Genomic DNA, 65,778 nt, shown 5'->3' with positions numbered 1-65,778 from the left:
TGTACGAACGTGATAATTATATTGTTTGAACAAAAAAGTTTTCACGTTATAACATATCTTTTATTGTTCGAGCATGATATATTGCCGTAAAACATCGTGAAGTGGGTGACAGTGCAGATCAGAGTGTGAGAAAATGGCTCGTTTATTGGAATTAATTAAGTTCTATTTTATGCTTGGATTGAGGCATGGGGAGATTTGGCTGTTATTGGGCAGTTTGGACAGTATTGTGATAAGCATGCGGACACTTAGAAGAAACCTAAAACGCATGGGACTGTACAGGAGAAAGAATGAGTCCGATTGAGGTGGCAGGATTTCTTATTGATCAACTGGAGGAACACGGGAGGCTCCATGGATACAAACTACACCACATTCAGGCAGGTTATGTTGTCACGCAGAGTACTGTGAGACATTTACGAGCAACGACGCAGAAATCGCCTAATGCGATGTATGTAACACGTATGTAAATCCTGGACCAAATTTTATGTGGCATATTGACTCCTATGACAAACTGAAGCCTTTTGGAATCTGTATAAATGGAGCTATTGATGGCCTAATCAAGAGTTATGATTTGGCTTCATGCCTATTCAACAAACAATGATCCCAAGGTCATTGCTGGCTATTTCATAGCAGAAGTTGAAAAGAGGATGGGAACACCTGCTAGGATTCGCTCTGATTTGGGAACAGAAAATGTCATAATGGCGGAGATGCAACGATTCTTGCGATGGACTATGGATCAGAACGTCAGAAACTGTTTTATTACTGGGTCCAGCCAGGGCCCCGGCCCGTGCCATAGGCCGTATAGGCAAATGCTATGGGCGCCGTCCATCAGGGGGCGCCACGCCAGTGCCACAAATGTTGGAAAAAAAAAAATTGGTACTATTATTTCTAAATACAAAAAATAATCCCACGTTAATTAAAATGCAAAGTAAAGCTTATTTAATAGAAATATTATTTGTTACAACATTACATTTTTTTTCTCCATACAGGTGACCCAGGTGTTTTTTTTTTTTTTGTTTGTTTGTTTGTTTTTCTCTCTTCCCCCCCTTCTCACCGTCTCTTCTCCCCTTTGGTTTTCTTTCTTTCTCTCCCTCTCTTTCTTTCATTCTTTCTCCCTGTCCTATCCCACAGTCATGTCTGTCCCGTTTGTAGCAACTGAAAATAAAATAAATTCATAATTATAATAAAGGTCAATCAAATGGACCAATATGGCAAGGCCATGATGATCCACTTGGTAAAATAAATCCGCTTGGCATCTTTCTTGGCCTTAAGACAACAATTCTGATGGCTATAGATCCAAACGGGACAAAAACAAACAAACAAACAAACAAACAAAAAACAATAACGAGCGACTGTAAAATGATACCCACTGCAACAGCATAGTAACTTTTTGTATGTGTGTGTGGTTCTGGCTTTGCTGAGGATAGTTACAAGCACAACAGCACTGGATGCTCAGAAATGGCTGTGCACTTCATCCTCTTCTCTCCGACAGAATCGTCTGTTGTATTATTAGGATTTATTCACGTCTTGTTGCTATGCATTGTGTGTTTTTTGTACTGATGTTCACGCTGTGCTTATCTCCTCCTGGTGATAAATACCGGGGTGATGGAGAAATGAGAACACAATGTACCTATCCTTCTCTATTGCCTGTGGTGCTGGAAAAATACAGCTTGGTTAAGTGACCCTTTAATCCAGAAGGGGGCAGCACTACATCGTGTCAAACTGGTTTAATATGAACTTTAGCCAGCCTAAATCCTGTTTGTCTGTGTGAGCATGTGGAAATAACTGGTGTTAAGTTTAAAAGGAGAGAAGTGAAAATAAGATTTAATAATCAATGAAAAAGTGGACTTACATGGTAATGTTAATGAAGTTGTCAGCCCACTGATATGGATGGAAATATTTTGCTTTTAATATAAGGTTTTAAAAGAGAAAGAAAGAAAGAAAGTGGATTCATTTTGTTGTTTTATTGTGTATCAGTATAAGCGTGTGCCAGAAACACACCACAGAATTTATAGTCTTAGCTTATTTGCAAAGGCCCGTGGCCTTTAAAATACATGAAACTCAACCACAAACACAGAGGTAGTACAACACACAGTCTGCACAATACAGCTCACAACTGAACAACAGCAAAGTTGGCAAGTCACAAGAAAACCATTGAATAGAGAGCAGCAGATCATCCATAATTGCATTGCTCAGAGTTTCAGGTGTAAATGATCTCAGTCAAAATCCAGACAAACAGCGGTTTGCCGAAATGGGGATTTACATAGAGCCCTTTATACTCCTCACTGGTTGCTCATCATGTTTCTGAGTACAGTCATCTTAAGGGTAACTAAGCACCTGAGGAGCCTGATCATGTGATAATTTGCATACCCTGCATCCTATTTAAAGCATTAAATTTTGGCTCCTGAGCTTAGCTGTGCAGTATGATTCTCAATGGCATAGATGAAGTTGCTTGAAACATTCCTTAGAGATTTTGCTCCATATTAACATCATAGCAACCACTAATGCAAATCTCCCATTTCACACCATCCCGAGGGTGCTCAGTGGACTGCGATGGTTACTGTGGAGACCACTTGAGTACAATGAGTAAATGGTCTGGTTCTTATATAGTGCTTTTCTACTCTTCTGAGCACTCAAAGCACTTTACACAACTTGTGCATTCACCCAAGCACATTTTTCCTAGGTGCTTTCTAACTGACATTCACACACATTCATACTCCGATGAATGCATCGGAGAGCAATGTCAGGTTAGTATCTTGCCCAAGGATATTTGGCATGCAGACTAGGGGAAGCCAGGAATCGAACCACCAACCTTCCAATCAGTAGATGACCTGCTCTACCACCTGAGCTACAGCCACCCTGTCAGTTTGCTGTCATGTTCAAAAAAAATAGTTACAAATGATCTGACCTTTATGACATAGTGTAATCCTGGTTGAAGCAGCCATCAGACAGTACACAGTACTTTATGACCACAGTGCACTGTGGTCTGTAACAATACTCAGGCGGGCTGTGGTGCTTAAATGATGCTCAGTTGGTATGAAGAGGCCCAAAGTGTTCCCCACCACCATTACAGGGTGACCGTGGCTCAGGGGGTTGGGAATCGCATCTGTAACTGGAAGGTCGCCGGTTCGATCCCTGGGCTCTCTGTCCTGGTCATTGTGTCCTTGGGCAAGACACTTTACCCTACTTGCCTACTGGTGTTGGCCAGAGGGGCCGATGGCGCGATATGGCAGCCTCGCTTCTGTCAGTCTGCCCCAGGGCAGCTGTGGCTACAACTGTAGCTTGCCTCCACCAGTGTGTGAATGTGAGAGTGAATGAATAGTGGCATTGTAAAGCGCTTTGGGTGCCTAGAAAAGCGCTATATAAATCCACTCCATTATTATTATTATTATCAACAAGCTGAACTGTTGATACAAGTTGTTTACACCAAATTGTGACTCTCTTCTGCTGCTGTAGCCACCTGCTTCAAGGTTCAGTGTGATGTGCATTTAGAGATGCTCTTCTGCATACCTTGGTTATAACAAGTGGTTATTTGAGCTACTGTTGTATTCCTATGAGGTCAAAGCCGTCCGTAAAACCTATTCTGAGATTGATATGTGAGGAAAATCCCAGTAGATCAGCAGTTTCTGTAATATTCAGACCAGCTGGTCTGGCAGCAACAACTATTCCATGTTCAGAGTCACTTAAATCACCTTTTTTGCCTATTCTGATGCTCAATTTGAACTGCAACATGCCTAAATGCAGCTCTGTGGCTGATGTTAGAGTCCTAATCTATGCTTTTTTTACACATGACCTTTGAATTTCTTTATTTCCAGATAAAGAGTGGGGTAATGACAGATTAAAAATCAAGATAAAGGCTAATCGATCAGGAAATAAGTGACTAATCATCCAAGATTTAATTTGAAGAAGTTTAACATAAGTTTTAATATAAGAATGAGCGTTATCAAAAAATAAACGAAAAAGAGGCTATGGTTAGAACTGGAGGATCAATTGCTGGAGTAAAATAAAAAGTATATGTAAAAGGACATGGGTACAGTGTCCATTTATCCAACATCAAATGCAATAAATCACAATAAGAAGGCACACCGCGTTGTAAGCACGTGGATGATTTTATTTACAATATTTTCTTGTGCAGCTGCCTTGTCCCATTACAGCACACTGCTCTCCTGTTAGACCCCAGCATCCTACTGAAGCAGGGAAGGCGTGACCAGGTAATGGAGAACAGCTGTGTGGGTCAGCCTGCTCTAACACCACACCCTGAACTAGCTGCTCCACCCCTTCCCCTAGAGCTGAGCTACAAACCACACCCCACCACAGTGGGTCCATATAGTAGAATAAACAACCATGACAAATATACCAGTTAAGGTTAATTTACCCATAAGTTCCATTCCAAACAGTTCAACAGGCTCAGTTGCCTATCTGGGGGAAGAGGACAGTGTTGCATTACTATTAATGTATTTGAAAACTGTTCCAAGTGTTTGATTTCCTTCTATTGGAATAGATCTTTTCTCCTCAATTCACCTCAATCCACTAATGTTGACACTGAGCTCTCAGCTTATCTCTTGATTGCAAACCTTTCCCTGCTGACTGTCTGGTCAGAATAGCAGATTTGTTTAAACTCAAGAAGATCCCACAAAGTTTCTGGAGAACCCCTAGCCACTTATCTAAGAGTTAGTGCAACGTGACTGTATCACCAAATGTCTGGAAATCTAATTGTACTTTACAAAGCTTCACTTGTCCTCACTTTTACATTTTAGAGATGCCTTTTTGAATGAGAGTGGTTGCTGATCAATGGGCATGAGAATTTGCATAATTATGATGAATAAACTGACTTCTCAGCCCATTGTTCCTTCAGTGGGCTGGTTTCAGTCATTATGCAAATCTCCAAAAGTTGATTCTGTTCATCTGGACGTAGCGTTTTGTGGGAGAAACGTTTCGTCACTCATCCAAGTGACTTCTTCGGTCTCAGCTGACTGCAGGTTTCCCCAATCTTATAAACAGTACATTTGCATAATGACTGAAACCAGCCCACTGAAGGAACAAAGGGCTGGGAGGTCGACCGTTTAAATATTTTGTTACTCTGAAAATATGGCAGTATGAAGCTAAACCTTTAGCTTGACGGCTAAAGCAATGCTAAGATTTCCACGGAAACGATCAGCGGACATCGTTAAAGTACTATTGGTCTACATTCTTCTTCTATGGTAGCAGCCTGGGCAGAGTAACAGCCAACTTTAAACTGCGCCATCTGTTGGCACAAATTACAATACAAAACATTATTGCGACAACACGTTTTTTGGGGAAAATAACAGAGATTGAAACTTTATTGATAATTTGTCCAAGTTGAAAAATGCCCTCCTCCAAAAATATCGTGTGACAACCTCATTGCCTTACAGAATTATGACGTCACACACATGTAGAATCTTACCACCATTCTGATCCTTTGATCCTTTGATCCAAAAATCTATAAATAGCGGTGAAGAGCAACGACTTTTAGTCCGTTTCTCGCAGCATTGATGTGTGCAGCATTGAACCGTTCGCCAAAAAAGCCTTTTGAAATATTTGGATCCTTTGCAATTCTAACTGTATCCAGACCCAAGATGTCTCAAACAAATCCAAAGGGACAAGAAGTTGACCCCTACACTCTTCCCTGGGATGAGCCACTAGACTCTTCCCTTTCCTCTCTTCCTTGGTGTGACCAAGTGGAACTAGAGGAAAAGCGTTTGGAAGAAATGGAGGATGAAGCGCTCAGAAACACAGAGAAGATGAAGTTCTTGATGGAGGAAAATGAGCAAAAGAGCGCTCAACTAAAAAAGTTGTCATGCCAGCTTCAAGAAAAGGAAGCTATTATTGAGGAGAAACAACAAGATCTCCATGACATGGACAAAAAGAACCAGGAGCTCCAAGGAAAGCTTGATGAAGCCCTGCAACAAAATAAAAAACTTGTCCAAGAGAAGAAACAAGACGCCACGAAGAAGAGAGGGCTGCACAGCAATCTCCAAGAAATGGAGCTAATGTACAGTGTATACAAAAAAAAGCTTGATCACACACTGCAAGAAAATGAAAAGCTTCTGCAAGAGAAAAGGCAACAGGAGTTAAAAGAGAGAGAAATGCATTCCAAGCTTCAGAGTATCAAGCAACACAATGAAAGCTTGCAAGGAAAGCTTCATGAAGCTCTGCAACAAAATAGAAAACTCCTCCAAGAGAAGAAAGAAGATGGCATGAAGAAGAGAGGGCTGCACTCCAATCTCCGAGACATGGAGCTAATGTACAGTGTTGACAAAAAAAGGCTTGATCGCACAGAGCAAGCAAATGAGAAGCTCCTCGAAGAGAAAAGGGAACAAGAAATCAAACAAAAAGAAATGGATTCCAATCTGCAGAGCATCAAGCAACAAAATGAAAGCTTGCAAGGAAAGCTTGATGAAGCTCTGCTACAAAATAAAGAAATCCTGCAAGAGAAAGAGCAGCTGGACAGAAAGCAGGGAGACATGGAGTGCCAACTCCAGCTCATGGAGGGAAACGACAGGATGCTGCAGGTAAAGTTGGATGAGACACTGCACAAATATCAAGACCTGCTTCAAGAGAGAGAACAGCTGGTCAGTAAGCAGCGAGAAGAAAAACTTCTTCTCCAGGAGTTTGAGAAGAAAAACCTAAACCTGCAAGAACTTTACAACAAAATGAAGTTCAAAGCATCTGAGCTGGAAGGAGAAAATGAAAAACTACAAAAACAGGAGGCAACATCTAAAGTGCTGAAAGAAAGGTTGGAAGAAAAACAAGCCGAAAAAGAAGAAGTGGTGAAAAAATGCAACAAGCTGCAGAAGCAAAACACTGAAAAAATCGAGGAGCTGATCCTCATCCTCGAGAAAAAGCAGAAAAAGAAAAAACGCTTCTTCTGGAGGAAGAACACTCCTTCTTTCACTACTGCCAATGTCACCTCTTCTTCCCCCACCTCTATTCCAGCTTAATTCCCCCCCCCCCCCCCCTAACTACTAACACCTCTCCCATCTCCCCCATCTCCCTCCCCTCTCTTCACAGTCACCCCCCAACCAGTCCCGACAGTTGACTGCCCCCTCTAGAGCCTGGTTCTGTCATAGGTTTCTTCCTTTAAAGGGAGTTTTTCCTATCCACTGTCGCCTCGTGCTTGCTCAGAGGGGATTGTTGGGGTTTTCTCTCCTCTCTCCCTTTACATCCCACCCACCCCCACCTTTTCTTTTTTCTTAATAATTGAACAATAAAAACAATTGGCCGCTAATTAAATGTGTCAAATCAATGTCTTTATTCAAGAATACAAGAAATGGGTAATAGCTGCATGTGTGTTTGTGTGTGTGCATAATATGCATACTTTACGTGTTGGATCCAAATCCCACAAGGAATTAAATAAAACAAGAAGACAAACAAAAACAAATATTTCTCTCCCTTCCCAGGTCAGGAATCAGGATGAGGAAGAAATGAGGTCAGATCAGTGCAGGTTTTTGCACTACTGACATAAAGTTTCTGCTGATTAAAAAAAAGTATGTCGATATTTCTGAAATACATTTGCAAACAAATAACTTTGACAACTTGTGTTTTTTCATAAAAGAAAAATCAGAGAGCAGAGCTGGTAAAACAGCTTAGCTCCGCAGGTTACAGGAGATCAGATGCCAAATACTTTTCATGACAGTCTTCGTTATTGCATAAATCTCCCCTTTTATCATTGATCAGTAAATCACTGCATATACATTCATCTAACCGTTATAATTTCATGAGGAAAGATTCTCAGATGACTGAATGGCGGTTTTAGTAAATGTTGAACTTTATTGTGATTTCTATTTTTAGAATCAATAGCACACATTTTGATTTCGTTTTGCAAGCTGCTGATTTCACACAGATCCACTGCCCAAACGTGCCTTTGAGTTTTTCATCATTTAACAAGAATAGGCTCAGGCAATCATTGTGTAATTAGGCTTTGGGAAGGTCTGGGGACAGGTATGATGGTGGTGGTTTTAAAGCACTGTGGCACAACCGCTTGACTCAGGGAGATGTTAAAGATGCCTGCTAGGACATCAGTCAGCTGGTCAGCACGGGCTCTGAGCACGCGTCCAGGTATATTGTCTGGTCCAGCAGCTTTGTGTGGGTTGACTTTAGTGAGAGTCCTTCTCACACTGGCCGTGGACAGGGACAGCACTTGGTTGTCTGGCAAGGGGGTGGCCCTCTATAGTCCGTCTTGCGTCCCATTTAAACAAGTGCGTGTTCACACTGCCCCTGGATGTCCTGGCCTCTGAGGTTAAGGTGTACGGCTCCTGGTTGTCAACTGACCAATTTATCATGGCAAAGCCTGTGGTGGACAAAAGATAAGAGGCTGATGATAAAAATGATCCATGCACGCCTTATGACCTACAGCATGTGCAGTTAACACAGCTAAATGGCTGTGAAATTGTAAAATTACTTTTGAAATAAAGCTATTCAAAGTCAATTAACTGTGACTATAATAATAGCAATGTTAGCCAGCAAACACAACGTTAGCACTAATTAAAATAAGCTGCTAGGTGATGTTACTGTTTCAAGTTCTCTCATTGTTTGACATGTAGGGCAGATATTTTGGTGACACTGAGATTAGCCAGACACTAAACAGCAGTGTAATATCAACGCTAGATTAGATGTTTTCTAATCCGATAAAATGACATTATTCCTGTTTATAGAAGATGTTTGTCGTCTGTTTGTTTGACTGACAGGAACAGGAAATAGTGGTTGGAAATTACTGTTGGTGTTACATGAGGGTAAAGAAGGGCTTTAAGCACCTGGGTAAAAACTGGACCCATGATGAAACACTACAACAAGTACAACATATTCTCCAGTTTTAATATGTGACCATACTGTGCAGACTGCTGATGAGTTACACGGTTACATTTCATTAATCATTGTTAAACTAAAGTGGTAAGCAGTTACTTTATCCTTTCACTTAAAACTTCCAGGAAAAACACTACCTTGGCTACTTTTGTGCTTACATTTGATCTATGCTGGGTCACTACTTTTGCACTATAATGCTGCTGCTGACACCTTGGTTCACACTGACAATTAGAAAAAAGCTGATAGGAAAAGAAGGATGGAAAATGCCTGGAATTTAGTTACACTTGCAAATACTGCTTCCTCCAAACTGCAAGCATCAATAAAATGTTACAGTATTGTTTTCTATATCTGTGCATATATCCTTATTGGTAGTTTTCTTGAAATAGAAGATCTTCATTTAAAAAAAAAAAAAAATCTCTGATAACATTGCTGAAGCTAGCGCCCACCCCTACTGCACGTACTGCAAATATAAAACTGATATATACTTACATCATGAAGCAGTTGATGTCTTGTTTCTGACAAATACAGTAAAGAGGTGCGTTCTCCCCCTCCATACCAGTGTTCTCAGGCACTGGTACATGGTCAGTGTCAGACACTTCACTGTCCTACAACATACCACATAGGACCACATTAGAAATGACATGTATGTAGACATGCTAATTATACCTGGCTAAATGGATGCAGTAACAAAATGTTACTTAACTACTCTAGTTATTAGTTTCCAGATGTGTGCAGTTGCTCCAGTCTTACTGACAGTATACTGTTTCAAACACCAGTGCCAACATTTTATTTTTTAAATCTTAGTATGATTCTGCACCAAGACTTGTGGCCTGTTGCTCGGTAACTTATTGTCTGACTACATTAACTACAGTTCATAAACATCATTCATTTTCTCCTACTTATTTTATTCAGGTTGTATTCCAGCTGTCATAGGGCAAAAGTACACCCTGGACAGGTCGCCAGTCTGTTGGAGGGTTATTAGAGAGACTCAGACAACCACTCACACCAACAGCCAACTAACCTAACCCCGCGCATGTCTTTGGAGTTCAACACCAGACTGGCCGAATCACAGATAAGCAGGGTGTCTGTGCTGCAGAGCACAGCTGTGTCAGAGACTCTCGACATCAATGTAGCGTTAAGGATGCGGAGCGATGGGTGCACTAACGTAATGAAATTATGAGAGTGATCGTCATTGTCTCTATGCTGTTGCGCTCTTATTCGTATTACTGAAACCATATATCTATTCTAGCTCACCCTAAAACTGTGGAGAAAATTGATCTGTTAATAAACGTGGTCAATTATTTGGGAATGTTCTGGCAAGAACGTCGCATTCTTCCGGTGGGGAAACTAATCATAATACATAATAATTATAATAATAATAATAATAATAATAATAATAATAATAATGACAACAATAATAAATATAATCACCGGTAAAGTCAGTTAGCGAACACTACTGGCATGTAATGCCAATGACGACCATTTCACAAACTGTCGAAAATGCTCAAAATGTTGTCGGCACCAAAAGTGAAGGGCTGACAGTTGTGTTTATATACGAACCGTAAGCGCTAATGTTGGTTAGCATCAGCTAAAGCGAGGAAGTTTGACACTTGCAGAGGCAGTGAACACAGAGAGAGCTTAAAAACGCATTGTGGGGTTTTTTAGTCTTTGCTTCGTTGCTTTGGGATTTTTTTATTTTTTTTTTTTTTGCATTAAGACGTTGCCCACAAAATTACAGATATAACGGTGATTTAGCTGCTCGTTGGATAAACCCATGGACCTTAGAAAAGATCAACACTACTCGGATGTAAGCACCCGTGTATAACACAATAGGCAAAATTACGCTTGCTAACCTTTCCACATCACAGGCTTCACATTAAATAAACATTTTTCAAATACTCACCATGATCTGAGACCGTTTAAATATTTTGTTACTCTGAAAATATGGCAGTATGAAGCTAAACCTTTAGCTTGACGGCTAAAGCAATGCTAAGATTTCCACGGAAACGATCAGCGGACATCGTTAAAGTACTATTGGTCTACATTCTTCTTCTATGGTAGCAGCCTGGGCAGAGTAACAGCCAACTTTAAACTGCGCCATCTGTTGGCACAAATTACAATAGAAAACATTATTGCGACAACACGTTTTTGGGGAAAATAACAGAGATTGAAACTTTATTGATAATTTGTCCAAGTTGAAAAATGCCCTCCTCCAAAAATATCGTGTGACAACCTCATTGCCTTACAGAATTATGACGTCACACACATGTAGAATCTTACCACCATTCTGATCCTTTGATCCTTTGATCCAAAAATCTATAAATAGCGGTGAAGAGCAACGACTTTTAGTCCGTTTCTCGCAGCATTGATGTGTGCAGCATTGAACCGTTCGCCAAAAAAGCCTTTTGAAATATTTGGATCCTTTGCAATTCTAACTGTATCCAGACCCAAGATGTCTCAAACAAATCCAAAGGGACAAGAAGTTGACCCCTACACTCTTCCCTGGGATGAGCCACTAGACTCTTCCCTTTCCTCTCTTCCTTGGTGTGACCAAGTGGAACTAGAGGAAAAGCGTTTGGAAGAAATGGAGGATGAAGCGCTCAGAAACACAGAGAAGATGAAGTTCTTGATGGAGGAAAATGAGCAAAAGAGCGCTCAACTAAAAAAGTTGTCATGCCAGCTTCAAGAAAAGGAAGCTATTATTGAGGAGAAACAACAAGATCTCCATGACATGGACAAAAAGAACCAGGAGCTCCAAGGAAAGCTTGATGAAGCCCTGCAACAAAATAAAAAACTTGTCCAAGAGAAGAAACAAGACGCCACGAAGAAGAGAGGGCTGCACAGCAATCTCCAAGAAATGGAGCTAATGTACAGTGTATACAAAAAAAAGCTTGATCACACACTGCAAGAAAATGAAAAGCTTCTGCAAGAGAAAAGGCAACAGGAGTTAAAAGAGAGAGAAATGCATTCCAAGCTTCAGAGTATCAAGCAACACAATGAAAGCTTGCAAGGAAAGCTTCATGAAGCTCTGCAACAAAATAGAAAACTCCTCCAAGAGAAGAAAGAAGATGGCATGAAGAAGAGAGGGCTGCACTCCAATCTCCGAGACATGGAGCTAATGTACAGTGTTGACAAAAAAAGGCTTGATCGCACAGAGCAAGCAAATGAGAAGCTCCTCGAAGAGAAAAGGGAACAAGAAATCAAACAAAAAGAAATGGATTCCAATCTGCAGAGCATCAAGCAACAAAATGAAAGCTTGCAAGGAAAGCTTGATGAAGCTCTGCTACAAAATAAAGAAATCCTGCAAGAGAAAGAGCAGCTGGACAGAAAGCAGGGAGACATGGAGTGCCAACTCCAGCTCATGGAGGGAAACGACAGGATGCTGCAGGTAAAGTTGGATGAGACACTGCACAAATATCAAGACCTGCTTCAAGAGAGAGAACAGCTGGTCAGTAAGCAGCGAGAAGAAAAACTTCTTCTCCAGGAGTTTGAGAAGAAAAACCTAAACCTGCAAGAACTTTACAACAAAATGAAGTTCAAAGCATCTGAGCTGGAAGGAGAAAATGAAAAACTACAAAAACAGGAGGCAACATCTAAAGTGCTGAAAGAAAGGTTGGAAGAAAAACAAGCCGAAAAAGAAGAAGTGGTGAAAAAATGCAACAAGCTGCAGAAGCAAAACACTGAAAAAATCGAGGAGCTGATCCTCATCCTCGAGAAAAAGCAGAAAAAGAAAAAACGCTTCTTCTGGAGGAAGAACACTCCTTCTTTCACTACTGCCAATGTCACCTCTTCTTCCCCCACCTCTATTCCAGCTTAATTCCCCCCCCCCCCCCCCCCTAACTACTAACACCTCTCCCATCTCCCCCATCTCCCTCCCCTCTCTTCACAGTCACCCCCCAACCAGTCCCGACAGTTGACTGCCCCCTCTAGAGCCTGGTTCTGTCATAGGTTTCTTCCTTTAAAGGGAGTTTTTCCTATCCACTGTCGCCTCGTGCTTGCTCAGAGGGGATTGTTGGGGTTTTCTCTCCTCTCTCCCTTTACATCCCACCCACCCCCACCTTTTCTTTTTTCTTAATAATTGAACAATAAAAACAATTGGCCGCTAATTAAATGTGTCAAATCAATGTCTTTATTCAAGAATACAAGAAATGGGTAATAGCTGCATGTGTGTTTGTGTGTGTGCATAATATGCATACTTTACGTGTTGGATCCAAATCCCACAAGGAATTAAATAAAACAAGAAGACAAACAAAAACAAATATTTCTCTCCCTTCCCAGGTCAGGAATCAGGATGAGGAAGAAATGAGGTCAGATCAGTGCAGGTTTTTGCACTACTGACATAAAGTTTCTGCTGATTAAAAAAAAGTATGTCGATATTTCTGAAATACATTTGCAAACAAATAACTTTGACAACTTGTGTTTTTTCATAAAAGAAAAATCAGAGAGCAGAGCTGGTAAAACAGCTTAGCTCCGCAGGTTACAGGAGATCAGATGCCAAATACTTTTCATGACAGTCTTCGTTATTGCATAAATCTCCCCTTTTATCATTGATCAGTAAATCACTGCATATACATTCATCTAACCGTTATAATTTCATGAGGAAAGATTCTCAGATGACTGAATGGCGGTTTTAGTAAATGTTGAACTTTATTGTGATTTCTATTTTTAGAATCAATAGCACACATTTTGATTTCGTTTTGCAAGCTGCTGATTTCACACAGATCCACTGCCCAAACGTGCCTTTGAGTTTTTCATCATTTAACAAGAATAGGCTCAGGCAATCATTGTGTAATTAGGCTTTGGGAAGGTCTGGGGACAGGTATGATGGTGGTGGTTTTAAAGCACTGTGGCACAACCGCTTGACTCAGGGAGATGTTAAAGATGCCTGCTAGGACATCAGTCAGCTGGTCAGCACGGGCTCTGAGCACGCGTCCAGGTATATTGTCTGGTCCAGCAGCTTTGTGTGGGTTGACTTTAGTGAGAGTCCTTCTCACACTGGCCGTGGACAGGGACAGCACTTGGTTGTCTGGCAAGGGGGTGGCCCTCTATAGTCCGTCTTGCATCCCATTTAAACAAGTGCGTGTTCACACTGCCCCTGGATGTCCTGGCCTCTGAGGTTAAGGTGTACGGCTCCTGGTTGTCAACTGACCAATTTATCATGGCAAAGCCTGTGGTGGACAAAAGATAAGAGGCTGATGATAAAAATGATCCATGCACGCCTTATGACCTACAGCATGTGCAGTTAACACAGCTAAATGGCTGTGAAATTGTAAAATTACTTTTGAAATAAAGCTATTCAAAGTCAATTAACTGTGACTATAATAATAGCAATGTTAGCCAGCAAACACAACGTTAGCACTAATTAAAATAAGCTGCTAGGTGATGTTACTGTTTCAAGTTCTCTCATTGTTTGACATGTAGGGCAGATATTTTGGTGACACTGAGATTAGCCAGACACTAAACAGCAGTGTAATATCAACGCTAGATTAGATGTTTTCTAATCCGATAAAATGACATTATTCCTGTTTATAGAAGATGTTTGTCGTCTGTTTGTTTGACTGACAGGAACAGGAAATAGTGGTTGGAAATTACTGTTGGTGTTACATGAGGGTAAAGAAGGGCTTTAAGCACCTGGGTAAAAACTGGACCCATGATGAAACACTACAACAAGTACAACATATTCTCCAGTTTTAATATGTGACCATACTGTGCAGACTGCTGATGAGTTACACGGTTACATTTCATTAATCATTGTTAAACTAAAGTGGTAAGCAGTTACTTTATCCTTTCACTTAAAACTTCCAGGAAAAACACTACCTTGGCTACTTTTGTGCTTACATTTGATCTATGCTGGGTCACTACTTTTGCACTATAATGCTGCTGCTGACACCTTGGTTCACACTGACAATTAGAAAAAAGCTGATAGGAAAAGAAGGATGGAAAATGCCTGGAATTTAGTTACACTTGCAAATACTGCTTCCTCCAAACTGCAAGCATCAATAAAATGTTACAGTATTGTTTTCTATATCTGTGCATATATCCTTATTGGTAGTTTTCTTGAAATAGAAGATCTTCATTTAAAAAAAAAAAAAAATCTCTGATAACATTGCTGAAGCTAGCGCCCACCCCTACTGCACGTACTGCAAATATAAAACTGATATATACTTACATCATGAAGCAGTTGATGTCTTGTTTCTGACAAATACAGTAAAGAGGTGCGTTCTCCCCCTCCATACCAGTGTTCTCAGGCACTGGTACATGGTCAGTGTCAGACACTTCACTGTCCTACAACATACCACATAGGACCACATTAGAAATGACATGTATGTAGACATGCTAATTATACCTGGCTAAATGGATGCAGTAACAAAATGTTACTTAACTACTCTAGTTATTAGTTTCCAGATGTGTGCAGTTGCTCCAGTCTTACTGACAGTATACTGTTTCAAACACCAGTGCCAACATTTTATTTTTTAAATCTTAGTATGATTCTGCACCAAGACTTGTGGCCTGTTGCTCGGTAACTTATTGTCTGACTACATTAACTACAGTTCATAAACATCATTCATTTTCTCCTACTTATTTTATTCAGGTTGTATTCCAGCTGTCATAAGGCAAAAGTACACCCTGGACAGGTCGCCAGTCTGTTGGAGGGTTATTAGAGAGACTCAGACAACCACTCACACCAACAGCCAACTAACCTAACCCCGCGCATGTCTTTGGAGTTCAACACCAGACTGGCCGAATCACAGATAAGCAGGGTGTCTGTGCTGCAGAGCACAGCTGTGTCAGAGACTCTCGACATCAATGTAGCGTTAAGGATGCGGAGCGATGGGTGCACTAACGTAATGAAATTATGAGAGTGATCGTCATTGTCTCTATGCTGTTGCGCTCTTATTCGTATTACTGAAACCATATATCTATTCTAGCTCACCCTAAAACTGTGGAGAAAATTGATCTGTTAATAAACGTGGTCAATTATTTGGGAATGTTCTGGCAAGAACGTCGCATTCTTCCGGTGGGGAAACTAATCATAATACATAATAATTATAATAATAATAATAATAATAATAATAATAATGACAACAATAATAAATATAATCACCGGTAAAGTCAGTTAGCGAACACTACTGGCATGTAATGCCAATGACGACCATTTCACAAACTGTCGAAAATGCTCAAAATGTTGTCGGCACCAAAAGTGAAGGGCTGACAGTTGTGTTTATATACGAACCGTAAGCGCTAATGTTGGTTAGCATCAGCTAAAGCGAGGAAGTTTGACACTTGCAGAGGCAGTGAACACAGAGAGAGCTTAAAAACGCATTGTGGGGTTTTTTAGTCTTTGCTTCGTTGCTTTGGGATTTTTTTTTTTTTTTTTTTTTTTTGCATTAAGACGTTGCCCACAAAATTACAGATATAACGGTGATTTAGCTGCTCGTTGGATAAACCCATGGACCTTAGAAAAGATCAACACTACTCGGATGTAAGCACCCGTGTATAACACAATAGGCAAAATTACGCTTGCTAACCTTTCCACATCACAGGCTTCACATTAAATAAACATTTTTCAAATACTCACCATGATCTGAGACCGTTTAAATATTTTGTTACTCTGAAAATATGGCAGTATGAAGCTAAACCTTTAGCTTGACGGCTAAAGCAATGCTAAGATTTCCACGGAAACGATCAGCGGACATCGTTAAAGTACTATTGGTCTACATTCTTCTTCTATGGTAGCAGCCTGGGCAGAGTAACAGCCAACTTTAAACTGCGCCATCTGTTGGCACAAATTACAATAGAAAACATTATTGCGACAACACGTTTTTGGGGAAAATAACAGAGATTGAAACTTTATTGATAATTTGTCCAAGTTGAAAAATGCCCTCCTCCAAAAATATCGTGTGACAACCTCATTGCCTTACAGAATTATGACGTCACACACATGTAGAATCTTACCACCATTCTGATCCTTTGATCCTTTGATCCAAAAATCTATAAATAGCGGTGAAGAGCAACGACTTTTAGTCCGTTTCTCGCAGCATTGATGTGTGCAGCATTGAACCGTTCGCCAAAAAAGCCTTTTGAAATATTTGGATCCTTTGCAATTCTAACTGTATCCAGACCCAAGATGTCTCAAACAAATCCAAAGGGACAAGAAGTTGACCCCTACACTCTTCCCTGGGATGAGCCACTAGACTCTTCCCTTTCCTCTCTTCCTTGGTGTGACCAAGTGGAACTAGAGGAAAAGCGTTTGGAAGAAATGGAGGATGAAGCGCTCAGAAACACAGAGAAGATGAAGTTCTTGATGGAGGAAAATGAGCAAAAGAGCGCTCAACTAAAAAAGTTGTCATGCCAGCTTCAAGAAAAGGAAGCTATTATTGAGGAGAAACAACAAGATCTCCATGACATGGACAAAAAGAACCAGGAGCTCCAAGGAAAGCTTGATGAAGCCCTGCAACAAAATAAAAAACTTGTCCAAGAGAAGAAACAAGACGCCACGAAGAAGAGAGGGCTGCACAGCAATCTCCAAGAAATGGAGCTAATGTACAGTGTATACAAAAAAAAGCTTGATCACACACTGCAAGAAAATGAAAAGCTTCTGCAAGAGAAAAGGCAACAGGAGTTAAAAGAGAGAGAAATGCATTCCAAGCTTCAGAGTATCAAGCAACACAATGAAAGCTTGCAAGGAAAGCTTCATGAAGCTCTGCAACAAAATAGAAAACTCCTCCAAGAGAAGAAAGAAGATGGCATGAAGAAGAGAGGGCTGCACTCCAATCTCCGAGACATGGAGCTAATGTACAGTGTTGACAAAAAAAGGCTTGATCGCACAGAGCAAGCAAATGAGAAGCTCCTCGAAGAGAAAAGGGAACAAGAAATCAAACAAAAAGAAATGGATTCCAATCTGCAGAGCATCAAGCAACAAAATGAAAGCTTGCAAGGAAAGCTTGATGAAGCTCTGCTACAAAATAAAGAAATCCTGCAAGAGAAAGAGCAGCTGGACAGAAAGCAGGGAGACATGGAGTGCCAACTCCAGCTCATGGAGGGAAACGACAGGATGCTGCAGGTAAAGTTGGATGAGACACTGCACAAATATCAAGACCTGCTTCAAGAGAGAGAACAGCTGGTCAGTAAGCAGCGAGAAGAAAAACTTCTTCTCCAGGAGTTTGAGAAGAAAAACCTAAACCTGCAAGAACTTTACAACAAAATGAAGTTCAAAGCATCTGAGCTGGAAGGAGAAAATGAAAAACTACAAAAACAGGAGGCAACATCTAAAGTGCTGAAAGAAAGGTTGGAAGAAAAACAAGCCGAAAAAGAAGAAGTGGTGAAAAAATGCAACAAGCTGCAGAAGCAAAACACTGAAAAAATCGAGGAGCTGATCCTCATCCTCGAGAAAAAGCAGAAAAAGAAAAAACGCTTCTTCTGGAGGAAGAACACTCCTTCTTTCACTACTGCCAATGTCACCTCTTCTTCCCCCACCTCTATTCCAGCTTAATTCCCCCCCCCCCCCCCCCTAACTACTAACACCTCTCCCATCTCCCCCATCTCCCTCCCCTCTCTTCACAGTCACCCCCCAACCAGTCCCGACAGTTGACTGCCCCCTCTAGAGCCTGGTTCTGTCATAGGTTTCTTCCTTTAAAGGGAGTTTTTCCTATCCACTGTCGCCTCGTGCTTGCTCAGAGGGGATTGTTGGGGTTTTCTCTCCTCTCTCCCTTTACATCCCACCCACCCCCACCTTTTCTTTTTTCTTAATAATTGAACAATAAAAACAATTGGCCGCTAATTAAATGTGTCAAATCAATGTCTTTATTCAAGAATACAAGAAATGGGTAATAGCTGCATGTGTGTTTGTGTGTGTGCATAATATGCATACTTTACGTGTTGGATCCAAATCCCACAAGGAATTAAATAAAACAAGAAGACAAACAAAAACAAATATTTCTCTCCCTTCCCAGGTCAGGAATCAGGATGAGGAAGAAATGAGGTCAGATCAGTGCAGGTTTTTGCACTACTGACATAAAGGTTCTGCTGATTAAAAAAAAGTATGTCGATATTTCTGAAATACATTTGCAAACAAATAACTTTGACAACTTGTGTTTTTTCATAAAAGAAAAATCAGAGAGCAGAGCTGGTAAAACAGCTTAGCTCCGCAGGTTACAGGAGATCAGATGCCAAATACTTTTCATGACAGTCTTCGTTATTGCATAAATCTCCCCTTTTATCATTGATCAGTAAATCACTGCATATACATTCATCTAACCGTTATAATTTCATGAGGAAAGATTCTCAGATGACTGAATGGCGGTTTTAGTAAATGTTGAACTTTATTGTGATTTCTATTTTTAGAATCAATAGCACACATTTTGCTTTAGTTTTGCAAGCTGCTGATTTCACACAGATCCACTGCCCAAACGTGCCTTTGAGTTTTTCATCATTTAACAAGAATAGGCTCAGGCAATCATTGTGTAATTAGGCTTTGGGAAGGTCTGGGGACAGGTATGATGGTGGTGGTTTTAAAGCACTGTGGCACAACCGCTTGACTCAGGGAGATGTTAAAGATGCCTGCTAGGACATCAGTCAGCTGGTCAGCACGGGCTCTGAGCACGCGTCCAGGTATATTGTCTGGTCCAGCAGCTTTGTGTGGGTTGACTTTAGTGAGAGTCCTTCTCACACTGGCCGTGGACAGGGACAGCACTTGGTTGTCTGGCAAGGGGGTGGCCCTCTATAGTCCGTCTTGCGTCCCATTTAAACAAGTGCGTGTTCACACTGCCCCTGGATGTCCTGGCCTCTGAGGTTAAGGTGTACGGCTCCTGGTTGTCAACTGACCAATTTATCATGGCAAAGCCTGTGGTGGACAAAAGATAAGAGGCTGATGATAAAAATGATCCATGCACGCCTTATGACCTACAGCATGTGCAGTTAACACAGCTAAATGGCTGTGAAATTGTAAAATTACTTTTGAAATAAAGCTATTCAAAGTCAATTAACTGTGACTATAATAATAGCAATGTTAGCCAGCAAACACAACGTTAGCACTAATTAAAATAAGCTGCTAGGTGATGTTACTGTTTCAAGTTCTCTCATTGTTTGACATGTAGGGCAGATATTTTGGTGACACTGAGATTAGCCAGACACTAAACAGCAGTGTAATATCAACGCTAGATTAGATGTTTTCTAATCCGATAAAATGACATTATTCCTGTTTATAGAAGATGTTTGTCGTCTGTTTGTTTGACTGACAGGAACAGGAAATAGTGGTTGGAAATTACTGTTGGTGTTACATGAGGGTAAAGAAGGGCTTTAAGCACCTGGGTAAAAACTGGACCCATGATGAAACACTACAACAAGTACAACATATTCTCCAGTTTTAATATGTGACTCCTTCTTTCACTACTTCCAATGTCACCTCTTCTTCCCCCACCTCTATTTCAGCTTAATTCCCCCCCCCCCCCCCTTAACTACTAACACCTCTCCCATCTCCCCCATCTCCCTCCCCTCTCTTCACAGTCACCCCCCAACCAGTCCCGACAGTTGACTGCCCCCTCTAGAGCCTGGTTCTGTCATAGGTTTCTTCCTTTAAGGGTAACTTGCATTAGGAAATCTTTGAGCTGAGGAGGAGAAACACTGAGCTGGAGCAGCTCTCTCACACAGAGGACCCCACCCAGTTTCTACACAACTACACCTTGCTGTCAAGTCTCAGTGAAGCTCCCGACTCAGCCAGCATCAATATTCATCCTGAGAGGTACACCAAGGATGTGACGGCAGCTGTGTCAGAGACCAGAGACAAACTACAGGACATCCCCAGTGAGGAATGGACAAAAACCTCTCTGAGAGGAACTGAATGGGATGTCTTACTGTCACAGACAGAGCCCATGACCAGAGATGAATTCTTAAATTATAAATGTCAGAACACATTCAATCTAAACACAACACACCAGCGTATTGAATGTGTCCAGAGCTTAAAAGTAGAAAATAGTTCTACTTAAGGTGAAAGGTATCAAGATCACCCAGACAGATTCACTGACTGAAAATCTGGCTTTCTGTTCATAAAATTACATTTATGAATGTGGAACCATGGGCACATGGTAGCATTAAATAATTTAAAAAAATTATAGCATCAAATGCGGAAGCATCTTTGCCCCCAATGATTATAGCAAACAATTAAAATATTCATAGACTAAGAAGCAAAATAAGAAAAACTATTATCAACCACAAGAGTCTTCTTTGATTTCAGTCCCCGTTGCTGATTGGTCGCATTGTTATGGCACATGAGTTGACTGACGCGGTATTCCACCAATTGGATTTGCTTGACGTCTCCACTCTCGCCAATCAGCGCCTGGGAAATGAAAACACACTTGAGTCTTCTCCCTCTTCCCTTCAGTGTGTGTGAGAGCAGGCTGTAGCAGGGCTGATGCAAAGTTGCATGTAACCGGTTAGCAGTGAATACCGGTCGTCGGCTTTGGAGGTTAAATTCCGTATTCTTTAAATATAAAACTAGCGCGTTTTAGCGGGCTGCTGCTGCAGTAACAGAGCCGAAATGGCGACGGAGATAACGAAAGATGTGGAACAGATCTCAGTAGGTAAGGAAGGAGAGTGAGCTAGCTGGTTAGCTAGCTCCCACAGACATGTGTGGCTTTAATATTGCATCAGTTGCAGAGATGTTAGCAGTTAGCCTGCTGTGTAACGCCGATTTCTGATTCTGTCAGGTCTCTGGAATGATATGAGCTAATATGTGGCATGATCACACATCGATCGGCCCTTCTTACCGCTGCAGAACCAATGAAAGTCATTATACAAACGAAAACATTAGCAAGGATATGCTAACATTTAGCCACGGCAGCTGTCAGTTTGCAGTGGAGAAGCAAAAGGAGGCTGCGGCAGACCTGGATTTGAATATCTCACCGTCTTTTATTTAATTGATCAAACCAACATCTAACCCGTGACTGTATTTCAGTCTGTTTTAATCAAGCAGAAAACTGAAGGTACTTTCGGTTTCATTTTAGGGTGTCACTATGATAGAATTCACACATATGTGGTGTAAATATACAGCAGATTTTTACACATTACATGTAAAGTTCGTGTAACGATAAAAAGCGTGACAGTCTTAGTCTTTACCATTGCCTGTTGTTACCCGGAGGCTGACTATTTTACATGTCAGATATTTGAACACATGATGCAATCTTGCTGATCACATTGCTCAGTGGTATATAGTACGTGTGAAAGGTACTGCATCTCCAAATTCTTCACCAGGACTAAATTGGAATACAGTTTTATTTATATAGCGCCAGTCACCTCATTAGCTTTATATTACAATATTAAAGAGGGAACCCCAAGGGTCACACGGTCACTTATGAGGATGTACTCACTTTTAAAAGGAACCAGAATAAATGAGAGATGGTGCAAGATGACCTGATCCCATAAGCTTGAACAAGTAAAGTTTGAAGCCTGAACTTAAAAGTACAGAGGGTGTCTGCCTCTTTGTCTGACATTCTTTAGCTATCAGGAAGATCTCCTGTGTAGGAGCCGGTTGCTGAAGGCTCTGTCTCTGATTCCTCTTTTGGAAACTCTGAGTCTGAGAACAATGTTCTCTACTAGGATAATTTGGTACTTTGAGGTCTGAGATATGGTGGGGCCTGATTTTGCAAGACTTTATATATGAGGGGCAGAAGTTTAAATTCAATTCTCATATAAGAGGGCGCTAACGTGGGAGAAATGTGACGTCTCCTTCTTGTCCTTGTTAGTACCGATGTGTGGAAGTATTTTAAATGTGTTTTGCTCACAGCATTTTAATTCTCTTGAGTGACGAGTAAGCCCTGCCTTGAACGCAGGTAAAATCTAAGAGATTGCACATATTGAGAAAATACTGAGCCGACTGTGCTGGTGTTTCTCAGGTGAGCTGTATGTGTCAGATAAATGTGGCAGCGACCAAGACGGAGATGGCACGGAGCAGAAACCCTTCAAAACTCCTCTCAAGGTAACTTGTTTGTTTACTTCAGATGTGCACGGGTAAAAATGCTTCAGGCTGCATGGATTGTGGGATGTCTGTCAGCACCTCACTGTGTCTTTGGATCTTCACAGGCTCTGTTGTTTGCTGGAAAGGAGCCGTTCCCCACCATCTTTGTAGAGTCCCAGAAGGAGGGAGAGGTTGGTTATATTTATAGATGATCACTTTAACAAGGATAGAAATCCAATCTTTACCATTTTGAACCCAACTTTGCAAGTTTTATTCCAGTACCAGCTGCAGCACCTGTTTTTACTAACTGTTATTAATGACTGATTCAGTTCATTTTCCTCCTCGTCTCCCTCAGCGCTGGGCGGTGATCTCTAAGACACAGATGAAGAACGCAAAGAAGGCTTTTAACCGCGAGCAGATAAAGAACGATGCCAAAGAAAAGAAGGAGGTTTGTGTCTAACCTCGAGATGTTTCCTACAATCAGTGGGTCACAAAACATTCTACAGATTCATCCGTTTTGTGCTTTTCTCTTCATTATGGCTCCGCTGTGTTTGTCGTAAAGGCCGAGGACAACGAGAGGAGAGAGAAGAACCTGGAGGAAGCCAAGAAGATCGTCATTAAGAACGATCCCAGTCTGCCTGAGGCTGAAGCAGTCAGTCTTTCTTATTTTACCTGTATTTTGGTTCCTGCTCCTGTTAGAAAGTTTGGTTTTAAGTCTGATTGAACTTGAACACAGAAGTTAGCAAAAAACAGTCCAAAGAACAGCAGCTCTGAATGCAGCCTCATTTCCAGCTCCATCTTTTTAGTGTTAGACTCAGAGTAGCTTTGCATGATTCACAGTTCAAAGTAAACAGCTTGTTTCGTTTCTATCTGAAATCACTGAATGACTGCATTATGCTTGATTTATGTTTACATTTAATTTGAAATATAAAGCCTGAGCTTTTGGTTGCTTGCAGATTTATAAACCTCCTTATTGGGAACCGTTTTATGAGAATTAATTGTTGTAAAAGAATATATATGAGAAAAAATAAGAACAGCCCTCTTAACCTGTTCCTTAAAGTTTCACTTTTTGGTTCTTTACATTCATTTTTAATATTTTGCAGCGGATGCAGCGTTTCTGAATAAAAGTCACATACAGTTTAAAAACAAAGAAAGTAGATTAAGCTGAAAGTAACTGGCTTTGTGTAGATAGAAAACAGTTCACAGACGACATTCCTGAACCAGAATGGTTTGTGTGGAGCGATAAGCTTTGGCTGGTTTGCTGCTGTTTGAATTGAGCAGCTGAAACACAGAAGTTTGTTTTAAACCCCAAACTAGCTGAACAATCAATAGAAATATAAATATGACTCCAAAGTCTGAATCATTTCACTGATTCTTCTTCTTCCTGGTGATGATTTAAAGATGATTGTTGTCTTTATTTCAGGTTAAAATCCATCGTCTCCAAGAAAAGAGAGGCCAGAGGGTCAAAGTGTTTGGATGGGTTCACCGCCTCAGGAGGCAGGGTGAGGAAACAGTCGATCCATTCAGTATTTACTCATTCTCATTTCAATTTAAGATTCCAAAGTCAGAGAATTCAAAACTGATTTGTTGCTTGTTATTCATTTATAATACAGACAGCTGCATTAAAGGCTTAAACGAGGATATTTCTGAATTATTTTGCATTTAAGAATAATGTCAAAATGACAAACTTGAAATGAAAAGATTAATTTGTAAGTTTAAGATTCTTTACTGACTGTGAAAAGAGAGAAATGAGTAAGATTCAGTTTTTAAGATTGAGCCAAATTAAGTTTTTTAAGAGGATAGAAATAATTAAAATGTTACTTTGAGTCAACATATGTGTATTATTATGTTTTTTTGCTTTTTATTTTGTCTCCTCCAGGGAAGAACCTGATGTTCCTTGTGCTGAGAGATGGCACCGGTTTCCTCCAGTGTGTCCTCTCCGATCAGCTGGTAAAGCTTCATAAACCCCCATTTTTAACCTTTCTACACTGTGAGCTACATGTTATGGTTAAAAATTAAATGTTCATGTCCTGTCACGGCCAAAAGTTTGGCACCGGTGTGGTTTTTCACAATCTTTGCTGCTTCTGTCTTTATTCACAGTGTTTCTGTGTTGTTGTGCAGAGTGATCAGAAACATATTCACAAGCTGCAAAGAGCTCCCTGGGATTAAAAAGTTGTTTGTTTGTTTTTTTGGGGGGGGATAAACGTTTAACTGCCGCTCCTAAAACATTTGGCCGTGAATGTAGTTCAAGACATTTCTTTTTATCCTCTACCACCAGGCCTAAGCAGAGAATCAAAGATTTAACAAAATCGGTGGGAGTGATTCATTTGAAGTTGGTGCTTTAAAAAGAAGCTGTTTAATTTCTGAAGTTGATTCTGAGTGCGACTCTCTGTTGTTCTTGTCTTTAGTGCCAGTGCTACAACGGCTTGGTTTTGTCCACAGAGAGCACGGTGGCTATTTATGGGACCGTCACTGCAGTTCCTGAAGGAAAGCAGGTAAACTCACCTGCTGCAGAAACCTGCTCTGCCTGTGCATGCTCACAGGAAACTAGGTCACCCAGAGCAACATGTTTACATGCCCCACAGTTCTTCCTGGAATCATCCTAACAAGAAATCACCGCATGACTGAAAGTGTATTTCAGTAATGAGATTTGAGTTTCTGTTATTTTTATCAGTGTACAGTAAATATGTTGTGTTAAACTAATAGTTGAACAGAACAGAAAACTTTGTCTTCTGCTAAAGTCTGAACCATGACTGAGGAACAACCTGAACAATCTAGTAAACCGTCTGTTTCCACTGATGAGCCTCCTCAGCCGTTACAGATGCTCTGCAGATGCAGGACGGAGATGTTCAGTGAGTTCTCCACGTCTTCTTTTCTCAGGCGCCCGGAGGCCACGAGCTGCACGGCGACTACTGGGAGCTGGTTGGCTTAGCTCCGGCGGGCGGGGCCGACAACCTACTGAACGAGGAGTCGGACGTGGACGTCCAGCTGAACAACCGACACATGCTGATCAGAGGAGAGAACGTCTCCAAGATCCTCCGAGTCCGATCCACAGTCACACAGTGCTTCAGGGACCACTTCTTCAGCTGTGGGTACTACGAGGTGAAGCACAGATTTATTGTGGATGCCAAAATGTGGTGGGGTTGGGTTTGTTTTGTTTTTGCTTCTTCACCTCTAACAAGGAAAGAAACCCCCAAACCTGATGACCTCACTTTTAGTCAGTGACACTCTGTGCCTCTGTCACAGGTTGAGAGTAGTTTTGCAGATTAGGAATCAGATCCACCTGAACTGAAAAGCTCCTTAGTCACGTCAAGTCGATGCTGCTGGCCAGATGCAAGCTAAATAGCTTTTTTCCAGTCTTCTTAAAGCAGCTGCTTGAGTGTAGCTGGTCACATATTCCACTGTCTTATCTGGGACCTATTGAAGGATTTAGCCTCTATCAGATAAGAGCCTGGTACTACATCTTCTTATCAAATCCAAATGCATTCAAATCACTTCTTCAGTTTGTTTATTTGATTACAGATATTTTAGTCATAAAAGTGCAGTTTAATAGTACAGAGAAGTCTCACTCGACAGCTGCTCGCTCAGAAATAAAGTCGGTAATAACTACAAACCGTTATGGTTGTTTTATTTTATCCTGCTTTGTGATTGGCCCGTTTCTCCTTTATTCTGAAAAATATGCAGCAGCAGTAAGTTTGAGGGTTGAGTGTGAAAAGGAGCAGACAGCTCGGCATCAGACTGAGGATCGCTTTGCTCTACAATAATCGTTAATTTATTTTTCCGGTGTAGATCACTCCTCCGACTCTGGTGCAGACTCAGGTGGAGGGCGGCTCCACGCTCTTTAACCTCAATTACTTTGGCGAGCAGGCGTACCTGACGCAGTCCTCTCAGCTCTACCTGGAGACCTGCATACCTGCCCTGGGCGACACCTTCTGTATCGCCCAGTCGTATCGGGCCGAGCAGTCTCGCACTCGCAGACATCTTTCTGAGTGAGTCGCCACGTTACAGCTTAAAAGCCTTTCTGCAAAGATCCATCATTTACTTACAGTGTTTTTATTATTGTCCTCCATGGTCAGATACACTCACATCGAGGCGGAGTGTCCCTTCATTACATTTGAGGACCTGCTGAACAGACTTGAGGACCTGGTGTGTGACGTGGTGGACCGAGTGCTCAAATCTCCCGCCGCAGAGCTGCTCTACGACATCAACCCTGTACGTGACGAGCGACAGTTTTGTGCTCCTGCGTCATTTTTCTAACTATTCTGGAGCATTTGACCTCATAACATTCACGTGTGGTAGTAAAGTTGATATTTTGTTTGGTGACTATGGCTTTTCCAGAACTTCAAACCCCCGAAGAGGCCGTTCAAGAGGATGAACTACAGCGAAGCCATCGAGTGGCTCAGAGAGCATGACGTCAAGAAGGACGACGGCACCTACTACGAGTTCGGAGAGGTGACGGTTGAACACAGCACATCATTCAGCTGCTCAGCTCATCTTATAAAGTCCCCAAAACGTCTGATATCAAAAAAAAAATTAATCAAACATATTCCAAACAATTCAAATTCATGAGTGCATACAATCCATTAAACATTCATCAATGTTTTATTAAGTTTTAAAACAGTCCCCTCGATTAAAATGTTAAAAATTTTCCAAAAACACCCACATCTTCATTCCTTAAAGTATTATTCACACCAGCTCCTCTGAACATCTAAGCCGGCCTACACTTGTGACAGACGAACAGGAAAGTGATCTTCAAAGATCCTGTCAGTAGCAGAGAGCTGCGGTTTTCAGAGACGCCTGTAGAGGGCACTATTGTACAACTTGTTAAAAAGCTCAGCTGTCAAACTTTGGTCTTTTCAGATGTTCTGCAATCATTTACAATTTATACTTCAGGTAGGTTTTCTCCTACCTGAAGAGTTTTTTATTTTGAATATTCATGAAGTCTTTCTTTGATTCTCTCTTTCTTTGACTTGCCTGTTGTGTCGATATTTCTCCCTCTGTCAGGACATCCCCGAGGCTCCAGAGAGGCTGATGACCGACACCATCAACGAGACCATCCTGCTCTGTCGTTTCCCGGCCGAGATCAAGTCTTTCTACATGCAGCGCTGCACCGAGGACAAACGCCTCACCGAGTCGGTACGAACCTCACAGATCCAGCTGCGGTGTGGCTGAAGCCTGGTTAGAGAGCGGGGAGGTCATGTCCTTCACTAAAAGTACAGTTTCTGTGTGAAGAGGAGCATGAGCTCTTCACTTCAACCTGAGCATTAAGTAGGTAAAAAGGTAAAGACTTAAAGTATAAGTAAGTTGGTGATGAGTGAGTTAAAGGCTCGGCAGGAGAGTGTGAGTGACCTGTGGTGTGAGAGACGAGGTGTAGAGCTTCACTAAAGCAGGTCATCTGTGACTAAAAACAATGTTTTATCTTAAAAATAAAGGCAGGACAGCAGAACGGCAGTTGTGATACAGCGGCATGTCAGGAAACAACCAGCGGCCTTATTAAGATATGATCTGATATATTCATTAAACACAGTAAAGGTTCAAAGTTCTTTATTTGTCACATGCATAGTTATACAAGTATAACACACAGTGGTCTGTCTCAAAAACAAAAAACGTGAGTTACCTGGATCCCTCGAGTATCGTATGTTTGTCTGTGCTGCAGGTCGACGTGTTGATGCCAAACGTTGGTGAGATCGTGGGAGGGTCGATGCGTATCTGGGACGCTGAAGAGCTGCTGGAGGGATACAAGAGGGAGGGAATCGACCCGACTCCATACTACTGGTACACAGACCAGGTAAATGAACACTGGTTTGACCTCAGATGTTTTGTGCACCTCACTACATCTTTACTTTGTGCAGTTAAACGACTCACGTGGCAGTTAGTTTGTAACGTTAGCTTGAATAAGGTTATCAAACATGTGCTAGTCGACGTTAGCCAGAAGAAAGACAGTTCAGGACTTGGGGACCAAATCCTTGTTCAGCTTTATCATTAGATAACAGTGGTTCTCTTATGGCTGATGCAGTGGCTTCCAAACTTTTTGTCTCCGAGGACCACCAAACAGGAAGTCAAGATTTTAAGGCCCACCTGGAATGAGCCCTAACGTTTGGCTTTATTGCATCACTGCATGTGTGTAGTTGTTGGTAGCTGTGTGTTTCAACAGGCTTCTGTGTGTGTTTCAGAGGAAGTATGGCACGTGTCCTCACGGCGGTTATGGTCTGGGTCTGGAGCGTTTCCTCACCTGGCTGCTGAACAGACACCACATCAGAGACGTCTGCCTGTACCCGCGATTCATCCAGCGCTGCCGACCCTGAGCACTCACACGCCCACACACACACACACACATGCAGTCAGTACACCCGCATGTGGCAGCGCACATTAAATGAAACCGAATCCATAGTTTGCCCGTGTAGCTTTCATTTCTGAAATCTGAAGAGTTTAAAACTTCACCATGCAACTCCTCAGAAACAAAGTCGGACGCCAGCTGTGCTTCGCCTCTAACCTTCACAGCTTCCTCCTGTGACTTCAAAAGTGCATCTGATCATGTTCAGTGTCTGATTATTAAACCAGAAATAAACAGTTGTTTCCTGTAAGTATCTGCTTCTGAATGTTGCAAAATATTAGCTCAGTCCACCTTAAATTCTTTGTTTTTCTTCGGGAAATTTGGCTTTAAACATTGAACCTGCAGCCACAACATTTACTAAAATAAGTCAGCCTTAAGAATATTTCAGGTGCTCCTGAACAGAAAGCTGAAAAATATGAATCGAAGAATAAAACAAATCCACTTTATTCCTGAGACTCATCGGTGCGTCCGTCCTCCTGAAGTCTGGACTCAGGAGAAATTCACAGCCTCAGCATTGCTTCTCCTGCACGTGGTCCTGGGAACATTTTCTCAAAACTGTTCGTCATTGGTGGTTTAGAAGTGTGACATACTGTACGTGTTGGCCTCAGGGGGTCTTATTGTGTTTCTGTTCTGCCTCTTCATCTGAAATAAATAAACTCTCACTCGATCAACTGAAGTTAAATAAAAATGTGATTCAGACGTGGCTGCTTTGGGCTTGTGTCCTTTTTTTTTTTCTCCTTTTAACCGTAACAAAACCTTAATTATTTAACCTAACAAACACTACAGGACATTTTAATGAAAGATATTTTATATTAACTATTTTTACTAAGTTCACACAACGTCTGGCCCCATGTCATGCTCATCATCTTGCGAAAATCTGTGCCTTTTGTTGCTGCTCCACATGCTACAACACCGCCCCTACAAAGTTCCAACAAAGCAACACTTTAAGATGCCGTTTTTGCTCCTTCCAGGCCGGATACTTTGACAAAATCCTCGTAGACATTTCATCAGATCAGCTTGGTTTTTGGTCGGATCAGTCTAAAGATCACAGTGATGCTATATTGCAAAGCGTTTGAGTTCATGTTGGAGGGCATGTCCATGGCCCTATTTATCTTATGTCAACCTTAGGACTGATGTTTTTGCACCAACTTTCTTTTGATTGGCTGCTCCTCACAAAACAGAAGGAAATTGCAGCGCTGCAGTTCCACTTATGACCACTAGAGGCTGAGATAATCCAACACTTGCTTATAAAGACTTTGAAGCGAAAGAACCCAAATGGCGACAGGTTGCGTCTGTGAGAACTTCCCCATCTGGCAGCTTTTGTTTCTTTCTTTGTGTTTCTGCTTAATTTAACTTCCTCTTCTTGTAAAAATGTTTTTAAGGAAGAAGGAAACATTATGCAAACTGGAGAAACTGGTATTATTTAATAGGAATGTGGGCCATTCAAACGAGATTCTGATTCAAGGAAATAGTTTTTTGAGCTCTTTAGTAAGGCCTGATGCTGTTTAAAACACACTTCTATAGCATTTTAATCCCTTATTTAATTAGTTTGATTACCGGGAGGTTGTTAGGCAAATGTTTGTAGACGCTTTAAAAAAAAACCCATCAAAACACATGTTCTGACAGAGCAAAGCAGTCGTAACAGGCTGTTTATGATCAGCATGGTAAGCCTTTGGCCACTTTTGCACCAGAAAGTGCAGCATAAAATACACAGCAGGTCAATGAACATGTGAAATGTTAATTATGAATAACTCATAATTAAATGCAGAGGGGCGTAATAGTGGGGATCAGGTTGGATCAGCTGCAGTGTCAGGTGATCAGGTGTGTCACAATTATAGAGCACATTGTGTGTTTCGCTTTTTCTGTTTAAATTAACGTTTCTCTTCTTGTTTCCAGCTCTGATTAAACTCTGATACTTTATCTCCTAACACATGTCTCTTAACACGCCGCCTGTGGGCGTGACCAGCACGGCCGTGGGCGGGGTCCTTTAACGTTAAGATGACGCCACACTGAGATAACGATTCTACGTTAAGCACGCCACGGTAACAAAGCAACAGACCGGAAATTGACTCAAGCTATTTCTATAATAAAAGCACGTGTTCTTTTTCTTTTCTTTTTCTCAGTTTAAAGCAAAAACAAAATAGATATCGAGCAAAGGGCTTGTACAATGCAGCTTACAATCCGTTTCTATATATAATTTTACTGTCATAAATACAATGAGAAATGTGAAATATATGTTCAGTTTAATTTATTCAATTATTTTTTGTATACTTACCTTCTTAAATCCCAAATAGTTGTAATTAGAGTAAAATAGTTCACTAATCTCTGGAACTGACATGGTTTTCTATAATTTGTGTAATCTTTTGTATGACCTTGTATTTTTCTTTTTTTCTTCCTTTTATAAATTTTGTTGTTATTTATTTATGTATTTACTTACAATAAAAAAAAGCTTCAGTTTTACTGTTTTTGTTGTTTTGTTTTAGTTTTGATTGATTTTATTTTATGTTGTGTTTCATTGTCTTTATTCTAGATTGTCTTTTATTATTTATTTTGGCTTTTTTTTCGTTGAACGTTGAGGGAAAAAATATTGCTGAGAAGATTTAATTACAAATAATAAAATGCATTGACCAAAGACTAATACTACATGCTTGAATAGGAATGTAAAAAATAAAAATCCGACTTTAGGGGACAAAAAAACCTAAATGTCCTATGTTGTAATACCACTTCCAGTTCGGAAGTGCCTGATAAATATCCTTCATAGTGTAATCATTAAAAAATATAATAGTGACATCCTCTTATGAGGAAATTATCCAGGACACATATTTTAGTTTTTAAAGCGTTTAAATATATTTTAAGAAGATATACAAGTGAAATCTAATGAAAAAGATGACATTACATCAATGCAGTTTTTGTAACGTTTAGCTCGTGTTAGATTTTGTTTCGAAACTCTAAACCGGAAGTTGTTTTTCATTAGCTGTTATAACTCTTAACGGAAGTCCTTGCAGGCAGCCGGCGGTAGCTGAAGGAATCTGGCTGTGGTGTCGGATAGTACCGTGAGTTACTGTGGATCCAGCAGCAGAGAGTCTCAGCATCCAGCCTTAATCTTAGCAGGCGCGGAGACGTTTTTTGTGTCAGTGAAAGCGAACATGATGGCAGCCCTGGGCAGCGCCGGTCGTTCGATCCAATGTGAGTGTGATTGCGCCGCCAAGTTAGCCTGAAGAGAAAACTTCCAAGTTTTACTGGTTTTCTGAGGATTTAATGTCAGGGCATAAACAGCATCACAGCGCTTATTTTACACAGTTTACAGTCACTGAATTATTTTATTTTTATTTGCCAGAAACTCAACAGCACGCTTCTGACATTGACATCAATATTTTGTAAATGTAAAGTTAGCTCAGGGGATAGCATAACAACTTCCTGGCCGGATGTGCCCCTCGCTTTTAACAACCTCCTTTATTTTGCCATATTACTGACTTTTTTTTTTTTACCGTCACCGTCGTCTTTTTTGGAATACATCGAACCCAGGTTTTGTGTATAATACCCATGCGGTTAGGCGGAAAGGCTAAAATTATCTGAATGTGTTACCATGATTGCTCTCTTATTTTGTAAACGTTGGTGTTTCTGCGGCTCATTTCCACAAGCTTGACGCGGCAGAGCTGCGTCCCTTTAGGTTGCCGTGCGAACGTGAGCGTTACATAAGGGATTTATCCCATGCCTAGGCTGCATTTGGTGAGCGTCAGGTGGCCTGAAACTATCGCCAGTGTGCACATACACTTCGCGTTTTAGCGCCGGGAGGAAGAAAGAAAGACTCGAAGTTACACAATTGCAGCTCTGTGAACTTGCGTAACCTCAGCGAGCCCCCTGGCGGTGCGGCGCGGTACTGCTGGGAGCGGTTATGAAAGTGAAGCCGGCTGAACGCATCGGTTAGACTGTATAGTTATTATCATTATTATTAGAATAATAAAGTTTATTTCCGCGACAGCTTTCAAGAAGTACTTTCAAAGTGTTTCCCAGGATATTTGAAAAAAAAAAGGGCAACGATCTAAACAAGAGAATGCACGCAGTTAAAACGGCAATAACAGTTTAAAAGCTCATTCATGACTTCAGCTTCATAATCCATAAATAAATCTGTAACAGATCCACTAATCTGAGACCACTTTAGGATTTATGGGTACTTTTAAAAAGTTTAAAGTAAACTCTGTATCTGCCAGGAAGCTGGTGTTAAGTTCACTCTTGCCCAGCAGCTGGGGTTTGAGGCCTGAGTGGGTTAGGAAATTATAACAGTCCAAACATGATGAGATGAAGCAAACAAATCTTTATTTATATAGACTGTTTCATCCCAGGTGGGGGCAAAATTGCCTCATTCATACTCTATGAACAGATTTATAACTGATTCAGACCATGCATGTGCACAGATGATAATGAATGAAGGCCATAACTTAAACGCACACATCTATCATTATTTTTTTTGTGTGTTTAATATTTTGTTTTTCAATAAACCCCCAAAATGCCCAGAATGACAATGAAATTTTAAAAAAGGCAATTAAATTACACGTTAAGACCAGAAAGACCAAAAAATCGTCAGCTTGAATCCAGCTGTGATTTTGTGTGAGCGCTTACATTTTATCTGCATTTCTATGCTCATATCAGTGCCCATTTATCTGCACAAAGCCTGAACCAGTGCAGCCATGACAGATTTAAAAAGGAGCCAAAATGCAACGGTAAAATGTTGTTGTTGTTGTTGTTGTTGTTATTATTATTATTATGTACTATTTTAATCCATAAGCAAAATAGAAATTAAGATTGTTATTACAGCTATAACTGTAGTTTCACAGTACTTCTTTGGAGAGTAGCATTGGCTGTGTTACCTCTGTGATTTTTCTGGAAGAGAGACTTTTGAGTTTAATGTAACAACAGATTTGCCTTCTCTTCACCTTAAAACTGATCCATGGTTGAACTCTACACTCATTACAAACTGATCGTTACGCTCACTCACTGATTCTTGAGCTAATAAAATCATCTAATTGTTGTTCCGATGAATCGCACTGTTTCTTGTTCTTCAGTTGCCAGGAGCAGCTTGAGTCTGAGTTTGAGACGACGCTCCACTGCTGCAGCCGCCGCCTACGCCCAGACTCCAGAGACGCAGGAAAACAGGTCACACACGCCACACTCGATTTCATGTCTTAGCGAGGACATCTAATTGAAATAATGCTTTCCCTAGCTGCTTATCCTTACCCTAAATATCAAAAATGAATACCTACCCTTAAGCCTTTGCCTAAACCTAACCATAACCTAATTGTATCCCTGACACTAAAACCACATTTTGAGTCTCAAAAATGCCTTCAAACTTGTGGGGACCGGGACCACAAGGGCTGTTGGTCCCCACTAGTGATGTGCGATACCACTGATTTCCTTTCTGATCCGATACCAAGTAAAAGTCAGGGTGGTATCGACGATACTGATCCGATACCGATACTCTGTACAAAAACGTAATGTTTCATTGTATTTCATAATACAATATATAATTGTATTATGAAATTGTAATAATATAACTTCATAATTATTGCAGGACATCAGACTACTTTTTTTATTGCTTAATAATGTAGAATTATCATGTAGAAATAAAAAACCTGAAGTTGTGCCCTATTTGAACATGTTGAGAGACAGACGTCTCTCAGGGAGTCCTGAGAGACGTCTGTCTCGCCCTAGCAGCACCTGTCCCTCTCCTCCTCTTCAGTTCGCCTCAACATAAGCTCGTCATATTCTGTGATGTGATTTACTCTCAGGTGTTTGACGAGGTTAGTGGTGTTGCCACAACACGTCACTGTCTTGCCACATGTATCACAAACCGCGCCTCGGCCGTTTGTGGAGGTAAAATACGTGCACACATGACTCCATTTATGCTCAGCCATTGTTGTGAGTGCGCACGCCAGGGGCTGGACACATTTATACAGCTGTGTTTTGCACATGACTATGAAAGGCGTAAGAGGAAATAGTTCCTTCCAATTTAGACAATCCGAATGATATAGTTTCTTTCCACTTTGTTCCTGTTAATGAAAAACTACAAATTTACCCCAAAGTACTAAAATATCGATATTTTAATATGAGAATTGATTCTAGAACATAAATGACTGGTATCAGAAGAATCGATATTTCAATATCGATCCGCACACCACTAGTACCCACAAGTATAGTAAACTTCCAATTTTTGGTCCCCACAAAGATGTTTATACCCGGCGTCCACAAACACACACACACACACACACACACACACACACACACACACACACACACACACACAAAATATGAAATAGGTGTAAATGGCTAAAGGGGTCTCTAAACACAGAGTCAGTGCCAGAGGTGGGTGGATCAATCCAAGTATTGGTATTAGATCGATACTAGCCCGATAGATTCGTACTTTCTATCATCTATGTTAAGTTTGCTTTAGCTGCTGTCCTATTGATTGATTTATTCCTTTTATTTCAGAAGCAAAGTCTAATAAAACCGCTCCACACCAGTGTGCAGGGCTGTATACACAAAGATTCCTGACCTTGTCTAAAAAAACAAAAAACACGTTTCACAAAGCATCTTGAGTCTAAAAGAAGGTGAAAGCCTGTCAGGAGTGAGGAGGGGAGAAGACGTCCTGTAATGATTAAAGAACAAATAATGGTGGATTTCCTTTCATCTTCTGTGAAATCGTTTCTCCTGGTCTGACCTGCTGGGGTTCATTAGAAATGACAGGGACTGTTTTCACCAGTTTGTCGACATCTTCTCACACAGGACCCGCCTCACGCCTCTTTATAAAATTCTGTCCTCCTCGAGCTGACAGTTAAGCTATATTTATGAATGTGACAGCAGATTATTGGAGTTCAAAGCTCACTGAAGGGTTTAAAACCTTAGCAGTGAAACATGTTTCTCGGAGCTGCTACGGCTGTAAGGCCTGCAGTGATGTAGCGTCAGAGGATGGAAAAGCAGCAGGCAGATAATTCCTGCTGAGCTTTGCCCACATTGGTCTACAGCATAAATGCTTTTATGCAGTTTTTTGTGCATAAATACATTGGCGTCTCCTCCAAGCAGGTTTTCTTCTGTTAGGGGAAATGTTTACCCTTCACTACCAATTTTCATAACTGGACTTTCATTTATTAAAGCATAAAATGCATTTTTGTTAATGAGAAGTGGGCATAAACATCAGAACTTGTTGTATGTGAGGAAAGAAAGATAAATGACCTTTATTAACTCTAGTAGAGCAGGGCGATATGACCAAAAACATTTATCATGATATACATTTGAAAATTTGCAATAACGATATAACTGACGACATAATTGACACTAGACAAAATACTTTACAACTCCACAACTTTTATCAGTGCAAAAACCCATCAATGTATTTTCACTTAAACAAGCAGCTGTTTTTTTTGTGCATTAAAGTTATATAAAAATGTAACAGTGCAAAATCCTTGCTGACAGTTTAACCAAAAGACATTTCCAGTGGAAACTGGCCGACAGATCCTCAGCATAACCATGTATAATATCCACAAAACTTGAAGAGGTTATACACACACAATATGGTAATATTATGTTGAAGCACAGTACGTATCCCTCCGCGAGGCTCCTGCCTACGATAGCCGTAATGCTCCAACAATCCATCAAGCGGTGCGGCTTCGTAGCTTAGCAAAGTCGTACTGAAACATTTGACAGATTTTCGAGCGCCGTGTACGACATAAAATCGTTTCAAGGTCAGTAAACACAACCAGAATTCATACATAAGGCACACGGGATTATAAGGGGACCTGTTGATTTTCAGAAAAATCAAAGGATTGATTTTAAGTGTGCCGTATTTTCCAAACAACACGGTAATAACGACGGCCCGCTAGCATGCTCTACCAAAAATAGTGCTTTGTTGTGTATCTGACGGACGAAAGCTAAACCAGTTCCACACCACTGAAGTTGCAGCATTTTTACAAACCAATTCTGATTCATCCGTTTCATTCAACGATCTGTTTTCGCTCTTCTCATTCTGCGTCGCCGCCATGTGCTTATGTAAACATAGGCACTGCTCATGCGCGTTTTACCCATATTCTATCGCGATATTTCATTTTCCTATCGTTGCCCAAAATTACACCGGTATTACCGTGAACGGTATGATATAGTACAGCCCTAAACTCTAGATCAGATTTGTTAATTTGCAATTGATTAACATTAAAATACAGACTGCTGAATGACCTGACTTTGTACTTTGTGGGGTGTAAACGCATTGAAGCACTGAGTCTGGTTTAGATCCTGTTTGGCTCAACTTTTCATTATTTATTCCAATAATTTATGCCTTTTGTTCTTAAACGATTAAATTTACCTAACAGAAGCTCCCCCTTGAAATATCTTCCCAGTCCCCCTGGCTTCCATCCATAATTTTTCTGACCTAGATTTGGCCTAGTGCACAGTTTCTACACAGTGTCACATCTTTTAGGGGTGTTAGATGTGAATTATTGATCGTGACTCTCTCCTGTCTGCAGGAAGCCGAAGACGGGGATCCTGATGCTGAACATGGGAGGACCCGAGAAGCTAGAAGATGTTCACGACTTCTTGTTACGCCTCTTCATGGACACAGACCTGATGAAACTCCCAGTACAGAAGTACGCACACAGAGATCACGCTGCCTTAAATGCAAGGAATTATTTGCAAATGTGAACACAAAATATAGTGACGCAAACAGCTGACCTTAGAGTTGAGGTGGTCGGTGTTTAACAGCTGGGATCTCGGTTTCCCAGCGCTCGCTCCATGCATTTAGCCCGTAATGTGAACTCTCCGGTGGACAGGATGTAAACAGGATATAAAGCTCTGATAAGAGGTCCTTCCTTCAAACAGTCATCTGTCATCATTATTTCAGCAGGGCTTTGTGGGGATCTAGTGGATTATGTTATGCTCTCGTGCTTTTCTGAAACTCCCCAGATGTTTTCTGTTTAGATTATGTGATGAATTAAAAGCAACTGCTTTATTTTTGGGTTTACACATATGTAAGCACACACAGTGGGGGCGGGCGGTTTGAGGAAGTTTGTTGGGTGACGGCTCTGTGCTGTGTCCGTATTTCATAACGTCCCACTGAGAAGAAAAATCTTTGTGGTTTTTAGCAGCACTGATCCTTTTTAAAGCAGGCGTGACTGACCCAAGATCACACACTTTGACTTCAAAGATTGCTCCACCTCAATATGAATGTTTTATGAGCCACTTATTGACTTTATTTAGACCTCGGGCGGTCCCGACCCCGAGGGAATGAAGCGCTATAGCGAAAGTCTGGATATTTGGGTGCAAATGTGTCCTGTGACTTAACCAAGGACGTCATTCCAAACCAGCAGTTTGATCTGAACTGAGTTCACTCTGTGAAGAGCTTTCCAGAAATTAAGACCCGCTTAATGCATCCAGTTCAGGGTCTTGGGGTGGGGCTGTCACAGGATAAGATGCGGGGTACACCCTGGACAGCTCACCAGTCTGCTGAAGGGCCTCGTGCATGGTTTTGGGCTGTGGGAGGAAGCTGGGGTACCCATACAGAAGGACCCATGCTGTGAGGTGATGGGGTTGGCCACTGCACCACCGTGCTGCCCTCCACATAAATGCACATAATGCAACTTTCTGTACAGTTTTGGAACATTTTTAAAACATTGAAGAAATGTCAAAGTCGAACTGTAACTGAAACACAAATGACTAAACGCGTTTGTCTGTCAGTCGGCTGACCTCTGTTGGACCTCGGGGGTTGAGCCTTTCTTACACTTGAAGCTGTTTGACTGTAAAGTAGAGAGATTCCCATCAGCCACTGCTCCTCTTTGTTTGCTGCTAACATGCCGGGTTAGGATGGTGAGCATTTCAGCATGCTAACATTAGCAGGGGGTCAAATGACAGCTGTGTCTAAGTAGAACCTCACAGAGCAGAGCTCCCTCCCTTTAACTTCTATTTCACCCAGAAGTGAAGCTCTTTGTGTGAAGAATCTCCTTTTATTTATTTATTTATTTATTTATTTATTTATTTATTTTTAAGTGTCATGATTGTAATCTCTGCTCTGTGTAAGAAAACAACACGAGTGTCCGTCTCCATGTTGTCCAGCACTGAGACAAACCATCCTCAGAAGCTGGACAGAATAATACTGACCTGCTAGGGGGTCGTGTTGTGCATGTTTTGTATAATTTTAGACCGTTTTGTGTTTCTGTTTTATTGTTTGGCCTTTTAAAATGCTCAAATATGACGGCACAAACTCCTTGTAACCCTGCACCAGTGCTCAGTAAGGTCTGTTTGTTCATCCATGCAGCATCTGCTCGTTGGACTACAACAGCATTTCATGATGTAACAGGATGAATCCAACTAGACCTGACAATAGAAATGTTAAAATAATAAATTCCTGCCATCATTGTGTACTTGGTGGTCACTTTACCTTTCCTGCTTCTGGCCATTTTGAGCAGAGTTGTCTGACAGGTTTCCCTGGGGTGGGAAACACAAAAACGGTGCAAACGTTAGTGCTTCTTGCTTCTCGCTGCAGAAAGTCCATGCTGGAAACTCTAAACTAGATTTATTGTCTGGTGTTTGGTGACGCTTGTGGACATGAATCTCACCTCCGTGTCCATGGAAACTGCACATCTTACTGAAAATGTTAATAATGAACCTTGACCCTTTAAAGCTCCAGAAATCACACGTTATAGTGCTGTTACAGGTCATTTGCTTTTCTTCTTCTTCGTTGCTGCGCAATAATTCACTGTATTAAATCTGTGATGCATTAAGTGTGAGTTGTGTAACTGCAGCTGTGCGATCTGCCTCCCGCTCTGCAGTAAACTCGGCCCATTCATCGCCAAGCGGCGCACACCGAAGATCCAGGAGCAGTACAGCAAGATCGGAGGAGGCTCGCCCATCAAACACTGGACGTCCATGCAGGGGGAGGGCATGGTGAAGCTGCTGGACGAGATGAGCCCTGAGACGGGTGAGGATGCCTCACAGAGGCCTCCGCTCCTCCTCAAATCTGACAGCTTACATGGAGTTAAAGTCATGTTTGGAGGCAGTTTGTGTGCTTTTATTGAGATTATGGTTTGCTTGGCTGTTGTTGGCAAAGTGTGTGTGAAATGGAGATAGTAAGACAGCGAAGGAGTGTCTCCTCACACGCCTGCAGCACACCTCACTGATAACACAGCAGCAATCTGAAAGCTGACCAGATCTGTTAGAATTTGGTCTAAAAGCACGATAATCTTCATAAAAACCTCCCTTTAAGCTCCTGAAATGTTATTTTTATTTGAAGATTTCAATTAAACTGCATATCCTGCATATTCAAACTGTAATGTTGCCAGTGAGTTTCTCCCGTGCTGTCTGGTCATTGGCTGTTTCTTCTCTCTGCGCAGCTCCTCACAAGTTCTACATCGGCTTCCGGTACGTTCACCCGCTGACGGAGGAAGCCATTGAGGAGATGGAGAAAGAGGGAGTGGAGAGAGCTGTGGCCTTCACGCAGTATCCTCAGTACAGCTGCTCCACCACAGGTGACACAGGCAGGAAATGATGTCTGTTAAATGTAGAGAACATGTAAAAGGAACAATCAGAAGATTACTCAGACGTTTGTGTCCGTTAATGCCGCCACACCCAGGGTGCTGTCTGCTCTGCGAGCTCCTGATAAATACACTCTGTTCTCTCCAGACTAAATCACACTCAGCATGTTCTCAGACTGTTCCAAGAAAGCCCAGCTCACACGTGAGGCAGGCACACTCTTCAAACCCACAATCCATCCATGAATCGGTGCCCACAGACTGTTTTTGGGTTACAAAATATGCATCTGAGGAAGAAACTTTGAGGAAATTTATTGATTAGTGATTGGCAGCAGCAGAGAGATTTTATTCCTGTGTAATGAAGTATTTCTCAATGTGTTTTCTTTTGCTCACAGGCAGCAGTCTGAACGCCATCTACCGTTACTACAGCAACAGAGCTGACAGGCCGAAAATGCGCTGGAGTGTCATCGACCGTTGGCCCACACACCCTCTGTTGGTGGAGGTTAGAGACACACGCACTCATTTTCATATCTTAGTGAGGACATCTAATTGGCATAATGCTTTCCTTAGCCGCTTACCCTAACCCTTATGATTAGGCTAATTCTAACCCTGACACTACAACCACATTTTATGTTGCAAAACTGCCTTCAAACTTGTTGGGACGGGCATTTGGTACAGTGGAGGCCAATTTCTGTCCTCACAAAGATGTCTAAACATGTGTGTACACACATGCAAAGTAAAACAAACTAGTACTGATGTACACGATTCTGCCAAAAGTATTCACTCATCTGCCTTCACATCCATATGAACTTGAGTAACATCCCATTCTTAATCCATAGGGCTTAATATGATTTTTGACCCACCGTTTGTAAAGGCTTCAGCTCTCCTGGGAAAGCTTTCCATAAGGTTTGGGAGTGTTCATGAGAGTTTTTGACCAGTCTTCCACATGTGCACATGTGAGGTCAGACACTGATGTTGGGTTGGGCGAGATGGCCGGCTTGGAGTCTTTGCTCTAATTCATCCTAGAGGGTTTGAGGTCAGGACTCTGTGCAGAAAGGAATTCAGTGAGCTCCTGAGAGCGACCCATTCTTTCACAGATGTTTGTAGAAGCAGTCTGCATGCCCAGGGGTGCCTTTTTATTTTTTTATTTTTTTTTATTTATTTATTTTTAAATAAATAAATACACCTGTGGCAGTGGGAGAGATTGGTATATTTGATTGGGTGAGTGAATGCTTTTGGTAATATAGTGTGTAAGAAAACAGAGTCAGTCAGTAAGTCACCACGCAGCTAAATGACCAGAAAGCAGTTGTGGTGGGTGATCATGGCAGCTTTTTGTCCTGACTGTGTTTTATCAGCTGAGGTAAATTTCACTAGCTGTGTTTATAATACACCCTAAGTGTGTGTGTCTGTGTCCAGTGTTTTGCAGAACATATCAGAAATGAACTGCTGAAGTTTCCAGAAGATAAGAGAGATGATGTTGTCATTCTGTTCTCGGCACACTCACTCCCCATGGCTGTAAGTATGAAAAACTACTATCAGTACTGCTCTAGCCTCAAAGTAACATGCTAATAAAATACTCAAGTTTCACTCACCAGAACTGGACCACAGACTTCTCTAAGCTCTGTACTGCATAACACTCATTATATTTCTCAGATAATTCAAGTAAAAGGCTTAAAAGGGTCATAAAATCGAGTGAAGTGACTCCAGCTTGCAGCAGCTGTCGGTATCACACCCATCACCCCAACTTTTAAACTTTAATACATTTGAAGGGGTGGATTATAAAAATGAGAACAGGTTTTTGTCACCAGACTGTAAAGTTTGGCATTTGCTGTCACAGTTTCTGGGGACTGACTCTTGGAAAGGAACGAATGAAGCCAGAGTGGGGTCTGGTCCTTATTACTGATGACACTGATCAGATGGTACTGACACTGACACTCTTATAAAAACTGATGTGCTTTCCACAAATTACTACTAAAATTTACTGATATTTCTCAGTATAGGCATTTCCTTTCACAATGGAGTAGTAGTATTTATCTCTAGAAAACAAAACCCACTTCATCTTCATTTTCTTTTCGTGTAAAGAAGTACACTTTAAAAACTATTCCGATTTGTTACCTGACGGTTCATCAAAACAGATGAAAAACCTGAAATATCTCAACAGAAATCAGTGCAAATTCAGTTTGTCTTTGCTGTTAGGAAGCCTATAAAACTGTTTTCTGCTGCTTAATTGGTTAGTTTGACAGCACATCTTTGGCATCTATATCCAACATGTCACCAGCAGTTCAGTGTAACTACTCACACTTTAAATCCAGGAAAGTCCCAAACTCTGTGATAGGCCAAGCTTCTCAGATGAGAGATCTGATTTCCTCGTGCCTTGTTAGCTTTCTTTGAACCATGCCATTAGGCAACAGAAGGTTTTTGTCCAGCTGAAGTACTTTCTTCCAGCACATTATTCAGGAACTGCTTAATGTGTTAATGTTGCTTAGCGCCGTGCTGTTGTGTGCCCTGTGCTGCAGGTTGTAAACAGAGGTGACCCGTATCCTCAGGAGGTGGGAGCCACAGTTCAGAGGGTCATTGAAAGACTGGGTCACTGTAACCCCTACAGACTGGTGTGGCAGTCCAGGGTGAGTAAACATCACTCGCTACGTAATTGAATAAACCAGCAGCACCACCTAGTGGTGACAGTGTGCTGTAATAATCAGGTAACGCTGCATACTCAACACTGATCACACATCAGTTTGTAATGCTTATCAATATGGTTTAAATTCACTGAGCGTATGCTTTGCTGTTTTTCACACAACTTTCATTGTCAAAATGCTTTTTTTGTTTGTTTGTTTTGTTTATTTATTTACTTTTTGGCATTATTTCACCCTGAGCCTGACTTTAAAAAGACAAAAACGCACATAGCGACATGGTCACCACAGGCCAAAGAAAGTCTGTGACATTCAGCGACTGAGTAATGATGGATTAAGTGACCACTAGTGATGCAGAGTGGGCAGGTTCCAAGTAAGGGGGGCATCAACACAAGAAACAATTTGCTCATCACTTTTAACTTTGCAGCTGCCTGGTTGTTGCTAAGGGACGTTCCAGACTCCAGTTGCCTAGGTAACCCTCTATTTTATTTGCCACACCATCAAAATACAGATAAGAGCATCCTTTGCTCTCATAGGTAGTCGCTCCATTCGCCTAAAAGTTCAGTAAAGTTTAACTTGGGATTTTCTATGGGAAATACTCAATGTCACCTAGGCAACCGGAGCCTAGACTGTCCCCTATGTCACCATCGGTGACAAAATGCTTTACTTCCTACATGAGCAGGAGCCCATCTGGTCACCGTAGGTAAGAATAGATTTGGGCAGTGCTCACATTCCTGGCAAATGTGTTCAGTTTTTCTTTAGTTCTGCAGACAGACTCTTCCAATCCAGCTTTACCTTCTTATTATACTTACATGCAGCTAAACTATTAATATTATTTAGACCTGGCCGGCCTGCTTTTGTGTTTTGTGTTGCCACAAGATGGAGCCACTTGTCTGACTAATATTTTTGCTATTTCAGAGTAGAAGCCCTCAAAGCTCCTCAGTGCTCAGGTCACAGGGCCTGGCAGCTTACATAATTCACAAATGATAAAAATTTCACAGTGGAAGAGGACTCTGAGCTGTCACTGGCTACCTGTAGGGCAGAATGAATAACCCAACAGGGTGAAAATGCACAGTATGTGGTACATACAGTAACACAGGGTACCAGAGATAGCCTTCCTGCAAGAAGATCATGGTATCAGTTTTATTTATTTTATATTTAATGGGATTTCAAGAAAGGTCACAGGGTCGTTTACGTCCTCACTGAACCAGGAACACCTTAAACCACCTTGGACACGTCATCCATCTATAGAACTTAAGTCAGCCATGTCCTGTGTGTGGTCTCTCAGGTGGGGCCCATGCCGTGGCTCGGTCCCCAGACAGACGAGGTGATCAAAGGTCTGTGTGAGCGAGGGAAGAAGAACCTGCTGCTGGTGCCCATTGCCTTCACTTCGGACCACATAGAGACCTTACACGAGCTGGACATCGAGTACAGACAAGTGCTGGGAGAAGAGGTGAGAGGGGGAAAAAGCAGTGTTTATATACATTTCCTCAGTTTTATGTAAAAATTAACCGGTACATAAATACTGATTTAAAAGAACAGAATAAATCTGCAGCAGCCTTTGGAGAAATAAACTGAAGCAGGCAGAAAGTCAATTACCCAGACCTGCTCTTTCTCTAAAGTCCTTAGAAAGATTCATTAAATAGGGGAAACGTATTTATGCATTTGTGATCTACAATTAGGGCTAAGGTCTTTGTACTGGTTGTTTTGGTTAGCTAAAGTGTGTGTATGTGTGTGAGGTTTGTTTCCAGCAGCCCAGTGCCCTCTGTCTGTCTGAAGGCACCAGTAAAATGGCCACCAATCAATGTGACTGGTGCCATAAAGATACACATTCTTATACCCATGAGGAACCATCGAAATCATTTCTAAACTTGAACCTGAAGAAACACATCTGTCTTCCAGTCCCAAGTTTTGAGGTCTGAAATGCTAAAAAAAAAAAACCATACTCCACCAAAAATGTGTAACACCTCTACACACCTGATGTATTAAATTCCTCGTGTTTGGATTAATTTACTCCAAAACAAGACTGTCGCATTAACTGAGCGTTTACTACCTTTTTTCTGTGTGAGTCTAAATTGTTGGTAGATATGTGCAGTTCCAGTTTTTCCCAGTGGGCTGGAGAATATCATGACGATCATTTTAACTGATGTGTTGTGGTCGTGAATCACATATGAGCTGTGGCAGTGACTGCATTTTCTCTTTGGGTCTATTGAGTTTCTAAAGCTCAAAAGCCAAACGAATGACTGCATAAAGCTATAAAATGGAGTAAAGCAGCAAATGCTGACCTTTTAAGTCCACAATCAAGAGACTCTTTGGTGTTCTGACTCCACGTTCAGAACAGAAACTCAGACAGGAGCAAAGGAATGAGGAAAAGGGGGGGGGGTTTGTCCCCTAATTTTGCAGTTTTCTAAGATGTTATGAACATTTGTGATGTGTTGTTATTTTTCTTTCCAGTGTGGGGTGGAGAACATCAGGAGGGCCGAGTCATTGAATGGGAACCCTCTCTTTATGAAGGTACCTGTCACACACTAACCTGACCCATGTTTGCAGAACAAAGATTTTCTTTAAAAGAAATGCAGATGCCTAACATGAAGTGCCACGCTGGTTTTTAAAGTCATGTTTTGATCCCTTGCGTTGAGCATTTTGGCTCTAATGTCATATGCAAGTGTTGCATATATCTCAGAAACGGAGTTGTTAACCACCGACTGCCCTTTATACAGTCCTTTTTACTTCAAATATGACCATAATTGACAAAATGAGCATCATCATCAATCAAATAACAGTTAAAATGAGCAACTTGGACAATAAACCCATCAAGAAACTCTTCACTGAGGTCACAGATCAAGTGAGAAGTAGGGTCGTTTTTCCCATAGACTTCTATGTAGTTGCGGCTCTATTTTATAACCAAAGGAGTTGCCCTCTGCTGGTCATTGGAAAGAATGCAGATCCAGCTTGCATATATATTCGTAAAACAATATGAAGACTGACAACGGGTAATTATTAAAAGGTGCAAATAAATGTGGAAAAATGTTCAACCCCTTAATACAAAAGAATAAGTGTGAGTTTTCAATTGGTAGATAAATTTTCACTCATGTTCCCAGACTGTAAAATATTCAGATTTCTTTTCAAACTTGCAAACTTACAGCTCTGTCATCAAACCTTTTCTCTATTAATGCCAGCAGAAAGGACGAGTAAAGTAAATGACAACAGTATATGTACAGTAGAAGAAGAAACGAGCAAAGATAAAGTTGAGGTATGCTGCAATGTTCCCGTGGGGCATGTTCATGTCATATGACATTTCTTTCCTGTCGTAGGTGAAACCTTTTCGTTGGCACCATAGAGCTTTTTACCACATAACATATATAAGAAGTTAGTTCTCACAGTAAAACTTCTGAATCTGAATGAGGTGGATGTGATTTAACCTTCTAGGCGAACTGCATAAAATGATGAAACCTGTCATTTCCATTCCCACTAGGTGGCGCTCTAAGCAAAGATTATCATGTACATGTGTTCCAAGGCAGGACTTCTATCTATGAACTTTGGGGCAGATTGGGCGATCCAGGTTTTGAGCTGCAGCAACTTTTTGTGTTTTACTGTTTCATGACGAATCATTGAAATTTGCCCTGGCACCATGGAAACGCTCTTTAGCAAAAACGCAAAGAAGAATTCATTAAAGTACACTGCCTGGAAATTGCTAAAACTGGACCAAAGTTGCATTGTAAATTAAAAATGGGGACCTTCCTGTTGTGTTCAGGGTATGGCTCTCATAGGTGTTTTTATACCTTTTGGGATGACACACATGTGAGCCAAATTTCATACATTTACATAAAACAAGCGGCTGTTTCGTTTGACTTTGCAGGCAAGACCCATAAAACCATATTTAAGTATGAAATCTGTAAGGGGGTCAAAAGAAGAGATGGTCCTGTGAAGTAGCTGCAGCCATGAGATGGTGAATGAATGAGTGAATGCCTCCTTGTGTCCTTCGTTCTATCCTTTATCTCTTTCCTTCTCCATTGTCACTATTTTTCCTTCCATCCCTCCTTCCTTTCCTCTCTCACCTCCCTCTCTCCCTTCATCCTCAACCCTGAAACCCTTCTCACAACAGGCAACTCCTCCAGCTGTATCGTGTGTGTTTGTGCGTGCGTGTGCACAGGGTTTATTAAAGGAAAGGGGCAGATCAATGGGAACCTTTAGAGCTGACTACAGTAGAACTGAACCGCCCGGCTGGCTGGCTGGTCAGGCCCGCCGTGCTCAGAGACCCCTTGCCGTGTGTGTGTGTGTGTGTGTGTGTGTGTGTGTGAATCAATATCCAGAGGATGATTAGTTGGTAGTTACTGAAGGATGGTTTCCTTGGTGTGGTTTTTAGTTTCTCAGTGAGCTGCTGCCGTCTGCAAGTAGCAGCAGCTAGAAAATACAGAAAAATGCATTCATCAGGATTTTTACTGCACACTCTGGCTGGTGTTGAAGCTTCATTTAAAAAAAATAAAATAAATAAAAATAAGTTCCCCTCAAAATTACTACACCTAACAACTTTTTAAAGCAATTTCAGAGTTGCAAAAAATGTCACCTGTAAGACTAAAATTACAACAGTTCAGGTAAAGTTTTGGAGCACTCCTGTCATCCTGTATGTTTGGTGTAAGGGGATCTTAAGACAAAATTTGCACTTCAGCAGTTGAATGAACTATCATGTGACTATTGTAACACCCACCAATAGGTGCACTCGCTCCAGTCTAGTGCATTAGCTGAAGTTGTAGTTCATGTTCACTGTGTTTGTAACCTTGTTGAGTAAATGTTCATTTGCTCACAGATGTGGTCAGACACATCCACTCATCGTGGGCATGAATGTCGTGGTAATTCTGTGCTTTTAATGATATCTTTGAGCGGTTCTTTTTCCAGAGTGGAATAATTGTACAGCCTACATCTTTAATGACTATTTATTAAAAAAAACAAAACAAAACACTACAAGTTGGTACACAACTTCATTCATTTATTGTTTTTTCTCAGTTTCAAACACACATTAATTATGTATGCAGGTAGCAGCTCTGCCAGTTGCTTTTGGTCACATATCCTGCCAGAGGCTTGTTGATGGATACCATTTGTCTTGGCAGAATTGGTAGCTTATTTAACTTGGTCTCCTGGTGCAGATCTGGCTTTAAGCATAATCCACAAATTTTTCAATACTGTTGAGGTCGGGGATTCGGAAAGGCTATTCCAAAGGCTTAATGTTTGCCTGCTATTTTAAAACTAGTTTTGATATGCCTTTTTGATCATTGTCTTATTGGACCAACCACTTGTGTCCAAAGTTCTACTGTCTTACTGATTTGACAATTTTGGAGGTAGTCCTCCTCCTTCTTTATTCCAGGCCTATTAACGGGAAGTTAATATGCCTTGACCTTATCAACTTGAAATACTGCAGAACCTATAGCACAACATTAAAAGATTTAAGTGTACATGTATATTTGAGCCTGTGTGGATTAAAGAAAAGGATTAAAAGTTCTTGTTTGTCTATTTATTTTCTATTTAATGTCTTTCTAAGACATTAAAGATGTATGCTGTACAATCCTGTTTAAAACAAACACAGTGAAAAGGATTCTTATTGGCTTTTTACCCACAAAGGTTTCAATTCTGATTATAGTAACCACCACCATTGCTTCAGTGCTGTGTTCTTTATGCCTTTTAAAGCTTAATATATATTTGCTTTGCTGGGTTACAGCATTAGTTACAGCGTAGGGTTTCAGAAAGGTTTGCAGATATGTGCCCAATGTAGAAGTTATACTTAAGATGGCCTACTTTCTTTTAGCCTTTAAAATTAAAATGCTGACTCCAGCCATCTGTTTACTGGTTATATGGAGCCCTAATCTGTGAGGCACAGTTTGAACATACTTGTCTGACTGCTGATATTCATTTATCTCGTTCAGGCCTTGGCAGACCTGGTCCAGTCCCACTTGAAGTCCAACGAGCCATGTTCCCGTCAACTGACCCTGCGCTGTCCGCTGTGCACCAACCCCACCTGCGGAGAGGCGAAATCCTTCTTCGCCAACCAGAAGCTCTCATAGAAACTCAAGACACACATTCTGATGCAGCAGGGCTACCTGTGGAGGAGCTCGAGGCCTTCTTCTAAAAAGCTTCATTCAAACGCACAAGCCCACACCACCTCTCCAACAAGAGTGTCAGTTAACCAGGAAATGCCACCAAGAAAGGACCAAATGGTTTCTGCAAATGTATTCCCACACACACATTTACTTTAGGTTTTGGTCTTTAGAGGGGACTAATATCTGCCTTTCAAAACCTCTTTATGCTACTTAAATTCATCATTTTATTTCACCAGAGAGGTTAAACCGTCAACAGATACCATTTGGTCAAAGCTTGTGTAGATTAGAGAACTGGGACATCACATGACAGGAAAAAATTGCACTAAAAACTGCATTTCCCCTTACTCACATTCCATTTGCTTTGCGCCTGCAAACTTCCATCAGAGACCCCATTTTCTTGCCTCTTCGCTGGTGCTAAATGACTAACAGTCGGCCATGATGACACAACACGCACCCAAAGGGTTCTGGGCTGTCTGGCCATTTCCTTCGCCCTTCATCTCACCTGCTGCTTCACGCCATTGTCTCTCCAGGTGGTAGCCCCGCCCATCCTGCTGTAACTCCTGCAATTTGATTGGAGGAGGTTGGATCCTGTGTGATAGGAGGGTACTGGCGGGCTTAAGAGAGAAAAAGAGGTTCATATTTAAATTAAATAAAACTAAATGAATTCTTGTGATGATCCTTCATCTGCTCTAATTTCATAAATGAACCCCAGTGAAGCTGGGAAACTAGAGTCACACACTGACCCTGTGAGTGTCATAAGCAAGCTAGAAAAATACGTTGCTTCTGTTTTCCTGCTGAGGGAAAAACGGAAACCAAAACAAGTCAAAAAGCGATGAGGGATAATCGAACTGTTCACATCTTGAGCTGTCCGTATCGGTAAAGGTCCAGCCTGTGAGTTAGGGGTTGTGTGCAGCTATTTATTTTGAGAGCGATTGGCCCAGTGACGTGACCAGGAGATGAAACAGTAGCTGCATATTTTTTTTTATTTTTTTCAAATAAAGTAAAATGAATGTAATGAAGAGACCAGTCAGAAATGTGACTTAAAATTGTAGCTTAACAAGGAAGAAGTTACCATAAAATTGTGAAACTATATCAGTGAAGCAGACGTTACTGGTTTTTATAGTAGCAGTACTGTTTTCACAAATTGAATAACAGCCACCAACATCATCAAGCTTAAAAATATCTGGAAAAGGGGGGGGGGAATGACATTGTCTGTATCTGTACACCTGAAACTGAAGCTAAACCTAATCTCTTTAAAGATGAGGAAAGTAAGAAGGAAAAACAAGCAATTAAAAAGAAAAACTAAGTGATCAACACGAGATATCCTCACATCTGTTAAAGGTTTTAAAGGCTCGTACAGTTATAAGCCCGAACCGATTTGGTTTCAATGGGTGTAACAATTCTGAAAAGACTAAAATCATCATATTAATGCTGCTTACTCCCATTTTTCTATTGGGCATCACCAACTTAGAGTTTTTTGTTGCTGTTATGGTTTCTCTTGTGAGCCAGTAGATCAGTACTAGTTGAATACTTTAAATCTTTATCAGTATAGGTGCTGAGTCGGTGTCAATTCCATCACTCTCTAACCAGAGCCAACGTCAGAAAATGTCTTTATTCTTTAAAGTATCCCATCCTTTGGGGCATGATAAGAACTGGCTTCAGTTTGGAAGGACTGAACAAAATGTAGATGAGTGCAGAGAAGTAGCTCGAAAATGACATTTGTCAGGTGTTTAACTGCAGTTAACCTCTGACTGCTGTCTGCATATAGAAACAATTCATCCTGATATTATTGTATCCAATTTAACCAGTGATTAGTCTGAATTAAAGAATTCTATAATTGATTTCAGTGTGGGTTGATAAAACTCCAGATGTCGTCTCAGTGACTGCTGGTTTGATTCCACCTGACTTCCTGTTGTCTTGGAAATGTCCGGGATTTGGGAAGTGATGTTTGATAGTGATGTGTCGGTCGCGAACGAAATGGCTCTTAGAGCCGGATCTTTGACGTGAACGACGCGAGCCGGCTCCTTATCGCGAGCCGTGGAGTTTTTTTTCTTTTCTTTCTTTCTCTCACCCTCTCTCTCGCACATTTTTTCCGCTTCACTCGCACGCGAGCCTTGTGCTTTGTGCTTTGTGCTGGGCAGAGAGGGGAGGGGCGGTAGTTATACTCGCAGTAGCACAGGAACAGAGCGGGAGGGAGAGAGAAAGAGAGCCAGGGACAACAACGTCAACTGTATTCAGTTGTGGATGATAAAGGATTCAGAAAGTTTATTCATGCAGGCCCATAAGATAGAGGATATGCATCTTATTTTTATTTATATTTAATTGTGTTGTGTTGTGCTTTCCAGTGTTTTGTTTTGTTTCACTTTAAATTGGTTTAAAAGGAAAAAGCTGAACATTCATATAGTTAAAAGAAGCACGTACAAAACACAACAGAAGTGCTCCAGGATGCTAGGCACAGTGTTGAGCTTTTGTTACCTGGTGGCTACACAAGCCAGCAAGTACCAACGACTTGATTTGGTGTGTGGTAGTAACAGGTAAATGAACTTTTTTTTTTTTTAATTATTTGAATATATATGAGTGCTTGTGTATAAATACACAAACAATACACACATGCTTTCAATTGTGTAATTTAAGTGATCGAGGTAGCTCTGTTTTGAAGTTCAGTTAACGCTAGGAATGTGTTTTGGAGTTTGTACGTGTTTTGTCTCTTGGGGCCAGCACATATATTTATATATAAACATATATAAATAAAACCACCAAGCAACAAAACAACCTGAAGAGCCGGTTGGGAGCCGAAAGAGCCGGCTCTTTTTAGTGAGCCGAGCTGAAAGAGCCGGTTCTCTAAAAAGAGCTGGAAATCCCATCACTAATGTTTGACCTCTGACCCTGTTCCTCCTTTACTGGTTTTGTTCTGTTATGCAGTGATAATGTGCCTTTTTTACACTGGCTGACTAAAAATACTGGACTTGTGCTGTGTATGTAAATTATACGCGTGCTTAACCAAAATGCTGACAGGAGAACTCCATCCTGAAATCTGAATTTGCGTGTTTCTGCTGTGGTCAGTGCCATTTATTTAAAAATACATTAAAAATAAAATCTAACCATAATATCCAGAAAGTAGTTAAACTGCTGGGGCTTTACTGCACATGTTTCAGTAATGACCAGTCTCTTTAAGGGTCTCCTCTCCCTAAAACTCCACTTTCTTCTGTTTGGCCACTTTCTGGAAGCTTGCTTTTTTGTGTGTGTGCTATTTGGAACTATGACCATGTGTAAATTTTGCAACACTGTATCATTGTGTCAAAAACAGGGAAGAGCTACAGATATGTAACATTTAAAAAGTAGCAAGTACAGGATATTTACATAGTTTAGAAATGATATGAAAAACTGAAGGCTTGAACCTGTTTGTAGAAGCTAATGGAGCTCGAAATCAGCCTTTTCATGGTGCAGGTCATTCTCATATTTTTGCCAATGCTTGCAAAAAGTTTCTAAGATATTTTTGCTCCTACATTTTTCTGCTTCGACTGTACAACACAGACAGAAATGCACTATACAACGTGTACTCATCCGATACCAGACGTGTTAGTGTGCTTCCACATTCTTTTTTGTGTGTGTGAGAGTGAAATGCGTGAAGTATTACTCAGTCTCAGTGACTCCTTTTTAATGTCAGCATCCATAAGCTGTCTAAAGTGGTTTGTCATTATTATTGTGACCCATGATGTGGGCTTTCAAAACTGCTTTGCAAAGGATTAAAGGAGTGTCTCACTGCTTATGTGCAACTAAAAGACAAAGTTGACCTTCATTAAAACCCTGCTAACAATGGGAAAAGGTCACAGCAGAAAGACATTCTCAGGGTGTGTGTATCCTAACTTATTTTCAATGATCCTCAGTGTGTCCGCTTGGACAGCTGGTGTGACTGTGCGTGCGTTCAGCTGAAATTTTGCAGTTTGATTTGTACAAGCAAACGCACTCTAGATTTCTTGCACCTCCTGTGTGCTTGTTGTAGTTTGGATTTTTTTAAATTGATTTATTTTCTTTGTTCCAGAGCACATAAACCACCTGTCTCTACTGTTGTATCATGTTTTTTGGACATGTACATGAGAGGACATGGTATTAACAGTGCAGTTACAGACGACAGCAAGTCTTCCTTCAAAATAAAATACAGTAATGTGAGAAAAAAAAAGTAGTCATTTCTTATTATTTCAAATCTGTTGTCACGATTATCATTTGTCACTAAATAAAGGGTGAGATTTGCATGCACCAACCATTTTATTAGGCACACCTGTTTAGATATTTGTTAATGAGCAGTTAATCATCCAAATGCCAGCAGCTCAGTGCTGTTCATACTATGATCGTAGAGCATGTGTGTGTTCTCTATCACTCTAGACGAGTAAACCAATCATGATAAAACTTTGCATAAACACTGCAAGTCCCAACCTCTATATTCCATATCTATCTATCTATATATACAGGGAGTGCAGAATTATTAGGCAAGTTGTATTTTTGAGGAATAATTTTATTATTGAACAACAACCATGTTCTCAATGAACCCAAAAAAACTCATTAATATCTGTGTGCAGGTGACTATTACTGTGCATAATTATTAGGCAACTTAACAAAAAACAAATATATACCCATTTCAATTATTTATTTTTACCAGTGAAACCAATATAACATCTCCACATTCACAAATATACATTTCTGACATTCAAAAACAAAACAAAAACAAATCAGCGACCAATATAGCCACCTTTCTTTGCAAGGACACTCAAAAGCCTGCCATCCATGGATTCTGTCAGTGTTTTGATCTGTTCACCATCAACATTGCGTGCAGCAGCAACCACAGCCTCCCAGACACTGTTCAGAGAGGTGTACTGTTTTCCCTCCTTGTAAATCTCACATGTGATGATGGACCACAGGTTCTCAATGGGGTTCAGATCAGGTGAACAAGGTGGCCATGTCATTAGTTTTTCTTCTTTCATACCCTTTCTTGCCAGCCACGCTGTGGAGTACTTGGACACGTGTGATGGAGCATTGTCCTGCATGAAAATCAAGACTCACTCTCATTTCATCAGTCCATAAAACCTTAGAAAAACCAGTCTTGAGATATTTCTTGGCCCAGTCTTGACGTTTCAGCTTGTGTGTCTTGTTCAGTGGTGGTCGTCTTTCAGCCTTTCTTACCTTGGCCATGTCTCTGAGTATTGCACACCTTGTGCTTTTGGGCACTCCAGTGATGTTGCAGCTCTGAAATATGGCCAAACTGGTGGCAAGTGGCATCTTGGCAGCTGCACGCTTGACTTTTCTCAGTTCATGGGCAATTATTTTGCGCCTTGGTTTTTCCACACGCTTCTTGCGACCCTGTTGACTATTTTGAATGAAACGCTTGATTGTTCGATGATCACGCTTCAGAAGCTTTTGAGACTTTTGAGACTGCTGCATCCCTCTGCAAGATATCTCACTATTTTTTGACTTTTCTGAGCCTGTCAAGTCCTTCTTTTGACCCATTTTGCCAAAGGAAAGGACGTTGCCTAATAATTATGCACACCTGATATAGGGTGTTGATGTCATTAGGCCACACCCCTTCTCATTACAGAGATGCACATCACCTAATATGCTTAACTGGTAGTAGGCTTTCGATCCTATACAGCTTGGAGTAAGACAACATGCATGAAGAGGATGATGTGGACAAAATACTCATTTGCCTAATAATTCTGCACTCCCTGTGTGTGTGTGTGTGTGTGTGTGTGTGTGTGTGTGTATATTTATTTATTTATTAGGGGTGCAACGATACACAAAACTCACGGTTCGGTACTTTGGTGTCACGGTTCGATATTTTTTCGATACAAAAAAAGTTCATGCCTTTTTAATTTGTCATTTATTAAAATTATAAATATATATTTTAACTCAAAAGTACAGTTTTTAAATTTAATGTTGCTGAAACAACAAAGTCGGAGTAAATGTGCAGTCATATTCGTTGTGTTTCCACTAGTGCTATCAGCGTTAATTCTCGTTGAAATGCCGTTAAAGCCACAACACGACAAATCTCCGTTAACGAGCTACCGCAGATCGCCCTGTGTGTGGGGCTGGACCGCCAACACCTTAACAAGCTAACTGCGCTAACACACTAGTTCCCACCAATGTAATTGAGCATTGCGTGGCACATCCCACATACTGTTTTACTTTAGTCCGTGACGCGCTTACCTTCAGGGTCATACGTCACATGAAGACCAAAATAGTTCTAAACGCCAGATCTGAATGAAGGTGGGAGAGGTTCAATTTGCCATGTTGCAAGGAGAGCTTAACTTCTGTCTGCTAGCTTGCCCTGCGCTCAGTGAATCTGCATTCGACTACTCCGCCTAGGCTGCACTGTCGATCGCAGATCCACTGAGCGCTCAACACAGACAGCATCGTCAGAAGGAAAGTTGATAAAATATATTAAAAACTTTGTATTGTTCATCCATATGTGTATCGAACGGTTCAATATCGATACGAGTATCGTTGCATATGATTATATGATTAATGGTGAATGGACTGGTTCTTGTACAGTGCCTGAACACTCAAAGCACTCGATACAACTTGCCTCATTTACCCTTCACATTGGAGCAGCCAGTTATCTTTACATCTTGAAACATCTCCCTCTGTATAATCTGTGAACCTCTCAGCTTCTACGCTGAGAAAAAACAACTTGATCATACTGTTGTGTCCTCACCTGTGCGCAGACACCAAATCTGAGAGGTGCATGACTGGCTGAAACTCCACCAAAGCAGCAACAGCATTCATGAGAGTGAGAATGCCAAGTATAATGGGCTCCTTGCACAGCTAAGCCAGGTGTAACAGTATCCAAACAGGTGAGATATAAAAAAGACTCCAAAACATGAAGGTCACTGGGGCTTTATGCTGCTTTCCATTTGAAGTTAAAAGTTGAAAATCCTGAGTTTCCAGTCAGGATTTACAGTTCGAATTCCGACTTTAGAAAGTTTCAGAAGGCACACCAACCCAAGGCATCTATGCTGTGGCTGTTGTGTATTTGTATTTGGATAAAGCTCTATCAGGGCACATTAAAAATATAAATCCAATAACCTCAAAAGAAAAAAAAAAAAAAAGGGGGGGGGGGGGGGGGAATAAAAGTAGCGTTAAAATTGGCTTCTTGTTATTTGGTTAGTTTTGGACAAATGTAGGTGATTCGAGACACTTTTGAAGTTTTGTTGCTTGAGGTTTTTTTTGTTGCTGTTTAAGGCTAATATAGCACGGTCTAACACACCACCAGGATTTGATTTCCTTTATTCCTCCTCTGTTTTCCTTTCTTCTTTCACTCATCTCGTCTTTTCTCCTTAATTGTCCTTTTAATCCTCAGCCTATTTCTCTTTATCTTCCCATTATTCTTCTTTCTTTCCTTCCCTCTCTATTTATGTCTTCATAGTCGTCACCTTTTTCATCTGAGTTTCCATTCATTTTGCTTTCTCCTCCACGTTCATCTCTGCCTCGGAAAACATTCCTTTCACATGCCTGCTTTCAGTTCCTCTTTTTCCCCTTTCTCCCACATCTTCCTCACTTCCTCTCTCATCTGTCTTTCTCTTATCTTCCACTTCATTCCTTTCCTCCTCTTTCCCGTCTCGCCCTCTCGCTCATTTCTCTTCATTTGTGCTTCATCTTTTTCTGCTTTTACCCCCTCACCTGTTTTCTCCTCCTGTCATCCCATAATTTTCTCCCCTCTTCCTCTCCTCTGTCCCCCTTACTGCTCTTTACCCCTCCCCCGTTTTCTCTGTCCCATCTTTTCCAATCGTTTGTCCTCCCTCCTTTCCTCTTGCACACCCTCCTCTTCCCCCAGTTTTCCGTGCTTTTCCAATCTTTTCCTCATCTTCACTGTTCCTCCCCCCTTCCTCTCCTGCACCGTTCATTCCTATCTCGTCTCCCTCCGCCTCCTTCCTTCGTTTTTCCCAGCAGTCCCCTGCGGTGTTGCAATCACCTCTGCTGCTGTTGATTAAGCTGAGAGAGATTGGCTGTCCACGACCCAATAACCCCCGAGGACGGCCGGCTGAGCGACCAACCCCCCCCCCCCCCCTCCTCCTCCTCCCTGCATCTGAGCCAGCAACTATCTTTCATTTCATTTTCTTCGCTCTCCCCTTTTTCCTCATCGTACTTCATCCCATGTTTTCTTTTTCTCCTTGTTCTATTTTATCTCCACTTCTTCTTTTAATTTACTCCTCATTTAGCTCCTATTTTTTCTTCCTGTCTTCCTCTCTTGACCACTGTCCAAAAAATCTGTCCTGTCCTGTTCTGTCTCCTTCATTCCTCTTCTTCATTCCTCTCCTTTCCAGCATCTGTTTTTATTTATTTCAGTTACCTTCTCTCCTTGTGCTCCACCCCTCGCTAGCATTTTCTTTGATTTTTCCTTTTCTCTTTTCTTAATTGTCTCAGTTTTGTCAAACTTGTCAGCTAAACAAGTGTCAGGAGGTTTGGTGCAGATGTTTACTGAGACTCTGATCCTGTTTGGATTGTCGTATCCATTCTGAACTTAATTAAATTAAATTGAATCTTTATCCTGACAAAAAAAAGCAGCTACCATAGAATAATATTTTTTTTTTTTAAATCCCTCAAACTAAAACAAGTTCTCAAATCCATCCATCTTTTTCCGCTTTTTCCGGGGCGGGTCGCGGGGGCAGCAGCCTAAGCAGAGAAGCCCAGACCTCCCTCTCCCCAGCCACCTCCTCTAGCTTATCTGGGGGCAGAGCCTGGGGGAACACCAAGGCGTTCCCAGCCAGCCGAGAGATATAATCTCTCCAGCGTGTCCTGGGTCTGTCCCAGGGCCTCCTCCCGGTGGGACATGCCCGGAACACCTCACCCAGGAGGCATCCTTGTCAGATGCCCGAACCACCTCAGCTAGCTCCTTTCGATGTGGAGCAGCAGCGGCTCTATTCTGGGCCCCTCTGGCTGAACTTCTCACCCTATCTCTAAGGGAGAGGCCAGCCACCCTTCGGAGGAAGCTCATTTCCGGCGCTTGTATCCACGATCTTGTTCTTTCGGTCACTACCCACAGCTCGTGGTCATAGGTGAGGGTAGGGACGTAGATCGACCGGTATCGGTCGGTGACAAAGGGCAGCCCTGGCAGACACAGCCCGAAAAGGGGACATGGGCCCACCACCCGCAGGAGGCGGGTGCATTGCGTGCCGGACGGCGGCCAGGAGCGGAGGGCCTGGCGGACTGATCCCCGGCTACCAAGACTGGAAACTGAACCCATTTAATCTATTTCTGTATTTTTCCTCAGATGTGTACTTCTCATTACTTACACTGTAAAAATGTCAAAAACTACTCAGAGCATCGTTAAAATCTCCTCCCACTAAATATGGCCAATAGTTTAGGAAGGCTACTTACTTGAAACACTCGCTGCCTTCATGTCTTTTGAAAACCAGCTCGCATTTCTACAGGTTGGAGATTTGAACATAACGAAACAGAAGTTTTCCGCCCCCTCATCGGCACCCACATTAGAGGGAGCATTTTCAGGATTTGTTTTAAATGAGGCGGTGCAGGCAGGCCACATGAAATCAGAATATTTGATCAGAAGTTTTACAGAAATGTTACAGCTTTGTCTTTTCTCAGGACAGGCTTTTCATACTTTAGGTGGTCGTTAGGTGGAGCCCTGCTCAGTTCTACCTGCATTCATTCCACCAATCACCCCGCTGTATTTGAGCACTAGCTTAAAGCTCAGAGCTCAAATCATTGTTGCCCTTGTGGTGTTAAGCAGGTTTAGGGAGGTTTGATTCTGTCAGTTTTTGATGTTGCTTTTTAAATTTGCCTCCTTGAAAATCTTGAAAACAACCCCCCTCCGCTCACCTGCAAACATCTCCTTCTCTGGACAAAACTGTCTCTCCACCACTCCTCGGCCTGACTCCTCTCAGCAAACTGTAAAAGGAAAACCAAGTAAAGACTCTAAACTGCACACTGAAGCATTAATGGCATTAAACATCCCCACCACTTCACACTAACCTGTCTGCTCCTCTCTGGCATTCATAAATTCCTCGTCCTGCTTCTGAAAACAGACTTACCTGGTTTCACTTACTGGCTCAAAATACTGGCTCCAGCTCCTGAAAATGGTGATCGGTCTCTGAGTGCTGCTTCTGATACTATGAGACAAGTACATTAAAACGGTACTTGAGTAGATGTACTGCTGATTGGTATCACTAGTCCTCTCCTTGCTTTCATCCAATGCTGTTGTCCAGAATAGAATTAACAATAATTCAGTATTTCTGCATCATTCAGCACTGGAAGGTGTTGATTTCATATCACAAGTGACTGACATCCACGAGAGGACACGCAATGCAAACATTCATCATGGATCACTGACACTCCATTCTTCAGATTTTTCTTCTTTATTTCCTTCAACAATCTGACTTTGATTTATTCCATCTCTATCTGTCTCTGATGGTTTCTGTCATTTCAACATCCAAATTGTCCTTTCATCTCAAAATCTTTGCACTTAATTTTGCAACGGTGGGTTGGAGGAGCGGCTCAGTACTAAAGGTGTAGGTGTGTGTATTTTTGTGTGTGCACGCGCTGTGGTGACTGCAGGCTGCTAGTAATTGAAAAGCCAGGATGCCAGCGCCCGGAACCCCGTGACCTCCTATTGAGGAGAACGACCATTGATTTCTGCAGAGCAAGAGAGAGAAGGACGGAGCGAGGTATGAGGTAAAATGAAATTAGAGAAATAAAATTGGGAGAGGATAGAGGTAAAAGAACGAAGGGCGAAAGGAGAGGAGGAGAAAGATGGAAGGTTGAAGAGAAAGCGAGCATAAGAGGAAACCAGAGAGAGAACTGGGGAAGCAGAGAATAAAAAACAAAGAAAATAGAAAGAAAATTTAGTAAATTCTGCACAGTCTCTCAGAGGAATAAAGAGCTCGCCTTGTATAAATTTCTCCACTGAATGACAGAATCAAGTGATAATCAAGGGGCAAACACCTAAAAATTGCAGTTCTTCTTGTGGTCACTTGAGGTTGTTATTAATAATTAAACACTACAGTCTTAATTCCTGCTCTTCTGTGCAGGTCCGACTATTCAGATCAGCTTCTGTATATAAAGATGTGCGTGAGTCTGCTGATGAATTATTTTCTGTGCTCTCATTTTAAAGCAGAACCAAAATGGCAAAGCCAGGTCAGGTGACGTTGTTTGGGAACGGCGTGGTGGTCGATATCAGCCGGGCTGCACCGAGCTCAGCATAGTTTACAGGCTATTTGATTCCCTTTCTCCTGCATGCTGCCTGTTTACACTCATTGTGGAGGTGTATTGGCTCCTGTCCACTGGCATTAGCAATGTCAGCCTAGTCCAGCAAACACCCTTCTACCACGCAGCCTGCAGCACAAAGTCCTCGTACTTCAGCCTGAGTGGAAACCAGCACCACGCAGGAATCTGCTGGACTGTTAATGTGAATTTAGCACAAAGCAGTGACACAAAAATCTTAAAATCAAGCTGTTCATTGTACAGCAGTTTCCAGTGAGTTGCTCTTCGGTTTCCCACGCTTTGTTCTCCTTATCAGGCATCTGACCCACAGGTAATAGAAAGACAATGTCACCAGATTAACAGCTACACAATGGGCCACTGTTTCCCTGGCAACAGAGGTAGGAAGGCGAGCAGGAGGTTTGGGACGGAGTGATTAAGAGAGCGGGAGGAGGGGTTAAAGGGGAGAAGTGACGAGGTGGATTGATGAGAGGAGATGGATGCTGGAATGATTACAGTGAGAGAAAACAGAGCAGAGTGACACTGAGAAGAAAAGAATGAAGAGAGAAGAGATGTAGAATCAGACGGAAGAGGCGGTAGAGTCATTACAGACACAGAAAGAAAGAAATAGATGGGGTCGTGGAGTGGTTAAAAAGAAAAGAGGCAAGGTGAGATGTAGAGGGGACCAATCTAACAAAAGAAAATGCGGGACAAGATGAAACTTTAAACACGTCTGTAAGGAAACTGAGGAAAAAGATCAAATTAAAGATGCTTTGCCAGGACTTTACTGCAGCTACCTTCGGTCTATGCTTGTTTGTGGGTCTTCATGGATTCAGTTTTTATATTTAATAAATGAAAAGCTGTTCCATCAGGTGACTGACCGTTTTGGACATTGAACAACATCCCATTTCTTTGCCTTGAGAACCTCTTGGGTTGCTTTTGAACTGTGACGCTCTGTCCAATCAGTTTTGAAGCTTTCCCTGAATCCTGAGAAAAGACCAATGCCCTGAACTCTTCACAGTTCATGTCCTGCTACTTCCATCAGCAATCACATCATCAGTAAACACTAGATCCGGATCCGCTGGCAGACCTTTATGCCCACGTAATGCTGCCTCCACCATGTCTGACAGATGTTGTACTCTAACCTCTTTTCTGTCTCTTCCCATCAGGATTAACTTTTTGGGAAAAGTTAATCTTGATTTCATCTGTCCAAAGAATTGTTTTCCCAGAACTGTGCAGCTCTCTCTACTTAGGAGGTAGGCTGTGGTTTGCAGTTTTCTGTAAACCTTCTGTATTTACATTTGTAAAGATCTTGAGCCCTTGAGAGTGCTCTTGACTTTGTTAGATGTTGTGATGTTATTTTCCCATGGAAATAATTCAGTCATCGCACACTTAGTTGTCTTTTTTTGGTCTTACAGCTTGTATGGTGTCGCTGAGCTGGTCAGTGCGTTCCTTCTTCATAGGAAATAACTAGATTGTTGGTTTGGCCACTCCAAAAGCTTTTTTTCTTTGAACCAAAGTAAAGCTAATGATGGCCTTCTTCACTTTCACAAGCAGCTCTTTGGACCTCATTTTGAGAGTTTCAGTGAGCAGTTACCAAATAAAGTTCGACACTTAAACTCCAGATTATTTATTTGCTTAATCTGTCAGGGAACAGGACTCACCTGACCACTGGTCACTTTCAAACCTCTAAAAAGGACTCCAATTACTACTTTGTTGAAACCCATTAATCAAAGCTGAAAGCCTACACTTCAGTCACATTTTGATTTTTGATTTTAATTTTGATTGAGAAACTAAAGTCACTGCACACTTGTTTGGTTTTGACTTGACAATCCCATGGTAGCTGCACCCTCAAACAAACCCCACTTTATCTTCTAGTTAAAGCATTCCCAAATTCAAGTTTCTTTCAGCACACTTTGGTATCTGAAAACCTTCTGCTGCTTACCCAGACCACTACACCTCTGCTGAATGCAGAAGATTAAGGTGTCTTCTGGTCCCACACAAGTTGGGTGATTTGAACTCCTAAACAATATGACTTCTCCAAATCAAGTGGCAACCAAAACTATCTCTAATGTCTCAGTTAGCCTCCAGACTCCCATTTTAAAATGCCCCTCTTTAAATAAAACCCTTTGGAGCCTGCTGTATAAAAAAAATAAAACACCTTTGGTCTCTGTAGGTAGTTTCCCTCCTCTCTTCAGTTTGGGCTGTTGGAGCACTTTTAATGCAGCTGGCAAATAACGTGGCCCGCTGTGTTATACTGACCATACAAGAAATTTGATTCAGTGTTAGTAAGTGAAATTCTAATATTTCATTAGTCTGCTAGCAGCAGTGTTGGGGAGTAACGGAATACATGTACCGGTATTACATATTTAAAATACAAAATATGAGTAACTGTATTCTATTACAGTTACTGTTTAAAAAGGTGGTATTCAGAATACAGTTACTTTGATGAAATAAATTACACGGCGGTATTTTCCTGTTTCATATGTTCGGCTATGTCCTCTCTATTTTTGGTCATTCCACGCCGGTGGAAACCCAAACAAAACACGCATTAAGAGGCTCTAATGCCTGTGTCTCAATCTTGTGGCCCGCATAATGACATGAAGAAATATGTTTTAAAATGATTATTCAAAAAATTATTTAATATGAAGAAGGCAACAGGCAGAATGCTACAGGCATCGCCCTAAAGAATGTAGCCTCATGGGCAGTGTAGTCCGTGCTGCAGGGAGAATGGACTGCCATACCCGTTATGTTTCTGTGAGCGCGAGGAGGGAGAAAAAGGAGAGTGGAAAAGTACGAGCTGTCATCGAGCAGAAACGGGAGCTGGAAGCATGTAAATATAATAATAACCACTGCAGCCAAGAAGAGTGCCTGACGAGCCCAGTTGTAAGTAAGCTGTTAAGACTCGACTGTACACCGTGTACACACGGAATAGTTTTCTATACGAGATCGCTGCAAAAAGTGCAGCCTTACCTAATTTCCACCCTACTGTTACTCAAAAATCTAGTTTGTATTGGTATGACAAGTAACTTTTAGTAATAGTAATAAATCACACAGCAGTAGTACATTCATGTAGTTGTAAAAAGCTAAAAAGCATGATATATTAAGTAATCCAAAGTATTCAGAATACGTTACTCTCATTGAGTAACGTAACACATTACAAAATATGTTTTGGGGCATGTATTCTGTAATCTGTAGTGGAATACATTTAACCTTCCCAACACTGGCTAGCAGTAATTAGCAAGTATGTTTCTTTGGGTGATATATAGTTCATGGGTGTAAATACTTGGGTACTTACATTAGCAAATTCTTACTAACCGCGATAGTTAATATTAACTGATTATTTATGGTCATTTTACGCCTAAAACAAAAACAAACAACAAAAACCAAAATGGTAACTTTAAACCTTAAAGACCAAAACCAGAGGGTGACATTAGTGACCACATTTGTTAACCAGTTTATATTTAAAACACACCACCTCATTATATATTGTCGAACTTTCTATAAACGTTTAAACCTTGAAAAGTAAACTGAGTATATGAATCTGCAGTTTCCCATCATTGTACTTTTTATTATAAACAAAATAACAGAAGAATCAGTTGTACATGGATAAGACCATTGTGATTTCTTTATTGATTTTTTTTTTCTTCTTTTATACATAGAGTGGAACAACAATTATTCTCCAAATATCTTCTTCATGTTTGATCATCATTTTTATTCCACACCACAAGTTTGCAGTCACTTCACGTTTTCTGTTCCGACCAAATGTCAAAAATAAAAATGCCTCATTTGATTTTTAATTACAGTATGACAAATATGACAAATTAAAAATTAAAAATAAAGAAAATTAAATTAAAATTTAAAATTAAATTAAATAAGTAAAAAAAAAGGTTAAGAAGCAAAAACAAAAGGATTAAAATATTGTTCAGGGGGATGTTTTGGCGCGTAAGCATGGAAAAATGTATTTTTGAAAGGAAGCTACATTAATTATTCTCCCCTGCAGTGTCCGTGGTAACTAAAAACATGGACAGGTTGTGATTTTATCCACGTACTGACTTCATGAGTCTGCCTCTTTAACCTTTGACCCCATTTTGTTGATGCTGCTGATGTTAAAACCATAGGTTCTGACTGGATTTCTATATGCACAAAAGAAATGCAGCTAAATGCACATATACAAATTTTATGTCATTGGTTTCATTATTTCACTTGTGCAGGTTAATGTTTCGTACACATACGTTATTAGAAAATTAATAACTTAGCGGACTTGTAAAGTTCTGATTCTTAAGAATTTTCAACTTAACTCTGGGGTTTATAGCACAAAAATAACATTCAGGATTTAGCATATTAATTTACATCACACACTTAATCAACAGACAAATGAAACAAAGAAAACATATACTCAACAAGGACCAAAAAAAAGAAAAAAGGGTTTTCCAAAGTCAGACTGTTAATTTTCAGGTGATAGATGCCATTTTCTGACTAGTTTCTCTAAGTTAGAGTAACACTTTGACCACGTTCACAAAACACTAGCCTTAAGTGAGCTTAAAGATTTTTTTTTCCTCACTGAAACACTGAAGTAACTTTTGTTTAATTTTCATTTTAGTTATTGAGTTATGAGGGGCCATTTGTATCAAGATTCTCATCACTTAAAATGTTCTTTTCCTTTGGATACTGAAATAACTCAAATTTGATCAACTGTCCATTTGTTCTTTGGCTCTTTTTGTTCATAAATAGCCTTTAAAAATGAATTAAATCTTGAGTTTCTCCTAAACATCCCTCTTATAAATGGTCAGAGCATGAGATACATGAACAATTTCTTAAAGCTTTGCTGCTTAGTGGTTTCAAGTTCACGTCCAGCAATATTCAAACCAAGCAAAAAACAAAACAAAAACAGAATACTACTTTGATTATTGTTTGATTTCAGTCAGAACCGTTTCTACGTCAAAGGCATCACATTTACTTTAACGATCACAGGAAGGGCCAGCTTCTAAATTGTATGATAAATTTTCCTTTAAACTATCAGTACCCTGATAATCCCTTCTCACTGTGGGTGCTGATGCTTCAATACTCCAAATGGAAACAAGTTATCAGGTTAAACATCAGGAGGTCAAAGGTGTGCCAATGCGAGATGCAACACAAGGGTCTGTGTGTACAGCATATAGTCATGAAAATGAATCAAGAAGATGACAACAAGAAGATGGTTAATAATAAGACTCACAATGCATTACATGGCTAG

The 65,778-nt window shown here is 41.1% G+C and overlaps 2 protein-coding genes across 2 annotated transcripts; both read left to right on the top strand.

Moving 5' to 3' along the window:
• The first annotated feature begins 21,179 nt into the window (after positions 1-21,179).
• nars1 (asparaginyl-tRNA synthetase 1) lies at positions 21,180-29,808 on the top strand. The gene is made up of 15 exons (XM_085278928.1): positions 21,180-21,398; positions 22,710-22,792; positions 22,897-22,962; positions 23,127-23,219; positions 23,334-23,423; positions 24,195-24,273; positions 24,651-24,721; positions 25,180-25,266; positions 25,652-25,873; positions 26,561-26,760; positions 26,848-26,983; positions 27,110-27,223; positions 27,776-27,907; positions 28,428-28,559; positions 28,945-29,808. The coding sequence occupies exons 1-15, from the start codon at positions 21,356-21,358 to the stop codon at positions 29,074-29,076; spliced, it is 1,680 nt and encodes a 559-aa protein (XP_085135054.1). The 5' UTR covers positions 21,180-21,355; the 3' UTR covers positions 29,077-29,808.
• Positions 29,809-32,069: 2,261 nt separating this feature from the next.
• Positions 32,070-50,006, top strand: fech (ferrochelatase). The gene is made up of 11 exons (XM_085278950.1): positions 32,070-32,291; positions 34,169-34,259; positions 37,616-37,735; positions 39,914-40,062; positions 40,475-40,609; positions 41,008-41,114; positions 42,029-42,127; positions 43,129-43,236; positions 44,534-44,698; positions 45,700-45,759; positions 49,164-50,006. The coding sequence occupies exons 1-11, from the start codon at positions 32,252-32,254 to the stop codon at positions 49,299-49,301; spliced, it is 1,212 nt and encodes a 403-aa protein (XP_085135076.1). The 5' UTR covers positions 32,070-32,251; the 3' UTR covers positions 49,302-50,006.
• The last annotated feature ends 15,772 nt before the right edge of the window (positions 50,007-65,778 follow it).

Source organism: Mchenga conophoros, linkage group LG7, assembly GCF_057382185.1.
Source record: "Mchenga conophoros isolate Kocher_MC1m ecotype Shallow Benthic linkage group LG7, M_conophoros_male_GT1.1, whole genome shotgun sequence".
NCBI classification, from domain to species: domain Eukaryota; kingdom Metazoa; phylum Chordata; class Actinopteri; order Cichliformes; family Cichlidae; genus Mchenga; species Mchenga conophoros.
The sequence above is the reverse complement of the archived record's forward strand: the minus strand, read 5'-3'. Positions and strand labels throughout refer to the sequence as shown.

Coding starts and splice junctions, on each gene's coding strand:
- nars1 (XM_085278928.1), top strand. CDS start 21,356: ATGGCGACGGAGATAACGAAAGATGTGGAACAGATCTCAGTAG. Junction 23,220..23,333: donor ATGCCAAAGAAAAGAAGGAG/GTTTGTGTCTAA, acceptor TTTGTCGTAAAG/GCCGAGGACAACGAGAGGAG. Junction 28,560..28,944: donor ACTACTGGTACACAGACCAG/GTAAATGAACAC, acceptor TGTGTGTTTCAG/AGGAAGTATGGCACGTGTCC.
- fech (XM_085278950.1), top strand. CDS start 32,252: ATGATGGCAGCCCTGGGCAGCGCCGGTCGTTCGATCCAAT. Junction 41,115..42,028: donor CACACCCTCTGTTGGTGGAG/GTTAGAGACACA, acceptor GTCTGTGTCCAG/TGTTTTGCAGAACATATCAG. Junction 42,128..43,128: donor CACACTCACTCCCCATGGCT/GTAAGTATGAAA, acceptor CCTGTGCTGCAG/GTTGTAAACAGAGGTGACCC.